This window comes from Polyodon spathula, chromosome 4 (genome assembly GCF_017654505.1).
Source record: "Polyodon spathula isolate WHYD16114869_AA chromosome 4, ASM1765450v1, whole genome shotgun sequence".
NCBI lineage: Eukaryota > Metazoa > Chordata > Actinopteri > Acipenseriformes > Polyodontidae > Polyodon > Polyodon spathula.
The window spans coordinates 84,429,920-84,490,867 of NC_054537.1; the positions used below are offsets into that span (position 1 = coordinate 84,429,920).

Below are 60,948 nucleotides of genomic sequence, written 5' to 3' on the forward strand. Positions count from 1 at the left end.
TAAGTTCTTAAGACTCCCTCTTTATCACTGTTTGAAATAAAACATTTTATGCTGTGTTTCATTACAAGTGAAGAGTTGCTGCTAACAATAAAGACGCATAACATACAGTACTTGCAATACAGTGAAAGCTCACTCACAAAACTGAACAGCCACTACAGTATTTGCAAAGCAGCAATACAATAAACCTCCAGTCACAAAATTTAACAGTAAGTACAGTAATTGCATCATTGCCCAGTCTTCTTTCCCGTTGCTAACCATAGCAACGAGAAAGAAGTTCACTGATTGGCTAGAGAGGATGACAAGGCATACCAATCCCCCACTAGCAAAAGACAATGTGAGAGTGACGTTTCCTTTTCTGTTTCAGTCTATATTTCGGCATTACTTTGCAACAAAATTACGTAAATAATGACACTGTAGTGACATTAGAAGTTGTGATCTGTGTTAAAAGTTGTGGTTTCTGTAACAAATTCTCGGCAAGCGATTTTCTTACAGTCTTATTAATAAAGTCTTGGGAACTTTTCCTACATTTCTATGGATCAATGCACAATTCCTGAAGTGTTGCAGCTGTGGAGAACATACACATTGAATACTTACAAATGGCTTGTTATAACTAACCTTGTTGGTATTAATATAGTATATGTGATTATTATTATTATTATTATTATTATTATTATTATTATTATTATTATTTATTATTATTATTTTGCTGCAAATGCTCTTTGTCCTTTATACTACAAAGGATACTATCGATATACAGTATTTTGACTCCCCAGGCCAGGGCATTTCACAAAATTCTATTGGCTGGAATCAGTTTGATTATATTATGCATTACATTAAAGCAAACGTTTCCAAACATTGACCATTACACGATCAATATTTTTATGCAAGTAAAGTGGCTCTGAATGAGACATTGTCATTTTTGCAGAGAATGTCATTGCCTTCCCATCTTATTAAAATGTTTACAAATAAATAAAACTTTAGGGAAAAAGCAGGACTGTCAAAAATTATGAATATGAAGGACTGGAACTTAATGTGTAACATAGTAAGTGTGATGTACATACTGAGGCCTCAATACTACATAAGGAATAATACACTTATGTATTTCTAAAAAAAACTTCTATATATCTAAACACATATTATTTTTCCATGTAACTATGTAACTTATCTGAAGCAACAGAAAGGAGCAGCAACTGGCTGTAGTTGAGACGGAAAGATTCTGGGTGGGGATCTCAAGCACAAGAGAAAGAAAGCAACGCTGATGTACAGGTAAGTAAACTGGGCTGAGCTGAGCGGGGGATGGAGGGGGGTGATGCTGGGATGCCAGAATCACTGTTGAGCCCTCTTGAGGTGTTGTGGGCTAGTCAACGAAACACCAAGGATGGAAGGTGGCCACTTGAAGACCCCAGAGATGTACCCTACTTAGCTCAATCCAGACGGTTGTCATGCTGATGTGCTGGGGAGACCACACTGGGTTGATCCCCGGAGACAGCATTGCAGCCGTTGTGTGTGCTGATGCGCTGGGGAGGCAAAATAAGCTGATCCCTGGAGCCAGCATTACACTTCAGCAATCAACACCAGACAGAAGGATATCTACATCATCAGATGGGAAAACAACGCAAATGGATGGAGATGCAGATGGATCACATTAGTCTACTGCAAAGCTACGTTTTAGTTGGTGCTTATCTTGGCGAGAGCCGAGTTCAAATCATCATGAAGTTCAACATCTACTCTCATGTAATGGATATCATGAAGATATGGATACATCCAGTAACTGCTGTGAATAGTGCAGCTGGCAACAAGGGAAAGACCTTGTGACAGCATGGAGAGACAGCTGACAGGAGGAAAGAGACCCCATTGGGGCTGGCAAGGGTTGGCTACCCTGGTCGGCAGTATCCAGCTCTTTGTTTTCAAAGGAAAACAGGATGCTGGAGACACCCGCCCAAGGCTTCTAAGAAATTAAAGAGAAAAATACCCCTAGAGTCTGTGAGAGCGGGAGCGGAAGATGACTCAACGTTGGATAACACGGTTAACGATTTAGGAATGAAAACAGATATGAGAATGGACAGTACTTCACAAAAGACTAGCAAGATCTGCAGTTAGCAAAGACATGAAACGCCAGGTTTGTGTCTGCGGCTGGAGCAAAGCGACAACGGTCAGGGGTTTGAAGATTCATCAAGGGACAATGAAATGTTGAGGGAGAAGGGACAAGGGCCTTGCATTGATCAGTACTTCTTACGAAGTCAGTCAAGTCAGTCGAATGAAATCCAGCAATAGGAAGCAAACCACAGTTCACAGGATATCAGCACCCCTGTCATAGACATGAGGACGACTTGCGCGGATACAACTAGTGATGAACCTAATGATCCTTGCGAACCCGGTCAGACGAATCAGTGTAAGAGAGAAAAGAACCTCAATGGGCACAAGTCTGGAGTTAAATGGCCAATAGCTTGGGAGAAAACTGTGTGGGACACAGTAAACACAGATCTCTGTTTTATTTTGGAAAGGTTAAATGGAACAGTTGAAAAGAAGCTGGATAAATTTGGGGACATCATCTACGCATATGGAAGTGAGAGGTTTGGAATTGAAAAAAGAAAAAGTACAAACTATTCCTGGAAAGTCTAGACGGCAGCAGGAAATTGAACAGTTAGAGAAAGGAGGCAGTTGAGGAAGCAATGGAGAAAAGCAGGACAAAGTCAGAAGGAGGGACTCCATCTGTTACAATTGGTCATAAAAGATAAGCTTGGAACATTGTGCAGAGCTGAGCACCTACAGAAACGCTACAAAAAGAAAGAGCGTGCGAGAACTAACTTTTATAAAGATCCATTCAAATTTGTAAAGAAGATATTCACCAGCGAGAAAAATGGCACACTAAAATCATCAAAGTTTGAGCTGGAGAGATATTTGGAGGAAACACATACAGAATCAAAAAGGCAGGAGCCTATGTCAATTCCTTCAGACATCCCACCTATCAATCCACCTGAATACCAAATGGAGGACTGTGTACCTAAGTGGAAAGAAGTAGAGCAAGCTGTGAAAAAAGCAAGGGCATCATCATCTCCAGGGCCTAATGGAGTTCCGTACAGAATGTACAAGAGTGCTTCTAGAGTTCTACGAATTCTGTGAAAATTAATGAAAGTGGCATGGGAAAAACAGGTTGTACCAAGAGCATGGCTCCAAACAGGTGGAGTTTTATATCAAAAGAAAAGGATTCTACAAGTATCGGTCAATTTCGTCCTATTTCCCTATTAAACGTAGAAGGCAAGATTTTCTTCAGCATTATTGCGCAGGATTGTCAACCTATCTATTAAAGAACTGCTTCATTGACACTTCAGTACAAAAACCAGGCATTTCAGTTTTCCCAGGATGCTTAGAACACATCAGCGTAATCTGGTAATTCAATCAGCAAAAAAGGAGAGGAAGGAGCTCCATGTGACATTCATGGATTTGGCTAATGTATATGGTTCAGTGCCACGTGAACTTCTTTGGGCAGCATTTGATTTTTTCAGTTTACCGATGACAATAACAAATTTAGTGGAAGCCTACTTTGGAGATTTGCAATTTAGTTTTTTAACTTTAGAATTCAGCACTACATGGCAATACCTAGAGGTTGGAATAATGGCAGTATGTACCATTTCTCCACTGGCTTTTACCATGGCAATGGAAGTAATTATTAGGGCATCAAAATGGGTAGTGGGAGGAGATCGCTTGGCTTCTGGAATGTGACTACCACTAATTCGAGCATACATGGAACAATGACTACAACCGTAGCCTGCACTAATCGGTTATTGGGGAAATTAACCAATAACATTGAATGGGCATGAATGCAATTCAAGCCCACTAAATCAAGGAGCATCTCTATAATTAAAGGCAAAGTAGTAGATAAAAGGTTCTACATTAAAGGTGAGGCAATACCAACAGTGTCCAAGAAGCCAGTAAAAAGTCTAGGGAGATGGTACGACGGGGATCTAAAGGACATAGTTCGTGTGGGAGGAGTTAGACAACAAGCAGTGGAAGGGTTGAACAGCATAGACAGCAGCACTTTTCCAGGCAAACTAAAACTCTGGTGCTTTCAGTTTGGTCTATTGCTGATGCTGCTGTGGCCACATATAGAACATATGATGTTCTCCCATCACCACAGAACCTAAACCTCTGGGTGGGTGAGGATGCCTCATGTCTTTTGTGTTCATCACCTGCAACATTAAGGCACATTTTGACAGGATGTAAGGTGGGTCTTAGCCAAGGACAGTTTACTTGGCGCCATGACCAGGTGCTGCGATGTGTGGCATTAGCATTGGAAGACAAGCGTAACCTGACCAGTAAGTTCTTTAAATAAAGCTCTTTAAATTTTCCATTTAGCACCAAAGTCAAAAAATGACTCACGCTCATGGGCACTGGAACTAGGGGTGCTGGGGGTGCAGTAGCACCCCTGGCTTTGCATGGCTTCCATCATATACAGGGGTTACAGTTTTGTTGAATGGCTTTTAGCATCCCCACTTTAAAAATTGTTCTTTTCTAGTCAAAGTCTTAATAATTCTCAGGAGCTTCCATTGAAATTGTCATGTTTTAGATGATCCTCACGTAAATGAGGGTGTTTGCTGGTCTGCACTACACAAGATGTATCATAACTGCAATTGCTGCAAGTTTTGCGAAAGCAAGAACGATGTTGGATTAGTTGTCAATAAAAATCCTGCAGGCCTCATCCATGGTCTTTCGACCATGAGTTTTACTTGCCCAAATTCTTGTCTGAGAGTCGCTCTAATACCAGGGATGTGTGCAAATCTGTATGGGATACTGAGAACTCTGTGGGTTTTTTGTTTTTTTTTAAAGAGGATGCAGGAAGCAGTGGAACCATTTTTACACATTGCATTGCATAAAACTGCTTTGTAATGGAAACAAAATTATGGGATATGGATGAAAAGGGGATCAGTTTTCTTTTACATTTGTGTTTTAGAAACGCACTGCTGCTATTTTTTTGTTTTATTAAAATGTCCTGTGTGTAAAACACACAATTCTGCGTAAACGTGACCTCTGAAACGCGGCATCAACTTTATGTTCTATTTCTTTCTGGAATAAACAAAACATCGTTTAACTTGAACTGCTATTTGCATCCTTTGTTTTGTAGTTAATTCACTGGGGTAAAGTAAGGCCTACACAACCTATTCTTAACTCCTGGGATATTTTTCTACTTTGATGCGTTAAGGCTGCTGCACACCAGATAGTGCAGCAATGGGACAACGTGAATAGAACCTATACTTTTTTCTTTTTTTAATAAATTTAGTTGTCGCCAATTATTATTTTTTATCATTTTCTCCCCAATTTAGTTGTGTCCAATTATTTTTAGGCTCAGCTCACCACTATCACCATCAGCACTACATTCACAAACACCAGCATTCAATAAATAAAGACATCAATAAGCAATTTAGCAAAACAAAAATGAAACTGTACTGAAACTTCTGCAAATGGCGACCTGTCTTAAAATAACTGATTCAGTAGTATATACAAATACACAGCATTCTGAGAACCATATTCACAAATGAATTACAGAAAGCTGTAATAAAGCTTTAAATAACCAGCTCAGGAGGTTAAAGGTGGTAAATGCTTTGTGAATATGCCCCTATGTCATTCACAGGGTACACGTTAGCATAGTTCTGTATAAACTGTTACTGAAATCTGTTCAATAAAGTTTTCTTTTTAAATTATTATTTCAATTACAACTTTAGATATTGTGAAAATAAGACTCCAGACACAAAGCAGTCCATTTCCTAAAGGTACTTATGTTTGACAAATGTAGTTTTGTTTTTGTCTTCTGCTTCCTGTGTAAATAAATATCTATATTTTCATACTTGTCCTTACAGGGAAATGTTTTGTATATTGTAATGGACTGTGACAAAGTGCCCGCCCCTGTGTATATTATCTGTTATGTGTTGCGTGTGGTGTGTTTAAATGTTGGTGTATAGACATTGGTACATGGGATATAAACGGGTCTGTGTAACACGAGTGTTTAAAAACGTATATGTGTATTTAGGCACGAGGATTGCACAGCACTTCACTTGCAAGTAAAATGTAGTAATATGTGAGCACGGGGAATTGCACTTTATTAATTCACGTGCTGGGATTCAAGTGAATAATTAATAGGTAATTGAATCCAAGCACAATAGTATATATAGATGCACGTTGTCACATACTCGCGGTTGGGTGTTTGGGAGTGGAGAACGGGAGAGATAGAGATAGAGATAGAGATAGAGATAGAGATAGAGATAGAGATAGAGAAAGAGAAGCGTAACTATAAATGTCAATTGTTTGTGTAGCGTTCGTCCACTCTGTGTTTTGTCCGTGTCTATTCGTTTTGTTTGTCTATTTATTTTGGCACGAAGTGCCGTGTCCTGTCTTTTGTTTGTTAAACCCTTTTATTTTACAATAAACCGGCGCCAGCCAGCGCCATCATCATTTCATTTCACATCATCGTCTTTGTATATTTCATTCCTTCCTGGTTCTGACCCCGCCCACTTGGCCGTCTTTGTGACATGGACTCATGGATCATATATGTGTCTGTGAAAATGGAAACACCAAAGCCTGCTACAAACTTGACGCGGGGGAATGCCGTCCGGTACCTTACCTAGTATATACACAGACACGTTTTCTTTGTGGTTTCGGACGATGTTTTCCCGTTAAGTCTTTCCCGAGACCATTTGAAAAAAATACATAAAAATATACATATTTTAAGTGTGAGCCCTACTTTACAACGACGACGAAGGACCATGGATTAATAACAAACGTAGTACCAAGATTGTGTGAGGTTACCAGAAGAACGTCAGGTTAGAACACTGGATGTCTTTTCAATAGAATCTACGTATAATATATATATATATATATATATATATATATAATATATATATTATATATATATATATATATATATATAATTTTAAATTTAAAGTGATTCTTCAGAAGGCTATTTTGTGGTCACACTGCATTTGGAATCCCTTCTTACCTGCCAAAAACTTAATCCAGAGAGCAACACTGTGTCTGAATAGAGCCCAACACTCTGTTATAATACATATTCAGTTTGAAGATGCTTTTGTTACAGTCATTCATAATGAAGGTCTGAAGTCATTGTGAAGAAGGCTCCCACCAACTCTGGACGCTTCAATAAATAAACAGTCTCCGTATTATATTCTAACCTCAGATAATGGCTCTGCTCTTAAAACATATGTACTGCACGTATGATACTGCCTATTGTTTATTATTATTTAAGAGGTTTAAAGAGAACCGATAATATCATATTCCTATCTCTGATCAGACACTGGGCTTTAAACCCAACCTCAAACCTTCTTCAATATCCAAATAGAATAGATGTGTTTTTTTTTTCATCCTTTTTCCAGTTTTGTGTTTAAAAATGTTCTTGTATCTGGTATTAATGTTGTTTATTTTAATATTTTGATTAACTCGGCTACCACAATAGCATCAATACATTTTCTTGATAGGCAGAATGCTTGATTACATGCAATAACTTGCATATTTTTATGTTGGTATTTGAATGCTGTACTGTGTTTAAAAGGGATTGAAAGTGCTGTATAAATACGACCCTGTTGTAGAAATATAAGAGTATTGCAATTACTTACAGCTTTTTGTTTCCAGAGTTATGGCAGTTACTTCTTTCACATGCTATGATCAGCTTTGTGCCTTTTTGAAGCGCAGCCTGGGCTGTAGTTCTGAAAAGGCACCACTTTTAGCTGGGGCTTTAGCTTAAGCAAGTTTATTGTCTGCATTGTTGCCGGTGATGAATGTATCCGAGTCAGAATTGTCGATCAACTAGTAGAAAATACACTCCTTTTTTAAATGTATTTGTAACTTGAATCCTTTTATATTTATCAACCTCCCCTCCTACCTTATAAATAGCTGCTTCAAAAAAGTGTATATTTTATCACCCCAGACAAGAATTATTTTCAAAGGAGTTTAAGAAAAACACATTACTCACATCACAATCAGATTGTATGCCACTATAGAATAACAGTATTTACAACAGAAAGACTTTAAACTGCCTGCAATAACAGGGAATTCAAAAAAATGGAAACTAAACAGCTAACAGCTGTTCACTGCAGTAGCTCCACAACTGCCAAAAAGCCCTATTCAGTCGCAGACAAAAGTATTGGCACCCTACACTTAATATAACATCATTCATATAAAACATGTTAAATACAAGCATTTAGTGAACATTAACCACTAATTAATTTGAAAAAGACCTGTCCTCCTTTTGCTTTTATTATGGCTTTCAGATGTTTATGATCATTTTAACCAGTACATCTTGTTGGTGAAATCTGGGCCAATTTCCTTCCACTCAGACAGACTGGACACACAATAAATGGCTACAGCTTTTTTCAGATCAGTCCAAAGCATTTCTATTGGATTGAGATTTGGTGATTATGAATGCCATTCCAGAACTTTGTCTTGTTCAAGAATTCCAGAGTTGACTTAGCCGTATACTTTGGGTCGTTGTTGTGTTGGAAGATTAACTGTCTGCCAATCAGCCTATGAGCAGATGGTATCATTGAATGTTTTGATACATGGCTGCATTCATTGTCGCCAGTCCCTGTACGACTCAAACACCCCCATATCGTGATCGAACCACCTCCATGTTTAACTGTAGGGACCAGGCTTTTATTTATTTTTATTTCATTGAAGGCTTTGTCTTGTTTTGCCCAAACATACTATGGTCCATTTTCAGGGAAAAGTTATATTTTAGACTCATCAGAAGAGATCATTTTGTTGAATAATTCCTTTTCATATTTCTTGGTCTATTTAAGACGGTGTGTTTTATGAATTTCTAGATAAATAACTGCCTCTTTTTCTGGCTATTGACTTTGTAATGCAGCTTGGGTACTGTGTAATGGTTTTCAATCAATGAATACTGTATTTTTTAATTAGTTCTGTTACATGTTTACAGAGTTTTAATGTCAAGGTGCCAATAATTTTTGTCATGAACATGTATTTGAAACTGTACACCCAGAGTGAGGGATCCATGCATTTATATACAGCTGTGCTGGGATTCAATTACTAATTAGTCATTCACTTGAATCCCAGCACGTGAACTAATTTGTGCAATCCCTGTGCCCACATATTAATACACATTTTATCTGCATGTGAAGTGATTGTGCAATCCTTTGCCTAAATACAAATACACATTTTAAATCACTTATGTTACATAGCCCAATTTATACCCTGTGCCCCACTATATCCACACCAACAATAAAACGGCACATACAACATAAAACACAAAAATACACACAGGGGCACCTTGCCACAAGAACCATGTGGTTAAACCAGACGCATTTGTAGGAGCCCTAAAGGAAGAACCGGAGATGCTGCTGCCTTCAGTTAGCCTGTGGATCCTGTCGTCCAACAGAGTGGCGATCATGTTTCTGGAATCGAGGCTAACAGTGAGATAGACAGCCCTCGCTGAGAGGACATCAGCCGGCTTTTACAATGGTTCACCGTGAAGCCTAGCCGTTGGAGGTAGCTGGTGACCAGTCTTGTGTGCAACACTGCCTGGGCTTGTGATTTGGCACATATCAGCCAGTCATCCAGGTAATTGAGCACTCTGATGCTTTGAGTTGGAGGAGTCGGTATATAGCGTCCGTACACTTTTAAGAAAACGCAAGGAGCTAGAGAAAGGCCGAACGGCAGTACACGGAACTCGTACATGGTCCCTTAAAAAGAGAATTGCAACTATTTCCTGTAGCTAGGTTTTACAGGGATGTGAAGGTAGGCGTCTTTGAGGTCCACCATAGTGATCCAGTCGCCTGACCTGACTGACTGCAATAGTTGTTGCATTGTCAGTATCTTGAACCTTCATACTCTCGAGTACAGGTTGAGATGTCTGAGATTGAGGATTGGTCTGAAACCGCCATCCCGTTTTGGCACCAGGAATATCTGGAGTAAAAACCTCTGCATGCTCCCTTCCAACACTGGATGCACCTGTCGTGCTTATCTTCTACTGGAATGTTTCTCTTGCAACCAGCACAAAGGTGAAACCCAGGCATGGTGCAAGGTTGAAAAACCAGTTCAGCCGTGGAATGTATGCGCGTAAGAACAGACAGTAAGCTAACTGGTGCTGAAAACTGTTGTGTACACAGACTACACAAAAATGGAGCACTGATAATGGTCTTGGTATCAAATCCAGCTCTGGTAGAAGAACAAGTGGCATGACCTGAAAAAGCCACTGACAACTGCAAGCATGCACTGTTCAACAGAGGGGTTGCAGCTGCCAGCTAAACAGAATCAATCTAGTAGCCTTCGCTGTCAGAAGCAAAAAGCAGACACAGCAACGGCAAAGAGAATATTTTCCAGCTCCTGCCAGTTCAACAGCACAGTGTAGCTAAAAAGCCATACCACTGGCAGTGTCTCGCAGCACAAAAAGGTAACTGGAAAAACCAAACAGCTAGCACAGTATACCATTTGTGTACAGAGGCAGATTCTAGTACAGGGAGGCTGGGTTCTGAAAGAAAAACAAAAAATTAAAACTTGCTAAAAATTATATATAGTATTCATGAGAGAGAGAGAGAGATAAAAAGGCGCTGACAAGACTTTATACCGTCTCATGAAGAGCCAAACAGCCAGGAAGAAAGCATGAATCTTAGCCTAAACAAGGTACTGAATCATGGGGAAGGGGCAGTGGAGAGCTGCTGGCTTTGTACGGTGCATCAGGCCTTAATGAGTACCTAGGCTAAAAGAATTATACACTTAAAATAAGTTACATTGTTTCAAAATATGAAATAAGTGAGAGAAAAGTGAATATATCAACATATCTCCGTAGTTATGACTTAAAAATTCAACGCTCACTCCTCCGGCAAGGCTGAAAGAAAAATGGCGCTGAGCCTTATGCGTCACTCATATTTATCTCCTGGGGGCAGAGACAACGTTTGACGCATGCAGGGCTCTTAAAGGAGCAGCTTTGATAGAAGTGCTCAGGTAATTCGGGCTATAAGAGATATATCCCATTCGGTAATGGTTACATTTCGTACTTGAAAGGGAAACAAGTTTGTACTCAACTGTGTACCAGGTTAAAGGCTTTGCACGGTCCTTGTGTGTCACCTCATTTACCTGTGTGTGTGTGTGTGTGTGTTTGACAATGGCCTTCATAGATTTGATTATATCTTTGTGTTTTGAATGAGTTTCCTGTCTAATAAACTTTCACCATGTTTTTCAGTATCTCCAAAGAAATGAATATCAGCGTTTAAGAATCATTACTGAAAGTGGAATATCTGGATTATTTGCAGGTAGTATAGTGATTTATACCCCTATTTAGATTTCCACATGATCATTGGTGGGCATGTATTGTATAACTATATCTTTTAAAAGCAGTAATTTATAAATGGCCTGTTTTGTAATGGGATCACAGTTAAATTCCCAGAAGCCACTAGATGGCAGAAAAGGATTTGCTTTAAAACATATTACAACTAATCACTCTATAGAGTGTACAAGTAGAAGCGTCATGTTATAGAATATAATGTATACAAAAACAGCCATTTGTAAATATGTATTTACTGGATTCTGCCGAGTCAACGCCTAGGTCTCCATCAGGTAGTGAACACACACACACACACACATATATATATATATTTTTTTTAATTAAATGTCCTTATAAAAAACGGTTGAAAAAACTACAGTGAATGAATCAATTACACTCGCGTTATCCACTAGTCTTTTTAATAGTTTTTATCCCTTCCGTACTGGTATGCGTGGCGTGGTGTCGAATAAAAAAAATGAAGAGGCTTGATGCATATATTTTATATGGAGAAAATCTGGGACCAAGACTTTTTGTCGAATTATGTGAAGGTGTCGAGTTATCCTCCAGTCGAATTAACTGAGATTGACTGTGTGTGTCTATCGAGATTATATATATATATATATATATATATATATATATATATATATATATATATATATATATATATATATATATATATATATATATAATCTCGATAGACTCACTGTACAGCCCACACACATTTTCGCTCCATTCCTTTCCCCGTGTTTATTTTAATATCATTGCTGTTAAGTAAAAACTTTTGCAAAACAGCTGAATGCGAGGGGTAATTACAACTTGGTAGCTCAGCAGAAAAAAAAACAAAAAAAAAACTCAACATTCAGAACAAGCCTAAAGCAAGTTTAACATACTACAGGGGTGTTACTAAAATATTCATTGCAAACAGATTACAGTACTTTTAAATGTAATCTATATAAGATTACACTCCAAATTACATGCCAAATCTTTTTTTTATTATTTTTTATTATTCAAACAGCTGCCGCATCACGCATTGCATCTTAATACCACCTAACCTTCACTATCTCTGAAGCACAATGTGTGAATCCCTGCTAAAACATCATCATCATCATCATCATCATCATAATAAAAATAATACATTGATTTACTTACCACAACATGCATACCCGCTATGGGTCAAGCTAATTGTTACTCCAAAAGTGCGTTTAACATCACTGATCGTTTTATTTAACGTTATTGAATATTGATTATATAACAGTTCATTCTGAAACTTCAAAGCCGCGCAAACTATATACAGTCATTTTTCTTCAATGTGCACAATTTATTTACAGGCTGTTTGCCAGGAATACAAGCCTGTCGTCGATCTCTGGATTCAAGGCGGCGTGCTTTTTTCGAAGACACAGAGGTGCGTACAAAGCATTTTCAAAACTGATTCGCTGGTAGGATGGGACCAGCAAATCAGATGCTAGTTAACACGAGCAGGAGAAGATCACGCCCACTGCTTGTCTGGAGGAAATACTGTAAATAGCAAGGCAGGGCGTTCGGTGCATTTTCGTTAATAAACTTAAATAATGTTATTAACTATATGCATTACAAAAATGTAATTATTGAATCCATAATCCAGTATTTATAACACCGATAAGGAACTTCAAAAAACCTCAGAGCACAACTTCACTTCACAGTATATATTTTTATATGAGCTTAACATGCAGCCTACAGCACTCAGTATTCCCAGGTGGTTTCCCATCCAAGTACTAACCAAGCACAACATTGCTTTCCTTAAGCATTGCGTAGTAAGGTCGATTTGAAGAGCTTTTTGCCGTCAGAGACATTGCTCGGGGGTCACTACAAGGAAGTAGCTCTTCTTGACCCCCACTTCACAGTAAGTTATCACCGCATTCAACTACTGCTCCTAGCTATAACTACTTATTGTATCTTGTGTTTGATTTTACTCTTATAGGTATCTGTACTCATGTTTTTTGTAATTGCTCTTATCTGAAATCATTCCCATCCATTTATCGTACTTACTACGTGTTCTTACTGGACTTAACTCATTTAAGCAAATATTTACTATAAGTTTTAAGTGCTCTTACGCTGCATCCACACTGGACAGAGCGAAGTCGTCGTCAAATGTCAATCCACACCAGACACGACTTGGAAACGAACCAAAAAACTGGAAATAAGTACATGACCCCGCCCATGCATTCCTATTGGACATAGAGATGGGCTGTCCCTTTACAAAACAGGGCTTATTTGGTTATCACCCTGATCTCCAGCAACTATAAATCTATAGATCAGGGTTATTGAACATCCCTCTATATCCAACAGTTTTATTGTTACCATATATTAGTAGTAATTGTACAGTATTTTTTTCATGGTACCAGTAGTAGTAGTCTGATTTGAAGACAACTGGCTAATAGTATAGTTGAACTGATATTTTCAACAGCATTATTTTATTGTTATACATTTATATATACACACCTTACTGCAATCTCAATTGTGTTTCTTATTTAAAGATAAGCGTTCATTAATTCCACATATTTGACGCATATATACTGTGTTTACTTTTCTTTTTACACAGCTGAAGAAGGGCTTTTGTCCAAAACGTCCTGAAATAGACTTTAACAATTTCAAACTTTTGTGTACAGCCCAATAAAAAACATTATATATATATAGTGGCAGAGTAGAGGGAGGAGAGAAACAAAATGTAGCCGAGGGATTGATACAGGACTACATTCCCCAGAATACCTTGGGTGGGCTTATTGGCTATTGAGCCCATAATAAGACGTACCTGCTTGTGATCAAGCAGGCAGGTGTATAAAAGCAGGTCTAAATGTTTGGTCTGGGATCTGCGAGACTGTTATGGCCTTAAGGAAGCCTTTGGGGACAGGCCCAACAAATATAAAAGAAAAGATATTTAATACTAAAGTACAGGTACATGTAATTTTGGTTGGTGGTAAACAGCGTAGCTGTCCGGTTTAATAGTTAAAACTGATACAAGTTTAGTTAGCACGCCTTGGTGGAGTTAGGCTTTTGTTTTGTTTATTTAGTTTTGTTCATAAATAAATATACAGGCACCATCCCTGTTTTACAGTCCAATACAGTCTGTTGTCCTATTTATACAAGAAGACAGTGAAAAGGTCCCCCACTGCCACAATATATATATATATATATATATATATATATATATATATATATATATATATATATATATATATATATATATGTGTGTGTGTGTGCGTGTATATATATATATATATTACACACACACACACACAGTGGAACTCCGTTTATTCACGTGCTTGAGGGGACGGGTCCACGGATGTGTGAAATCTGCAGATAAATGGTAGTAATGTAAACCAAATTAGCGTTTACTGAATAAGCAATAAAATATATTACAAAGACAGAAGAATGTTTTAAAATCAGTTTACTTTGACAGTGTTACTCCCAAGCAAAATCTAAATGCGATCCACAACCCAACCTTTTTCCCTAGCTTTTTCTGTGACAAAAAAAAAGAATAATACAAAATAAAAAAAATCCAAAGCCACAAGAGGATAAGACATGTTATGGCTATTCAGCCCATCAGCGCTCACAATTTTCCTATAAATATATCTGTGTCTAGCAGCTAGAAATATGACAAGATATTATCGTTAATTTATTCCACGCATTAATATTAAATAATGGTAGCTAAGTGTTACTAGTTTTTCCTGGGATTTTCACACACACACACACACACACACACACACACACATATACATATATATATATATATATATATATATATATATATATATATATACTAAACAAAACTAAACTACAAGCCAAACAAGCCTGCTGGGTATTTTTAACTTGTCTTACATTTCAACAAAATACCAACAGAAGTTTTTGGTTTTTTTTCATAACAGCTTTTTCACTGCTGCAATGTGTTCTTTTGAACATTGAGAAAGTCCACCCTAGTCTTTTGTTTCAGTGAGGCAAAATATGTTTGCTGGGATTCACAAAGTAACAGCCTTAAGAGAACTCATTTTACAGAATTGGTATCCTTCTGCTGCTCATACCAAGAAAAGTGAATTTATGCCAAAAATAACGCTTTGCATTTAGGCCAAAAAGTTCTATTTTAGTTTAGTCAGACCACAAAACTTTTTGCCACATGGCTACAGTATCTCTATTACTCAAGAAAGCCCACCTTGATTCAAACAGGATTCAAGGTGGGCTTTCTTGAGTAATTGCTTCCTTCTTGCCACCCTAATACAGGCCAGATTTGTGGAGTGCTTGGGATATTGTTGTCACATGCACACTTTGACCAGTCTTGGCCATAAAAGCCTGTAGCTCTTGCAAAGTTGCCACTGGTCTCTTGGTAGCCTCTCTGATCAGTCTCCTTCTTGCTCTGTCATCCAATTTGGAGGGATGGCCTGATCTAGGGAGGGCCTTGGCGGTGCCATACACCTTCCACTTCTTAATAATCGTCTTGACCGTGCTCCAAGGGATATTCAAAGCCTTTGATATTTTTTTATACCCATCCCCTGATCTGTGCCTTTCAACAACTTTGTCCCGGAGTTCTTTTGAAAGCGCCTTGGTGCTCATGGTTGAGTATTTGCTTTGAAATGCACTACCCAGCAGAGGGAACCTACAGGAACTGCTGAATGTATCCTGAAATCATGTGAATCACTACAATTTAACACAGGTGGAGGCCACTTAACTTGGTGTGTGATTTTAAAGGAGATTGGTTACACCTGAGCTAATTTAGCATTGCTATTACAAGGGGGGTGGACACTTATCTAACCAAGCTACTTCAGTTTTTATTTTTAATTCATTTTCTACAAATTTCTGGAATATTTTTTTCACTTGGAAGTTGTGGGGTCGGATGTGTAGATCCAACGCAGGTTAAATTATACAGAAATAATCTTTTAAAAAAACAAACAAAAAAACAGCGCACAAGATGATTGCAAACATCAAACAAGAAGTAGTGACAAGTTGAAGCTACTTACTCTTTATTATAACATCTGTATGCAATTCAAAACTTGAACAAGTATGATCCTTGTCACTTTTTGCCCAGTTCTATGGGAATGTGCAGCCTTACTGCATCTATAGTTGCTCAGAAGAGGAGTAAACAGTGACCACCCCAGAGAGGGAAAGCAAAAGCCTCTCAATACATCTGTGATTTAAATCATGAAGACAGGGCTCTCCCTGGCGTTCTACATACTCTTTTACAGAGAATTGCTAGGCACTCTCCTGCAGGGTTTGATCTAGCTTTTTTAAACATGGATCAGTATAGATGAAGAGAATCCAATTGCAATGCCAGCATTATTCATTTTTTCACCTATTTTAACATTTAGGAATAAATGATTGATTATTATAGGTACTGATGTTTTCTGAAACTTGTACGTTGTGCCAAATCTTGAGCATATTAAAAGTGGGTGTTTTTATTGTTTTTAAAAGCCATACTGTGTTTCATTATAAATTTCATGTACCAGTATAATGGATTTTTGGCTGTGAATAAAAACCAGTATTAAGGAAACGCACAATTTTTGTGTTTTGAATTTTACATTTAAAATCCAGATTATTATTAATGAGACATAGGCCAATCTCCTATGGCAATTCATAATCCACAAAATTATGTTATGTCAATTTGTGCATAACAAAACTAAACAAACATACTGGCCTTGGTCAGATATTTACAAAGGGTTAGACATTTTAGATATGCAACATAGAGCCATTTGTAGACCCTAAAGGTCTTCATTTATAGAGGTGGAGGCACCATTTCATATGCCCAAATGCCATTAACCTTTGAATGAGAGGTGTTGCTCGAAACAAGCTGACACCTAATTTACTGAGCTATCCAAGACTATCCTGGGAACAGTTTGGTGAAACTTTGCGTCAGATTTTATTTCAACATTATGATCTTATACGTGGTGTTTTTTGTCTACTGAAGATACAACTTTTTCCTTTTAAGCAAGTGCAATATCTTTAGGGAGCCCCACTTTCAACAGGTCTGGTTTGTCCCTGGAATGCATGTTATAATATTAGGGGATATAGGGGTTAAAACAAAGTTTAGAATCTTAAGTTTGCAGATACAAAAAAGGTTTTATTGTGCATGCAATTTATTTCAAACAAACATACAGGAAGTCAACAATCGTGTTAACAAGACAAAACGCACATCATGTTTGGTATTGCATTCTTGAGATCTGAAGGGATTCCCAAAACACAATCTATACAGTAATGTGGGTCAAGACAAAAGAAGAAACCCCATCTACAGTACAATGGCACCTTCTATTAGAAGACATTGGAGCTGCAAGCATGGTAGAAAAAAACAATTTATAATAAACATAAATAGTGAAATGGCAAGGAGCAGCTCTCTGTAAATGATGACTAACTCTCCACTACCACTCGGAACCCAGCTGGGACAAAAACACTAGATTTAGCTTGCAGCCAGCAAGACAAAATGAGAGATGAAGTTAATACTGGAACACTGAAACCACTCGATACAATTGCAAACAGGGTAAGTGGAATGTGTACACTGGGTAGCACATAGGACAGCTGAACGAAGCAAGAAACTCCACTGCAATCATAAAGCTATTGTAAAAGAACACCACAAACACTGAATTTACATAAAGTACAAAACTGACTTCAAAATAATTAAAATATAAATACAGATTGTGAGGGGGCTAAAGGCTTAAAAAAAAAAAAACAACTGACAATTATTGTGTTAATGTTATTAATAAGAACAAGATGCACTGCAGGGGAAATTTGAGATAGCAGCAGTGAATAAATCCTTGCACCAGTGTGTGAGGTGATCATAAAATATATTTTAACCCCTGGTCGCTATATAAAACGACAGAATAGGTAGCAGTATGTTTATCTAGCAGCTTTAGCAGATATAAAAATGTTGGTTTTCAGGATTAAAATATAAAAATTAAAGTAAACTCCCAAATGTTTGGGTTGGTTTTTCAGCTCAAATGTTCAACATTAAGGGTGGGCCAACCAATGCCAGAGGTTGACCTGACCTTTGAAAAATCTAAAAAGTATTTAACCTCTAAAATAGTACAGACAACAGAATACGCCAATACAGAGTTTTACCCCTTTCTTCTTTTTTGCATGCTTTACAAACATGCCACTTAAAACTGTAACACTAAGTGTACAGTATATGCAATGTTGTCTTATTAACTAAATATGTGCCTTGGTGTCAGGGGTTGCATGTTACCACTGACGAAAGGCACAAACGAGAGGTTTACTGATGCGATAGAATTAACCAGGTAAAGGACAGAATCTGACTCATCGCTTGACTGAGGCCTTTAAAATACAAACTGTGATAGTACCATAATCATTACAAAAGTATACATATGGCACAACATAAGCCTGAATTCTGTCTAGAATCTGAATTATACACAACTTATCTTTAAATTAAAAGTGATATAGTAAAAATAAAAAATACATTCAAGTAAAGTTCAAGGCAGCTAAAAAGTCCCTCTGCTACTGAGAGTATTCAAAGCAGAGCAAGTGAAACCTGACGGGAATAAGACGATGGACATCAAAGACTACCATCATGGGTCTAAGGGTGCTTTAGTCAATGCACAATAGTGAAGGAGAGCTTCCATCCTGGGGACAGCATTTCAATTTATATATATATTTTCATTGACTGCACATTTGTATATATATTTATTGACTGCACTTTTGTATTGCTCTGTGAAGAATGTTCATCCCACAGCAGCAGTTTAGTAGCCGTATAGCCAAGACTGGTCACATTCAATAAAAGCAGCAAAAATGACACTAGTCTTGGCTCCAAAGACCACTAGGTTTAAAACAGTATGCAAAGTCTCTCCCAAGCTTTTAATTTGCCTGTTTGTTTTTGACAAAGTAAAATGTTGCCATAGTGTATACGGTCTGAAGCTCCTTCAGGAAGCAGGTGTTCTCATGAGGGTGTGAGGCCCGGGCTGGCCATCTCTGTGGTGGGGCTCGCGAGACATTCGCTTGACTTGAGGCTGGCTAGAGACTTGTAGCTAGCAACGGTTGTCAGAGAGCCACATAAACCCAGCAATGAAGGGGTATCTTCCTTGCCTAGGGAAAAGAAGGTACCAGGGTTTATTGTAATTGTTACTTCAAAATACTATACATGCAGATTAAACCAACTCTTTCTAAAAAAGAAAGCAACACATTATTTTCAATTTCTCCCTTAATAATCCAGCAACATTTGCTCAGGTAATAAAATACAACTCATGTATTTCCATTTAAAATGTCTCAATACCACTGCCATAGTTCAAGTTCAAATTACTCAGTATGTAAGTGGTTTCACAGACGTAGATTAGCTCATACAACAAAACATGACATTTAACATTGCGGTAACAATTACCAAGTCAGAAGTAACCTATATGTTTTTTTTCACATTCATGAAAGCAATGTTTATTCTTTACATTTTTAGTAAACAAAATAAAGTTACACTTGTTCTTAACAGTGCTTCCAACATCACACTAAAACATTTACTGCTAGAAAAACCGTTAAGAACAAATAATGTATACATTCATACTGATGCCTTTGGAATTCAAGTAACAAAATAGGAGGTCTAACAAATGCATCCTCCTCAAACTGGGGGTTTTACCTGCTGTATATATAGTCGAGGATTAGTGTGAATCAGGGTTTGGGAAACCAGACACAGACCATTCAAATTCAAATCTGTTTTTGAGAGTTATATTATGGCATCAACAGAAATATTTACATTATAGCTGGTACAGCTCTGGTGCAGTGGAGTATTTTTAATGGCGCTTGTTTTTTTGATTGCTTTTTTGGATAAAGTTCCTTTAACTTATAACTACTGTAAATTTGCATGGTAAGTTTGCAGTTTTCCCATACTTTTCGCATGGGGTTATTATGCATTTATCATAGTTTTCATGTGCTTTACAATGCTCATTCTTTGCAATATGCTTTATTATCAAACACTTTACTATGCTTTTACTATGGGGAAACTTTTTAGGGATTATTTTTGTATTTTATTTGGATATGTGTTCAGGGACAGTCCTGTCTCAAGCTCTTGTGAACAGACCAACAAGGCGTCAACTACCTAACAAAGAAACAGTGAAGGGCCATTATACCTTTTCTCTTTTTCCACTGGTAACAGAATCCTATTAAAGCCTACACTGATGAATTCACACAATTATTTAGCAGTTTACCTGGGTAAACATCTGACTATACATTGCATTGACTGGCGATAGTTACACATGCTTTATCATACTTTCATTATACATTATTGCTTTCCTAAGCTTTTAGAATGTATACCACTTTCTTAGAGCACAGGGAGAGGAAAGCTAACCAGCATTAAAAACAAATTATATATATATATATATATATATATATATATATATATATATATATATATATATATATATATATATATATATATATATATATATACACACACACACACACACACACACACACACACACACATATATATATATATATATATATATATATATATATATATATATAGAGAGAGAGAGAGAGAGAGTGTAAATGAACCTTGCGGCTTGGGTTCGTAGCCCCTTTAAAATTGACCCATTTTTGAAATGTTTTAATAGCATTTCCATGCTGTTTTATTAGTTACAGAAATCAACAACCAAATAAACAAAATCAAAACAAAATCTAATTCAGTTTTTGGAGTGCTAACTAAACTGTTCAGGAACTTCACTAATAAACAGGACAGCTAAGCTGTTTACCTATTACCCCCCCCAAAAAAAAAAACACACGAACAAAACCACACAGTACCTTTCCAGCGGGCTCTCCACACAGCAGCCCCGAATAAACTGGCTGCACCTCTTAAATACCCTGCACCTGGTTCTAATTTACAATTACCTCCAGGTGCAGGGGATAATTAATAAAACAATTAATAATACAATTAAATTAAACCATAATACAATCAAACAGAATTAAAATTAACCTAAACATGCATTTGCACGTGTTTTTTTTTTAAGTAGGGAAAATCCGACCCTCCCCTGCGACCTTACAATATATACAGCTCTGGAAAAAATTAAGAGACCACTGCAAAAGTATCAGTTTCTCTGGTTTTACTATTTATAGGTATGTGTTTGGGTCAAATGAACATTTTTTTTATTCTATAAACTACTGAACATTGTCAGAGCAGAAGGAAGCAAGTTTTCTTCCAGGACAACCTTGTACTTGGCTTGATTCATGCGCCCTTCACAAAGACAAATCTGTCCGATTCCAGCCTTGCTGAAGCACCCCCAATTGAGTCCAATTTTCAGCTTAGCCCAACACCTGGTCATCTAATGGTTAGATGGAGACCTGGAGAGGCCTACAAGCCACAGTGTCTCGCACCCACTGTGAAATGTGGTGGAGGATCGGTGATGATCTGGGGGTGCTTCAGCAAGGCTGGAATCGGGCAGCTTTGGCATGAATCAAGCCAAGTACAAGGTTGTCCTGGAAGAAAACTTCTGCTCTGACAATGTTCCCCAACTCTGAGGATTGGTTTTTCCAGCAGGACAATGCTCCATGCCACACAGACAGGTCAATCAAGGTGTGGATGGAGGACCACCAGATCAAGACCCTGTCATGGCCAGCCCAATTTCCAGACCTGAACCCCACTGAAAACCTCTGGAATGCGATCAAGAGGAAGATGGATGGTCACAAGCCATGAAAGACTGGTGGAGAGCATGCCAAGACACATGAAAGCTGTGCTTGAAAATCAGGGTTATTCCTCCAAATATTGATTTCTGAACTCTTCCTAAGTTAAAACATTAGTATTGTGTTGTTCAAAAATGAATATGAACTTATATGAACTTACATTTTCTGCAAATAAATGCTCTAAATGACAACATTTTTATTTAGAATTTGGGAGAAATGTTGTCAGTAGTTTATAGAATAAAACAAAAATGTTCATTTTACCCAAACACATACCTATAAATAGTAAAACCAGAGAAACTGATAATTTTGCAGTGGTCTCAATTTTTTACAGAGCTGTGTGTGTGTGTGTGTATGTGTGTATATATATATATACCTTCACTTTGTGTGTTTGAACCTTTCAATTTGCCATCCGAGCCCTGTAAGTGAGCAGGATCCAAAGAGTTCCGAGACAGGCTGATATCTGCAGACAGCTGCTCCAGACTGTGGAAACTCTTTCTGCCATAAAAATACAAAGCAAATTAGCATTTGGCCATCAAAACAAAGGGCATACAGTGCTGCTCACAAACTAAGTAATGTAACTCTTCCATAATATATGTTTCGTAAGTCTGACATTTTTCTGTATGAGTGCACCATGAATATATTAACAGTACTCAAAAGAAATAATTCATGCAGTAGTTATCCATTGTCCCAGTGTCGTACCTCCCATCGACCAAATGCACCCGATATATTTCTATACTAATTTATCACACAAAGAACAAAAGCTGAGTGAAACACATACTCCTCCCACTGTAAAGCGTGCTTCCTGTTGAGCACTGTATCCAAGGCAACAGCATTGGTATCCAGCGCACCAGGCGAAGGCCACTGATTGGTTAGGTGGGCTGTTAGCTCCTGTCGTGATCTTAGGTCATGGTTCTTTAACACAGTCCTAAGAAAATAACATTGTACATGAAAACAGGAATTCTAACATAACTGATTTGTCTTTTGTACACCGTGTATAGATGCAGAACCTTGCTAATGTTTTTAAAAGCCTTTGTTAGTTCCTTTTAATACTATCCTCACTTTGTAACTTATCCTTGAACCCTTTCATTTTCTTTTCATCTTTTGGTAACTATGAGAAGTCTCTTAGTTTGGTCAAGCTCACTTCTCCAGGTGCATCAGTGCATCATATCTCCCTTCGAATTGAGTGAATCCCATGTAACCTGCCACCGCACTGAGATTCACTTCCTGTGCAGCATACAGGTTTGGATAAAACTGGACCTCAACTAAGTTAATATGATCAGCAAATTATTTACCAATCATATAAATCCACAGGCAGATGAGACTGACCGATTAGTTAAATAATGATTGGCACCAAAGCTGCCAAATAACTTTGATCTAAATGATCTTGTTGCCAAGAACTAAGGTAAATAAATCATTCATTGGCATTGGTTAATTTCAAGAATATTTTAATGATTGCTTAGTTTCTGTGACGAGACATGTGATGCTCATGGACTGTGTAAAATAGTGGATGCAATGCATTCGCATAGGATGAAAAGCAGATAAAGTCCGTCCCAGGAGCAGTACCAGCATTAAAAGTAGTGAGTACAGGTAGAATTTCACCCCTGGTTACAACCATGATATTCGCGTTCATTACAACTCTGCCTCTCCAGCAGATGTCATTATTATGCAGTGCTAGATGGAGAATCAAATTCTACGTTTACTTACAGCTGGTCCTGCAGCTCCAGAACAATGTATTCAAGTTGTTCTTTTTCTAGTTTGTGATTCACATCTGTATCCTCCAGCCTCTGGAGAAGGGCTTTGTTTTGAGAGACAGACTCAGACAGTTGGGCTTCTCGGAGACGTACCAGCTCTTCCAGGTAACCCTGAAAAAACCGACAACGAGAATCTGTCATTGTGGCAAAGTGGCTAGTGGAGGGGAACAGGTGTAGCGGTGATGCGATGCAGGAGTGACAGGCAGACAACAGTTTCCAGTGAAAAAGGTGCTTTTATTTATAATACAGGTCTGGTGACCGTTAAATAATAAATCCCCGGCTATACACAACAATGTGTAAAGCGCGGGGATAGCAATAATAGGGCACAGTCCCGAACAAAACAAACACACGGTCACCAGTCCTGGGTGAGTGCAATTGTGCTGGTGGTGGCAAGCACAGGTATTTCGTGACGGTGGTTCAGTAGTGATTCGGATCGTGCTGACCCTCGGCGACAGCTCTGGATTTGTGCTTCAACTGTCTGGTGGTGCAAAACACGGACAATTACTACACAGACAAACACAAAACACGTAACCCGTCTTTTCTTTTAATAATGAGAGCTCCTCTCTCGGTCCTTCTCTCTCCACGCGTTTACCCAAACGAAGGAAAAGATCAGCGTTACCCTGGCCCCTATATGTAATCCCGCATGATATCTAGGTAAATGGTTGCAGCTGCCTTATTACTTGCAGCTGCCTCTCGTTTACCTTTCAAATCAATACGGTCTTACAACAAAGTCGCGCTTCTTTCCAGGCTGACCCACTTCCCTGACCCGGAAACAAACTGTCAGGCCAGCCCTTCCAGATACTTCTCCTCCCGTTCTTTAGCGCCCTCACAGGTCAGGAGGAAGATTCATCACCAGAACTCATCTTTCCGTCACATATCCCACCGCTCAGAGTGGAGCCGAAGGAACACTCGGCTAAATCTACCTTCCCCATTACTCCCCCCTCCCGGGAAAAATAATCCGCATTTTGGTGGTCTTTCCCCGCACGGTGTACCATGTGGTACATGAAGGGCTGCAATGCCAGATACCACCGAGTTATCCGGGCATTGCTGTCCTTCATTGTGCTTAACCACTTGAGTGGGGCGTGGTCTGTGACCAGATCAAATGAGTGTCCCAGCAGGTAGTATCGTAAAGAGTGAGTAGCCCATTTAATGGCTAAACACTCTTTTTCGACTACGGAGTAGTTGCGTTCCCGAGGTAACATTTTTTTACTCAGGTACAATATCGGGTGTTCTACTCCAGCTACTTTTTGGGACAAGACTGCACCCAAACCTACATCCGATGCGTCGGTGTGGAGGATGAATCTCTTGGTGAAATCCGGTGTGATAAGAGTGGGGGCCTGGCAAAGTGTACGCTTAATAGTATCAAACGCTCCCTGACACTCAGCTGACCATTTAATTAAATTTGGAGCACTCTTTTTGGTGAGGTCGACTAACGGGTTAACCACTGTGGCGTACTCGGGGATGAAGCGGCGGTAATAACCGGCTAAGCCCAGTAGTGACCTCACCTGAGTCTTGGTTTTGGGGATCGCTGCATCAACCAAAGCCTGGATTTTGGTGACTACAGGTCTCACCCTTCCATTCCCCATTAAAAATCCCAAATATTGAGTCTCTGTTTTGGCAAACGCACATTTCCTCAAGTTAGCTGTCAGCCGGGCTGCCCTTAGAGACTGAAGAACGGCTGTAACCCTAGCCAAATGCTCTCGCCAGGTGGAGCTGTATATCACCACGTCATCAATATACGCTGCTGCATATTCATGATGTGGGCGTAAAACCTGGTCCATCAGTCTCTGAAAGGCAGCGGGCGCACCATGTAGCCCAAATGGCATGGTTTTAAAGTGGAACAGCCCTTCTGGTGTTGAAAATGCGGTTTTCTCTCTGGAGCTGTGTTCGGGTTAAAGGGATTTGCCAGTATCCCTTCGTCAGGTCCAGAGTGGAAATAAACCTCGCTTTTCCCAGTCTGTCTAAAAGTTCGTCGACCCGAGGCATGGGATATGCATCGAACTTAGCAATAGCGTTCACCTTTCTGAAATCCACGCAGAAGCGGTTGGTGCCGTCTTTCTTAGCCACTATGACGATCGGACTGCACCACTCGCTCCTGGAAGGTTCAATCACCCCAAGCTCGAGCATATCCCATACCTCTTTGCGAACGCCACTTCGTCGACTTTCTGGGATCCGGTACGGTCTCTCTCGCACTGTGACACCTGGTGGAGAGATAATGTCATATTCAACTAAGTTTGTCCTGCCGGGCACGTCAGAAAAAACATCGCTGAACTCCTCAATAAGCTTACGCAGCTCTCTTTGCTGATCCGGAACCAATTGTTCCCCCATAGAAATCGCTCTTGTGCTCGGGGTCTCTGGACAGGGACCTAAATCATCCTCCATATTGCCTGGGGCTATAAATAAGACCTCCCTTGCCTGCCAGGGCTTTAACAAATTGACATGATAAATTTCACGTTCATTTCGGCGATCGGGCTGTCTAATTTCATAATTTACTTTCCCTATAGCCCGAATCACCTCATACGGCCCCTGCCATTTAGCACACAGTTTTGATTCAGATGAGCAGCATTACCTTGTCCCCTGGTCGAAAGGTTCGAATCCGTGCATTTTTGTTGTAATGCTGCTGTTGTCGGTGCTGAGCCGATCTGAGGTTGTCTTGGGCCAAACGACCGACCAAATCCAGGCGATCTCTTAGTAGGAGCACATACTTCACTACATTTTTAGACGAGCCTTTGTGCTCCTCCCACCCCTCCCTCAGCAGGTCGAGAATGCCGCGAGGCTGCCGGCCGTACAGGAGCTCAAAGGGGGAGAACCCCGTTGAACTCTGCGGCACTTCTCTCACCGCAAAAAGGAGGTAGGGAAGAAGCGATGCCCAATGTTTCTGCTCCTGTGTTACAAATCGCCTCAGCATCGACTTTAAGGTCTGATTAAAACGTTCAACCAAACCGTCCGATTGTGGATGATAAACGGACGTCCTGATGGGACGTATTTTTAATATTTTGTACACCTGCTGTAACGTATTGGACAAAAAATTGGTTCCGTGATCAGTCAAAATCTCCTTGGGGATCCCTACTCTAGCCATAATCTGCGCTAACTCGGTGGCTATTGCAGCTGCACTAGTGGACCTCAATGGAACTGCCTCTGGGTATCGCGTTGCATAATCCACCACTACTAATATATGCGTATACCCAGAGTCAGAAGGTAGCAAAGGGCCCATTATGTCCATTGCAGTGCGCTCGAACGGAGTGGAAATAATCGGCAGTGGGACCAAAGGGGCAGGGCGCACTCGACCCGGCGCTACTCGCTGGCAGTATGGGCATGTGGCTACATATCTCGACACATCAGTATGAAGACCGAGCCAATAGAATCGAGCCAATATCCGTTCCCTCGTCTTCTCGGCTCCGAGGTGCCCCGCAAAAGGGATATCATGCGCCAGCCTCATGACCTCGGTCCGACAAGACGGGGGAACCAATAATTGTGTTACAGGCTGTCCTGTGCCCGCGGCTAGGTTTACCCTATATAGTAATTGCCCCTTTATACTGAAATGTGGATATACTAGCGGCCCAGCGCCATCAACATCCTTACCTTCAATGGACCGGACCTGCCCCCAAGCGTGCACCAGTGACGGGTCGTTCTTTTGGCCCCACACTAGGTCCGCGCTTGAGTACCACGGGTCCGGTATATTGAGAGGGGCTGGAATAACCTCTGCCCTAGTCGGCCCAGTAACCTCGCTCTCTCGGTCACACTGCGTTCCCACTCCCTTCGACTGGCGTTTGTTACCATTACAGCACTCTCCCACCAGACCCCAGCCTTGTCTCAAAGACGCTCCCTCCCATTTCGCGGTCCGTCTCTCCTTATTTGTTTTTCTAGGACGGAACAGAGGGGAAAACATTTCAGTATGAAAAAGAAACACATCACCAATCCGTTCCTTTTTCCCTTTTTCTGCCACGTTTACGTGTGTGGCTGAGACTGCCATTATTTGCACCAATTCTTTGAATTTTGGCCAGTCTCGGCCCAGAATAACTGGGTGCGGCAACCTTTCCGCCACCCCGACTACAAGGTGACGTTTTATCGGTCCTACCGATAAATATACTTTTAGGGTGGGGTATGCCGCCGTGTCTCCATGGATACAGGAGATGGCCACCTGACCTTGTGGCCGCCACGACACACCGCCCAAGAGAGCTGTCCTGATCAAGGTTTGCTCACACCCTGTGTCCACTAACGCGTGGGTTTTCACATTCCCTAAAACCACGTCAATCAGACAGGGCCCCTCCCAACCGTTTTCCCCCTGCTTACCCGTTCCAGGTGTCCAGTTGCATGCAGCCACGTCACACTCCATAGCAGCGGGGCATGACCTGGCCCTATGTCCTGGCTGGTTACACCTAAAACAGAGTGGGGGGACAGAGGGGGCATAGGTTAAATATCTGTCCCGCTGCTGGTAGGGCAACGGGGCAGGGGCAACACCTCTACCCCAGCTGGGGGCCATCCTCGGTCTCCATGGGGGGGAGGCAAGGGGGCCCAACGGGGTCGGCGGTCTGGGAGGTCTGGGTGCCGGGACCGAGGGTGATGGTGGTGGTGTTGGAGGAGAGGGAGGGAGAGGTTGGTTCCTGAGCAGGGCAGGGGTTGACAGGATCCCGACCCGGGCTGACGTCAAGGAGTCCTCAAAAATCTTCGGCCAATTTGACCGCCTCCTCCAGGGTGTCAGGGTTGTGGCGCCGTACCCACGCCTGGGTTTCGGCGCCGACCACATGGCAGAATTGTTCCACCACAATGGCTTCCCCCATTTGTTGAGCGGTCTTCTTCTCTGGGGTCAGCCAATGGACCATGTGGTCGCACAACCGCTGTGCCACCACCCTGGGGCGTGTCTCCGGGGCTCTCCGGTATTCGCGGAACCGCGTCCGGTGGGTCTCCGCGGTGATGTTGAGACGACGGAGGATAGCCTGCTTGACTAGGTCATAGTCAGTGGCGTACTGGTCGCTCAGGGCTTGGTAAGCTGCCTGCGCTTCCCCGACCAGGCAAGGTCCTAGCTGGCTTGCCCAGAACTCCCGAGGCCATCCCGCCGCGGTTGCCAGCCGCTCGAACGCCACCAAAAATGCCTCCGGATCATCCTCCGCCGTCATTTTCATGGCCCGTGCCTTCGGGGCCGACATCAATGATGTTCCGGTAGGGGTCGCTCCTGCGGCAACGATCAGCCCTACCCGTTCAATGAGCGCCGTATAGCGCTCCTCCCTCCGTCTCTCCTCTGCATCCCGTCTGATCTCTAGTGCCTGCAGCAGCTCCGCCAATGCGTCACGGTCCATCCCACTCTGACACTACGTGTGGCAAAGTGGCTAGTGGAGGGGAACAGGTGTAGCGGTGATGCGATGCAGGAGTGACAGGCAGACAACAGTTTCCAGTGAAAAAGGTGCTTTTATTTATAATCCAGGTCTGGTGACCGTTAAATAATAAATCCCCGGCTATACACAACAATGTGTAAAGCGCGGGGATAGCAATAATAGGGCACAGTCCCGAACAAAACAAACACACGGTCACCAGTCCTGGGTGAGTGCAATTGTGCTGGTGGTCAGTGCAAACACAGGTATTTCGTGACGGTGGTGCAGTGGTGATCTGGATCGTGCTGACCCTCTGCGACAGCTCCGGATTTGTGCTTCAACTGTCTGGTGGTGCAAAACACGGACAATTATTACTCAGACAAACACAAAACACGTAACCCGTCTTTTCTTTTAATAATGAGAGCTCCTCTCTCGGTCCTTCTCTCTCCATGCGTTTACCCAAACGAAGGAAAAGATCAGCGTTACCCTGGCCCCTATATGTAATCCCGCATGATATCTAGGTAAATGGTTGCAGCTGCCTTATTACTTGCAGCTGCCTCTCGTTTACCTTTCAAATCAATATGGTCTTACAACAGAGTCGCGCTTCTTTCCAGGCTGACCCACTTCCCTGACCTGGAAACGAACTGTCAGGCCAGCCCTTCCAGATACTTCTCCTCCCGTTCTTTAGCGCCCTCACAGGTCGGGAGGAAGATTCATCACCAGAACTCATCTTTCCGTCACAGTCATCTACTGTAGGTGTTTCAGATAATAGCAGATTTATTCACTCATCCCCTTTTCATCCTCTTCATTTAAACTGTGTGGGATACATACGACATTTTATTAATTTAATAACGATTTAGAACAATTTCACATCTAAAATGTTTGTTTTGTTTGTAATCATTCCGAATGGTTCAGTGTTGTAACGATCGAATATGTCATTTTGATATACAAGATTACTATTTTCTTTTGAGTTGACAGAATGATGTGCCTCATTCTGGTCACGTCATCAATGGACAAAGGTATGAAAACTTTACTTCTCTGCTGCCTCCAACTGCTAGGTCTCGTTCTTCTGTGTCGGTCAACAGAAGGGTGCCTATATCTGGGGTTGCAGTAGGCGGTTAGACTGGGCAACGTTTGCAGGAACTTGTGTGGGTGGCATTGAGACACACCACGTCTAGGAAGTGCTTAACAACTAACCATTTCTGTAACACATTCTGCTTTGGTAAAAAAACAGTCATAAGAAATTGGATTGGCATGCATTGAGCTGCAAAGGCTGAATATTGAGAAATACTCTCCTTAAACCTTTTAGTGCTTATGACGAGAAGGCTTTAAAATGTAAACACCCGAGGCTGTACATGACACCTTGTTTGACCTCCAGAACCTAGGCTTTCAATCAAGTAGGTATGATTCTTCCAATTTAATTACCATTTAATCATTTTCTGACCACAGGCACTATTTTGTTTAGCTCCAAAATATGTGCTTTCTTCATCACAAGAGAGTTTGTTTCACAGACACCAATTAGCTGTAATCTTGAACTATGCTACCTAAAGTAGCATTAGGTAGTCCAAGAGTAGTGCTAATCAGGGTCACTGAAGCCAGCATATATAGTATTACAGTAAGTAAAGAAAAATAAAATCTTGTATTAAATAAAGCAAGATATTTTGCTTTCAGATTAAAAAAAAAAAAGAACATCCTAATATCAAGAATTACAATAAAACCCTTGACTAATTAATTTTTCTGCACAGGGTGGACATCTAAATGTAGCTATTGCCCTCTTACCTTCTGCTCTGAGGCCAGTCTGTATTTCTGTTCTACTCTCTTACACTTGTTGTACCAGCTGCCCTCATCCATGATGTTCTCAGGGGTGCTGCTCTCGCTCCCGCTGCTACCCAGAGTCCTCAGCTCCTCCTCATCACTGCTGATGCTGTCAGAGCTGCAAAGGACACAGCTGTAAATACGTTTCCCATTTGGATCTGGCATCATGAACTGGCCATAGAGAACATTCAAACACTTCATGCCACAATTCCTAAACATATAATAATAGGATAGTTTTGGACAGTGGTTTAATGCACAGGGTTTTCAACCGTGGACATGAAACCTCCAGACAGAAGGGATACAGTTTAAAAAAAAAAAAAAAAAAAAAAAAAAAAAAAAGTTTTAATGCAGTATGTCCAGATTTTCACATTTAAGGTATAACATGCCATTCCTTGTTTAAAAAATTAAACTCCTACTGTAATTTGTTTTCATACTGTTACCATATAATATTAAATGTGTATATAATAAAGTCTACCAAATGACTCAAAGTTCTGGTTTCTTCGTTAATTTAATATCCAATCCTGTTCTATTTTGCATTTCCTGTTTTCACAGAATTCTGCCTTATATAGCATTACATTATTATTATTTTTATTTTTTTAATAAATATTTTTTTAAAACAAAAAAGCTCTTTACACGTTTATTCAAACTTGTTTGAAATAGGCAAACGATCTAAACAGGGGTCACCAGCACTGGCAAATTCACCTCTGAGACGGAAACAGATTACAAAAAAACTGTACATACCTTTGCATGAACTTCAGATAGGGTGTATAGTCTATAACAGCAGGGCAGTTACCATCAAGGCCTTCACCCTTCAGACAAAAACTAAAAGAAAGAAAGAAAGAACCTATTTGAAACTAAATATATCTGAGGCTTTATGTAAAAAAAAAAAAAAAAAAAAAAAAAAAAGTGTGACTAAAAAGTGACTCATTTAAATCATAACCTGCTAGGATTATAATATTGAATTTCATAAAAACTGCATTTCAAGTTTACAGATGAAACTGCAAACTGCCATAAAACAAAATCATTTCTAATTACATTGGTGCTTTAGTAAATGATGTGGTCCGTTATAGAATGGGACACTCACTGCCAGCTACCCGTTACTGTACAATCAAAGGTAATTCCCTAATAAAAAGAATCCCTAATCCTACAGAATTAACATTTAGCACCTTCGCCAAGATATCAGAAAAGCTTGTGTTGTGTAAACCAGCACTGCCAAAGAAAACAAAAATCTGAGCTACACCTCAACATACAATACTTTCTCACTGCATCATAATGCCACTGAACCTTTTAATCCAGTCTTGCAAAGTCAGTTACTGGAGGCAAAATAAAAACCTTATTGATTATTCACCACCCACGACAAATCCAATCTTTGACCAAGATCTGAAACTGAGTTTATTTGAAACTCCCATCACAGGATACTGGCTGCTCACAGTCTCTCTCCAGGGGTGAGAGTAGATTCATTATCCCCATTCATACTGCGTTCTGTCTAGGCAGGCAGTCAGTCGTTCAGGAAATGAAAGGTCAACACGGCAAACACTGAAGGAAGTGAAGGATTATAAAATGTGTATCTGTGTGTGCTGCTTTCTCATTCCACTTCAACCCACACAGTCCCTGTCACCGATATCATTTAGTTCATTTTATCTGCCTAATTTGGACTTGCTGTTCAATGGGCATATATAGCAGACAGTACCGTGTGGCGCACTGTTGTTACAGATTTTGACCCCACTTGTAAGACAAGCTCTATAAGCACACCTGCAGTCACGTCTTGATTTTTACTCCTGTTAAATATTAAAACACTTATCCATAATTAAGGTTATGCCTCTGCGAATGCATACAAAACAAAGGAAGCTATTCTGAAGACAGAAAAACAGGTGTATATAAAAGCTGAAATTAGACAGAGATTAAAATACTTCTCACAACGTGCGTGGAAGCGAAAGAACACAGAGGATGAGTTTTACTTCCCTTGGTATTGAGAGTCTGCAGCCACTGGGTGTTTCCTTGTAAAAATACATGAACAGAGAGATCCTACTTAGCAGAGCCCTGCAGCTGTCTTATAGAGATAGACCTTTCTGAAAAGCAGACTGGCTTCAGGATTATAACAACCTCAGACGGTTAACTCACAGTGCATGGTTATCCTCCTTAGCCATGAAAGGGAAAATCGTACAGCCTGTGTCTTGCTTTACCACAGAGATCAGATATGAAGTGCAGGCTGGAAGCAAACAGATGTATTTGAAGGAGTACCTAAAATCGATGGCATTGAGTCCAATCAGCATGTCGGCGAGCAGGTTCGCTTCCTCTCCCAGCATAACTGCTCCATCTTCATAAAACCTCCTGTGGGAAGAGAAGCCACGTTTAGTTCCTGCTTGTGACAGCCCGTTAGGTATTGATTTGATTTGCACAATAATTCTACTTTAGTGTACAACTGAGTAAGTCTGCAGGCCACTGAAGCTTAAAGACGCTGTAAGAGATACAGGTAAACTCAGACATTGCATATTTTATCAGGGTATACTGTGTACAGTAGTTATAAAAAATACATAAAGCGGTCTATTTTTTAGAAAAACAAACATTTTTACTACAGAAAAACTGACTTGTCTTTTGAATTTTACATTTAATCTAATCCAACAAAAAAGCATCCATACTTTGCACCCATTTGTACTGGTTGAGATATACACTAACTGTTGACATTTTCACATCATTGTGCACAAAAAAGGCAGGGATACGGGTTCTGCATTAACTGTAAATGAGTCTGTGTTTTGAAGGTAGGGTCTCCACAGATTGCATCATATCTGCACACTGAGCTACAGCGCAGCGGGGTACTACTGACCAGGGGCCCAGTGAGCTCAAGCAAACACCTGCAGGCCTGGATTTGTTTTCTTTAGGGGCCAGTAGCTCAATGGTGGAAACCTGAGCCACAGCAAGGGTTAATTGTGCTTCTGTATCAGTAACCAGAATGCATGAGACTCGCTGCTCATTAGAATTAAAGTTGAAACCTGGTTATCTTGAAATCTCTTAGGGCTGCTGAAATGTATTCTGAAAGGCGTTTTTCCATCAGTGTAACCCTGATCCACGCTCGACCCTGAAACACAAAGAAAGGCAGGTTACCAGCAGGTATCCCAAGTACAATAATACTGTAGGTAACCATTATTGTACCTAAAATCGAACCAATTCTGCTGTGGTGTGTGGATATTTATTTATTTCATTCTTTAGCTGTTAGCTTTTAATTGAAAAAGAACCCTATTAAAATGTGTTACACAACACCAAACAATGCCCTTTCTCTTTATTTGCAAACTAACAAGACAGCATATCCATCCTACTAACAAGACATCCTATTCTATTAAAAGCACTTTTACTTTCTATGTGATTTGTCTTATCTTTGCTTCATTGGGTTTGATTTAAAACTATTTATGTTCTCAAAATCTTCTATTTACGATATCTGATTTTCTAATAACTAACTTTCTCAATTTTCCAAAGACCCACCTTTTGGACAGTGTCCAGTTATTTCAATGACTTGACCACTTGAACCCTCAATTGAACTAAATTAGTTGGTTAGAGTCTGCATGATGGCTTGCAGTTCATTTTGTGGTTCATTTCTGCAGAAGAGAATTATGCAGTGCTACCACCTTTCACAAATAAAAGGTATTAAATCATATTTCCACACTCTGCTCCAGTCTGCTGCACTTGTCATAACACCAAGATCTTATTCCCAGTCCTCATGGGCAGCAAGACTCTTGGTTCACAAGCAGCACTCATGTGCTGACTTAACATGGATGTACAATATAATAAGTACATGACTATCAATCTAGAGAAGTCCCACAGTTAACAGAAGCCTACAAACAGGTCATTCATTTCATAGCCAAAATCTACACATTATTGTAGTATAAAACCTACATTAATCAGCAAATGAAACCAACACATTTATATGTCAGACCATTTTGAAGTAAGAAGCCATGATTGTTGAAGTTTATTGCATAACAGATTAAAGGAAAAGGATTTGGTAAACTTTAATCACTTTTTAATAAAACAAAGCAAAATACACAATTTCTAGTAATTTAACAAATAATCAAAAAACAAACAGTTATTTTAAATTAAATAAGTTTTTCATGACAAAAGTATTGGAACCCCTGCATTAGTATTTCGTGTATCCTCGGTTTGCTTTTATTAAGGTTTTCACGCTTTAAAGGATAATTCTTAACCAGTACGTTACTTATTGTTGGTGAAATCTGGGCCAGTTCTGTCTTGCATATTGCCTTCAGCTCAGACAGACCAGATACCCAATGCTTGGCTGCAGCTTTTTTCAGATTAGTCCAGTTTCCTCAAGTATTCCAGAGTCAACTTAGCTGTATGCTTTGGGTCATTGTCGTGTTGTAATATAAACTTTCTGCCAATTAGACTACGAGTAGATGCTATCGTTGTACTTTGTAGAATATTTAGATACATGGCTGCATTCATTCCATCTTAAAATCGCATAAATGTCTCGACTCCCTGAACTTCCAAATCTCCTTCATATCATGATCAAACCACCCCTATTTATAACTGTAGGTACCAGCGTTTCTTCATTGAAGGCTTTCCCTTTTTTCTCCAAACATCCCATTTTTTACTGTACTATATCTATCGACTTGGAATTGATACAGAAGTAGCTGGTTTGGTTTCATGGCAGCATTCAACTTAACTCTCCAATGGTTACAATTAAACAACACCATGTAATTAGTATAAAACACCATGGTATGGCAGGTTTTCATGCTAGTGTGATCCAGCTGATTATATCAGTGGAAAGCTCAGCAGTTTCTCCTCACCTTTGCCCTGGAGGAGCCCACATTCTCCATGCTCTCAATGCTGCTGATGCAGTTGTGTGGCACTTTGCTGCAGGCCACTCGCATGTAGTCCCAGAAACTGCGAAGGGTTTCATAGCCAAACCAAGTGATCTGCCCTGGAACAGGAACCAAGAACCCATGTCAGTTTACAAAAGCCAGGCCAGCCAAGCCAGTACAAAGATTTGTTAAACTGCTCCAAACAATCAAATTATATTGTGCGTGAAAATTAAGCCCAAGTAGACAGGCACTCATTTCCAGTATGCATAATCAGTGCAAAGCCTATATTAGTGTCCATGGCGACCACATGCCATACTGACAAAGGAGAAGGCTGCGAAATAGTATTTATGTAGGAGTGCATAATTAGGACCCTGTTTCCCAGCATATACTGTAATGTTTTATTGGCAAATAATCTCCCGATACCCATTCTGCTTTATAAAGAACATAGGCAAACCAGGAGGAGGCTATTTGACTAATATAAGCCTGTCTGGCTCCTAGTAACGGATTGATCTCAAAACTGACAAGTTGGGTCTTAAAGGATCCAAGGGATTCTGCCACCGCAACAACAACCAGGCAACCCATTCATTACACTTGTTACTCTCAGTGTCTCTTTCCATCTGTCCCAAGTCTATCTCCAGGTCATTTCCAGCTGTGTCCTCTGGTTTCTGTATTAGACTTCAAATATTGGTTAGGGTTAAATATGTCATCTCCTTTTAAGATTTTAAAGACCTCTATCATACAGGGTAAACGGATTCAGGTCTTTCAGCCTATCTTCGTAGTTCCTTCCTTTCAGTCCTGGGATTAGTCTGGTTGCTCTTTGCTGGGCTCTCTCTAGGGCCACAATGTCCCTTAGGTGCTGTGGTGAACAGAACTGGAGCCCTGAGGCACGTTTCCATCTGCTACGGGGATTAACTTGACACTGATTTCAATTGCGACTCAGCCCCAGTTTAGGGTCTAACAGAATGGTGGAAGTTACCGAATCGACCTCCAATGCAAAAGGAGGCAGAATGAAGTTTGTGAATATATTCAGCTAAATACAAGAGGCTACTGAATTAATCTATATCTATCAATTACACAAAACATGATACATACATATAGGCACTGCTTGAACTTTGCATACTGTCCGGCTGCAGACTGCAGATGGAACCAGCTGCAGGCCCCATTTTTATTGGGGCAAAGTAAGATTGCGTTTTACAGAAAGAATCCTTTAATTGTTTTTAGTAGTGTATGTTTTGTACAGTAGACCATTTAGATCATTGAACAGTATTTACTACAGTTGGTAACCAAGCCATATCAGAAAATCATTAATTGTGAAGAGTCTTATAAAATATAACCTTCGTAAAAATAAAATGAGTGGAGTGGATTTCTCTGCTCCAGTTTCATAAACATATGGGGGGGGGGGGGGGGGGGGGGGGGGGGGGGGGGGGGGGGGGGGGGGGGGGGGGGGGAGCATGTCCAGGCACGATCTTGTAATTAGCTGGTACTTCTGCAGCACTCCAGCAAGCAGTATAATCAAGCACAGCAGAATTCAATGCAAAACTAACAAATTGCACAATATGACATCCATACTGAAAACTGTATCAAATGCCGAGGTAAATCTATGTTTTTTGTTTTTTACACATTTTACATTAAATAGTCAAAACTGGTAAAACTTGACTTGTGTGATTTTGAGGAGCAACCAACAGTAAGGCAGAGGCACCAAGGAACTTTATCATAAAGAAAACCAGAAGTAAAGAACCCTGCTATACTATATACAGAACTGAATAAGTGATATCTGTCTCATTTATGCATATAAAGATGACAGGGTGCATATGTGTGGATGTCTTCACTCAATATGCATCCACAGTATACACATATAGATGGGTCTGAGACTTCCTAAACACAACATAGTTTTATACAAACCTTACAACCAATGATACCCTGATCTGCTAAACACTAAGGCAGTACTAAATGTCACTGGTGGGAGACAGACTATTATGTGAAACTTTACAGTACTGCAGGTTGATAGACAGGCATAAAGGGAATTTGAAAAGCTAATTTTACCGAGGGGACTCTAAAGCATAGCATTTGCCAGTTACTCTGACTAGCTCATTCTTATTAACCCTACACATGAAGTTGAGTATTCTTTTGCTGCTGTGTGAAGGTGGTAAAACATTCCTCCAGCTAGTCGCATTTTCTGTTCTATCTATAGACTTTTTTTTTTTTTTTTAAATGCTCCAAGGTCAGTATCAATCTCTCTCTATTTTATATAGCGCCTTTCATAGTGGACCACCATCACAAAGCTCTTTACAAGGTGCAGTAACAACAAGAAAATCCATAATACTTTAAATAGAGAAATGCACTATGGTTAATGATATATAAAATTCAAAAGATTTTGCGATAGAAGGAACCACACAAGCGAATAATGACATTATTTCAGCATTACTACCACCTGTTACCCAAGAAATAATCACTTCATATTCATTCATGCAGAAGTGTAAGTCTTCTACAGTAGCAGAGTATATCAATTACAGCAGCTAACATTAAGTTAGTATCATAACCCTGGTTCCTAGAAATAGAAATGTAACCATTATCTAATGGATATTTATCCTGATAACCTGAATATGGTGTGTCAAAGCTGCCCGTCAGAGCCTGTGATGCAGTGTTGTCTGCCCCAGAGGGCATAACTGGACTGCAGACACAGACATCGTCATCATTTTTCATTCAAGCCTGCTGCAATCATGGACACAGCGACCTTGAAGGTTAATGGTTACGTTGCTATTTCAGGGAACCAGGGTTACGATAATAACCTAATGTTCCTGTGACAAAGTGCCCGCCCCTGTGTATATTATCTGTTATGTGTTGCGTGTGGTGTGTTTAAATGTTGGTGTATAGACATTGGTACACGGGATATAAACGGGTCTGTGTAACACGAGTGTTTAAAATGTATATGTGTATTTAGGCACAAGGATTGCACAGCACTTCACGTGCAAGTAAAATGTAATAATATGTGAGCACGGGGAATTGCACTTTATTAATTCACGTGCTGGGATTCAAGTGAATAATTAATTGGTAATTGAATCCCAGCACAACAGTATATATAGATGCACGTTGTCACATACTCGCGGTTGGGTGTTCGGTGAGTGGAGAACGGGATTGGAGACGGAGGAAATAATAAGTATAATAATAATAATAACAACGTAACGTAAAGTATCTGCTCACCGTATTTTTGATTAGTGTTAGTCCGTTTTTGTTTGTCTTTTTATTTTGGCATAGAGTGCCGTGTCCTGTTGTTTCTGTTTGTTTGTTCAACCCTTTTATTTTCTGTTCTTTTTTTTATTAAATGCTGAGCGAAACATTCGATCAGCTCCACCAAACCACACCTCTCTGTCATTCATTCCTTTTGCTGGTTCTGACGCCGCCAACTTCGGCCGTCTTTGTGACAGTTCCCTATCAAGTACAACATGTAACAATTACCTAATGGGTAGAAGTACGAAAGCTGTCAAAAGGCAATGTTAGCTAGGGCTAAAAAATTGAAAAATGTTTTCAGGGTCGACCCTGAAGCCGCCTTTAACACTCTTGTTCCAAAGCCAGGGTTTTGTGGATCTATGACATTCAGCCGATAGAAACGCATAAAAGTATGGGAAGTGGCCCACACATGTCCCTGACAGATGCACCCTGGAACAAAGTCCACAAAGTTACCATTACCCTGGTGGAATGGGCAGCAAGCTTATTTGGAGAGGGCAAGTTGGCTCGCTCATAGGCAGTCTTGACTGTGACATTAATCCATTTAGACAGCCTCTGCTTAGGCAGGGCTTTACTGTAGAACTTAGCCTCATAACAGACAACAAATTGTTCAGACTGCCTCCAACTCTGTGCTCTGTCCACATATTACGCTAGTGCCCACATCGAGCAAAGTGTATAGGGCTGCCGCTCCCTGTCAGACTGGAATGGAGGTGGATGGAAAGCCTTCAATCCACACAGTCTGGTTGATGAGAATGTCAAGATGGTTTTCTACAAAAAAAGCAGGATTGGTACGAAGCGTAACCTTTGTCCTGGCTTCTGCAAAAAATTAAGCAGGCTTTCACAATCAAAAATGCTTGCATTTCACCCACATGCTTGTGTTATTGCAAGTAAGAAATACACTTTCAAAGAGAAGTACTTCAGTTCATCTCAATACAAGAGCTAAAAAGTGGGCTTCATAAGTGCTTCAAGCACCACAAGCCTCCAAAGAGGGACAATGTCCTTCATAGGCAGACGAAGCCACCGAGCTTTTAGAAATTGCCCCGCCAGAAAATGAGCTCCTGGGGAGACTAAATCAATTTTGATATGGCAATCTGAAATGGCTGCCAAATAGACCTCTAGTGTAGAGGGGGGTTTGCCCTCATCAAATAGGTCCTGTAAAAATTGTAGTATAACTGCCACGGGACAGGTCGCAGAGCCAAAACCCTTAGGCAGATATCACGTCTGAAAAACGCCCCACTTGTACCCATAGTGGGAACACGTGGACGCTGCTCTGGTATTTTTGGTGTCAAGGTGTCAGTGACCCTATGAGATAACCCCAGATGGATCAAATGTTGCCAGACCCAGAGCCGCAGGCTTGATGGGTCGGGATGACACAACGTCCCCCATGCCTGACTGAGCAAACGCCACGACTGGCAGCACAGGAGCTGTATCAGAGCTGAAAACCAGTCTCCTGGGCCAGTAAGTATCTATTAATAGCATCCTGGCCCGGTAATGCCTGATCCTTTCCAGGCACAGCAGGAGTCTCTCCCGCCCAGGTCAAATGAAAAGATAAATGATGACGATGTCTGTGTCTGCAGTCCAGTTATGCCCTCGGGGCGGGCACAACTGCATCACAGGCTCTGACGGGCAGCTTTGATATATCTTATTCAGGTTATCAGGGCCTTCACGATAAATACCCATAAGGCAATGATTACATTTCGTACTTGATCGGGAACTGAATATTATTCACACTGCTGCAAATTGTTCTCATTCTGGGTTGGTATGCTAGACATGCTGAATAAATGTCAGACATGCTGCTCGGCTATTCAGACAGCAATGTAATACAGGACTTGGCCCTAGATGATTTCCTTCCTTCCAGACTGACACTGATGAAGACTTGATGATTTCTGCTGGTGGTCTTATCACTATTTTCTACTATAATGTACTCTTTAGTTTCTGATGGATTCTGCTGGTTGGTAAATATGTTCAATAGATTTTGGTTTACAGAGATCAGTAGTTCAGGTGTTTGTGATTCAGAGAAACAGTGCAAATGAGAACAGGCCAGCAGGATCTATGGAAGGGAACCAGGCTGCTGAAGAGAGAACTTTACTTTATCTTTGAAAACTAGGAATTGCAAGTATACTCACACACTTTAAAAAGAGTTGTTTAAACAGTCAAATACCCTGATACAAGTTTTTGCTGGGAAGAAGCATTTTAGGAAATTAGCCCCAAAGTAACAACTAAAAACATCTATACTGTATACCTTTCAGTGAGGCACATTACCTGCTTCTCAGCACCAAGAATAATGGCAAACTCAAAGATTTATAAAATGGCCTTTGTCACCTTTCAGCCGATGACTCAGAATTTGCTCCAAGATAGACACAAAATTTAGGAATTCAGGAGAGGAGTCATCAATGGTATCGTAACAGGAGCAGTCAATGAGGGTCTTGACTGAAAACCTGCAGTGGAAAAAGAGAAATGATTAAGATATCATCACGTAAATATTGGTTTTAAAACAACAACCAAAAACAAACAAAAAAAAAAAAAAAACAGCTAGGAGCACCTGATTAAATGCACCTGCAAACTCTGGCTTCTGAAATTGATCTTATAATAATCATATTTCATAGTTTGCGAATCAGTTATTTGTTACAAAGAGTTTTGCTCTTTGGTAAAAGTAGTTTTATCTACAGTTGATCAATCGTTTAAAAAAAAAAACTGATTTTGTTTACCAATGGATGACTCCCTTTACTTTACTGTATGCTTGTCACACTGTCAGGACAGGGTTTAGCATAGACTTACATTGAGATTCCTCTGGCACTCTTAGCTGAATATTATTAGACCAGACAGCTACTATGTTAACTCTTAAATGTAACTTTTCACAACAATAAAAATAAAAATAAAAAACAGCCATAGAGATAATTAGTGTAGTTATCTTTAAGACCTGGATACAGGTCTGCAGTGTTGAAATAGATTTCTTACCTGTAATCAATGCCCCATACTAAACATACTTTTCTATGATTTTTCAATAAAAAGCCATAGATTAACATTAGAAGTGAGTCTGACATACAGCATACGGTTAGTTATGGCAACAGTAATTTATACTTTTAAAATCTGTAGAGCTACATAATTGGTTCAAGAGAAGGAGGACCACCGACAGTGTTTCTAGTGCTGTTAACAGGTTAGAAAATTGCCCTTAAAAGACTTGATTACAGTTTCTTTCAATCAATCAATCAAAACCTTTATTTATCCAGATGAGTCAATTAAGAACACATTCTCATTTCATGACCTGACAAGAGAGTCACAAAGCTCACAAAGTAAAAAACAGAAAGTACTGATGAGAGGAAAAACGTCAAAATGGAGCGAGGTAACCAGTGGAGTACCACAGCGTTCAGGATTAGGTCCTCTGCGCTTCCTAATCTACATTAATGACTTAGATTCTGGTATAGTAAGCAAACTTGTTAAACTGCAGACGACACAAAAATAGGAGTGGCAAACACCGTTGCAGCAGCAAAGGTCATTCAAAATGATCTAGACAGCATTCAGAACTGGGCAGACGCATGGCAAATGACACTGAATATAGAAAAGTGTAAGGTACTGCACGCAGGCAATACAAATATCCATTATAAATACCATATGGGAGACACTGAAATTGAAGGAATCTATGAAAAGACCTAGGAGTTTATGTTGACTCAGAAATGTCTTCATCTAGACAATGTGGAGAAGCTATAAAAAAGGCCAACAGAATGCTTGGATATATAATGAACAGTGTTGAATTTAAATCAAGGGAAGTAATGTTAAAACTTTACAATGCATTGGTAAGACCTCATCTAGAATATTGTGTTCGGTTCTGGTCACCTCGCTCACCTAATACATTCGGTTAATTTGGGTATAGGTTTATTCTCCTAAACTTTGTCACGTTTGAAGAAGCGCTGGTTCCTGCAACAGTCCAAAGCCAGATTTTTTCCTGGTTTAAAGGCATGTCACATTCACAGGCTAAAATAATTGAATCTATTCAGTCTTGAACAAAGACGACTACACAAGCACTCAAAATTCTAAAAGGTATTGACAATGTCGACCCAAGGGACTTTTCCGACTTTTCAGTCTGGAACCAACTCCCCAGTAATGTTGTTGAAGCCGACACCCTGGGATCCTTCAAGAAGCTGCTTGATGAGATTCTGGGATCAATAAGCTACCAACAACCAAACGAGCAAGATGGGCCGAATGGCCTCCTCTCGTTTGTAACCTTTCTTATGTTCTTATTACTGTGAAGGCGATTTTTTAAAAAACAATATTTGCTTTTTGATCATGTTTTCTGATAACTCGGATCAACTTCGTAACTGTGTCAGTAGATGATGAAGAAAAAGGGTGCTTGATCCTTGAAAGTACCTAGGCTTGCAAAATCCTTTTTTTCTGATATTTGTTTCATAGTTATTTATCATTTATAAGACAATGGGTGTAGAAATATACAAAAGTGGTTACTGCAATATTTTGGGGAATGACATACCTGATCAAAAGGTTTGTATAAATTAAGTTAAATGGACATGTGAAAAAGTTCTGTATGTCCAGAGTTGGAAAAAATGTGGCAGTGAAATAATTAATATCTATTGGTCATCACTTATAGTGGAACTTTATTGAGCAAATAATAAAATACTAGGGGTGCACTGATAAAGACTTTCTTGGCCAATACCAATAGGATACCGATAATAATAGATCGTGCAGGTAAACTATTGTAAATTACTAGAACAAGGCATAGGGCCTGTATTTAAACTGTTTTATAATTATACATGTTAAAATTAACAGATATTGTTTACTTCTTGTATTTATGACAAAAATGAATAAGTATGGTTTACCTGTTGCATTTACTTCATAAATTTTGTACCAAGAATAAAGTAGTATTATATTGTGTACTTGCCAGCAATTAATACATTTGTTTTACAACAGTCACATAAAAATAATATTTAGCATTTATACTAGTAAAAACATTTCGGCAGGAAAAATATAACGTGACATTAACTTTTATAGCCATTTGCTGTCAAACATTGTGTGTTATAACTTTTACCTACACTGTACAGTAGAAAAGAAAAATGTAGCCTATCAACTACAACAATGTTCGTTAAAGTCTTATTTTAAGCCTACACTGCTTAAAAATGCAGCACAACTTAAATTGTTCAGTTAATCAAAAAAAAAAAAAAAAAAAAAATATATATATAACATTTCTGGTTATAAAATCAGTCAAACTTAAATTTGTTACTTAACAAAAGACTGCACAGTAATGAATTTCGGCTACAAAATGCGGCTGAACACGCCCACAACCAAAGCAGATTAAGCAAGATGAACAAAAATTACAAAAGATCATTTTAATGGATGCGAGTAATGACTTTGACAGAACAGGCTGAACAAAATAACAAGACAGCTTTACTCACTAGCGCACACTGCATAAAAGAAACGACCAATATGTCACCAAATTGCTGGTTGCATAGTAATGACATTGTCAACAACAATGACCAAATCCATATGCTGTAGCTAATGGCCATGCTACATTTTGGAATGAAATTGCTTTTTTTCCCCCTAGTCTGTAAATTACATGCTTTAACAAAGTGAAGATGATGTATGCTCTCCTACATCGAGTGTGGTTCGTTACTCATCTACACCATGTATTCTACTTTAAAGAAAACATATACATTATTTTATTTTTTACATTGATGTATCTTTTTCCAACAGATAATGCACACCTGCCCCAAAACATACTGCATTGCACCTAGACATTAAGGTTGTACATTTTATTCAAATGTTTTAATGTATAATATTGTATTGACTGTTTTTTGCAAGCACCGAGGCATATTTAAATGCTCAAATTGACATTCGCTGTAAAACCTTTAAACATTGTATTAAGAGCTAGAGTGGCTCTTCTATTGCAATGTATAGCATTCCTTACTTCGAAATCCCATTCCCATTAATATTATTGTGTTTTGAAAACTTTTCACTGAAATTGGACCAAGCCAGACACTGTGTCCATAAATAAGTTACCAGTGAAAGTGGGTATAACGTGCACTTCAATAATTTATCACTGTGGTGATGAATCGGTACCAAAGAGGAATAAATACTGTAAATTAAATACTCGCATGCAAAGCCTAAAAAAAGCTATACAGTACATGCAGGAAAAGCTATTATGTAAGCTGTATTATATTAGCCATTCTAATCCGATCTAAATCTCCACATACACCTACAAATATTGCTGAATACTTTTAATATCCAGTGTTATTGTTGTCTTTATTTTAATTTGACTTAATACATTATCAATTAAATATAAAACAAGATACTTTTTTAAATGTGTCTAGTTAATAAATATAGTAAAGAGGAAAGAGACTCCATTAAGAGTCCGTTCTTCACTATTTCCTCCTTTTATACTGATACTTATTACTGTAGTTGAATCCAAGACAGCTATGCGAATAATAACATTGTCAAATTATGTAAAATTACATCTCAATGCCATTTGATACATATTCCTCCAGATTCTGACTTGTGCTAAAATGTTCCCTTGAACTCATTACATTTCAGTCACACCCCCAAAGTGAGAATTCTTGTCCTACTCTACTCAAGAATCATCACTAACATAAACATTTGAAAGCTGATGTGTCATGCAGTGATAAACAATCTTTCTTCCCAATTGTGGGTTTACAATCTGCAAAACCACATGAAAACAGAAACATTGTTTGAGTGGTCATGGGAAAGGATTGCTGGTCTCCACCGTCTCAATGGTCAATTGTGAATACACTGCATGCAGTAGCTAGAGAATGCATCATAGACTAGTGGGAGGAGTCTTCGGGAACTCAGTAGCTAACTACATCGAGAGTAGCAACTTCTCAGACTATAATATTAATGCAGGACCAAATGGCTGCAAAAAAGACATTGTTGGATTTTTTTTTTCAGGTGAAAAATAAGGAAAGGGAAGTTTCTATTATAAGACCAAGATTTTGTACTGTAGTTCAAAGTAACATGAGAGTTAAAATGTAAGGCTGTAGTTAATGAATACCCCTTAGCATTAAAGTATGTACTGTATTTATTGACAGTACTCATGACTTCAAGGCAATGCTACATTTCACTTTCTCAAAATACCTTTTACGCACATATTGTTTAAATGGACAGTACATTACTCAATAACCATAAACCTTATCCGGAGCACTGCATATTTGTATATATTATGTACATAATAGTATAGAGAGTAAGAATTGCCAACTTTATACAAATAAATTTCATGGCATTGGAGAAGCAGTTTCTAAGGTACATACAAAAATATAAGTGTGTAAGTGTTACATGCAGATGTACCCTGTTTCTCCAGAATCTGGTATTCTAAATAACATTAATATCAAGTTTCATAACAATTGGATCAGAGGTTTTTCCACATATATGGACAGATCGTTTCATCCCCAGCGGAGGATAACAATAAATAAATGTATACAGTGTCTCTCAAAAGTATTCACCCCCCTTGGACTTTTCCACATTTTTTTGTGTTACAACATGGAATCAAAATGGATTTAATTAGGAGGATTTGCAACGGATCAACACAAAAAGTCCATAATGTCAAAGTGAAAAATAAAATCTATAAATTGTTCTAAATTACAAATATAAAACAGAAAAGAATTGACTGCATAAGTATTCACCCCATTTTGCTATGATACACCTAAATAAGCAACCAATTGTTTTTAGAAGTCACATAATTAGTTGAATGGAGTCCACCTGTGTGCAATTAAGTTGTTTCACATGATTTCAGGTTAAATACACCTGTCTCTGGGAGGTCCCACAGATGGTTAGTACATTTCCTAACACAGACTTCATCATGAAGACAAAGGAACATTCAAAGAAAATCCAGACTAAGGTTCTTCAAAAGCACCAATCAGGGGTAGGATATAAGAACGTTTCCAAGGCACTGAATATCCCCCGGAGCACAGTCAAGTCCATTATTAAGAAATGGAGAGAATATGGCACAACTGTGAATCTGTGTAGAACAGGTCGTCCTCACAAACTGAGTATCCGGGCGAGAAGGGTAATAGTCAGGGAGGCCACCAAGAGGCCTATGGCAACTCTAAAGGAGTTACAGTCTTCCACGGCTGAGCTGGGAGACACTGTGCATACGGAAACAATAGCCTGGGTGCTTCACAAAACTGGCCTCTATGGGAGAGTGGCAAAAAGAAAGCCACTGTTGAAAAAAAAAAAACTCACATCAAATCTCAGCTACAGTTTGCCAGAAGGCATGTGGGAGACTTTGAGACCAAGAGGAAGAAGATTCTATGGTCTGATGAGACCAAAATAGAGCTTTTTGGCCTCAACGCTAAGCGCTATGTCTGGTGCAAGCCTAACACCGCACATCATCCTGAGAACACCATCCCCACCATGAAGCATGGTAGTGGCAGCATCATGCTATGGGGATGTTTCTCTGCATCAGGGCCTGGAAAGCTTGTGAAGATAGAGGGCAAAATGGATGCTGCAAAGTACAGAGAAATCCTGGAGGAAAACCTGCTGAAGTCTGCAAGAGACCTGGGACTTGAGAAAAGATTCACCTTCCAGCAGGACCATGACCCCAAACATACAGCCAAAGCCACATTGGAGTGGCTTAAAAAAAAAAAAAAAAAAAAAAAAAAAAAAAAAAGGTCAAATGTCCTGGAGTGGCCCAGTCAAAGCCCGGACCTCAATCCAATTGAGAATATGTAGAAAGGGTTGAAAATTGTTGTTCACCAAAGGTCCTCATCCAACTTGACGGAGCTTGAGCAATTTTGCAAAGAATGGGCAGAAATTGCAGCGTCCAGATGTGCAAAGCTGGTACAGACTTATCCAAATAGACTCATGGCTGTAATTGCTGCCAAAGGTGCCTCTACCAAATATTGACTCAAGGGGGTGAATACTTATGCAATCAATTACTTTTTATGTGCTGATCAGTGGCAAAAATTCCTAATTAAATCTATTCTGATTGCATGTTGTAACACAATATAATGTGGAAAAGTCCAAGGGGGGTGAATACTTTTGACAGCCACTGTATTTCTGTAAAGCTGTAAAGTATAAAAGCCATGGGACCTTTATTTATGCACGGCAACACAACTGAGTTTTTGAATGTCTCCTGCAACAGTTTCATTTAAAAAAAAAAAAAAAAAATCAGAGAACGCGTGGGAGGAAGAGGCTTTATTTTTTCAAGCTCTTTTTCATGGTTAAATAAAACTGCATACAAGATAACCCAGTTTGATTATGGTAGAAGACATTTACATAAAAAAGCATTTGGCAGTGTTCCTGAACAGACTGCAGGGTTTAAAACACAACATGACTTTCCCTAGCTTTCTGCTTAGTTGTAGGTATTCCTGCAAGATGTTTTTCAACATAATCAGAATTTTTATTAACATATCCCTCGTCATAAATCAATTTTGACCAGTTATTTTCATTTCACAGTGGTTATGCATCGGGTCTTCCGTCCAAATGTCTTCTGAATTCGCACCATCAGCAGCTTCAATCCAACTTGTTCAATTAGAAACATTTCATTGGTTCCCGACCCCCATCCGGTTACAGTGAAAATGCAAGATACAGTGGTTTGCAGAAGAATTCACCCCCTACCAATAATGTCACATTTTGTTTAATTTAAAATAATGTATGCACAGTTTTTCAACCAAATTTTTTTTTATTCAAAGCAAGGAGGTTAAATGTCAGCAAAACAAAGAAAATGTACAAAATAAAATTTTTACTGGTTGCATAAGTTCAGCACCTTAAGTCAGTACTTGATAGACGCACCTTTTGAGCAATTACTGCTATGCGTCTGTTTGGATAGGTCTCTACTAGCTTTGCACACTAGGATGAATTCTTTGCCCATTCTTCATGGGAAAATTGCTCCAGTTCTGATAATTTTCTTGGGGATCGTCGATGGACTGAAATCTTCAAGTCTCGCCATAAATATTTCGATTGGATTCAAGCCAAAACTTTGACTGGGCCTCTCAAGAATATTAATTCTCTTCTTGTTCAACCACTCCAGTGTGGATTTGGCTTTGTGTTTCGGGTCATTGTCCTCCTGAAATATGAATTTCCTCCCAGTTTCAGAGTCTTGGTTGACTCAATCAGGTTTTCCTTAAGGATTCGCCTGTACTTTGCACCATCCATTCTCCCCTCTATCCTGACAAACTTACCAGTCCCTGTTAAAGAAAAGCATTCCCATAACATGATGCTTACCCGGCTGCTCAGTTTGGGAGATCAACCTGATCTGGGTAGCATTTGGGTGGTATGATGCATCTTCCACTTTTTAATGATGGACTTCACTGTGCTGAGAGGGATAAATCAGCGCCTTTAAAATTGTGAAACCCTTCTCCTGCTCTGTGTCGCTCTACCACTTTATCCCCGATTTGTTTTGAAAGCTCCTTGGTCTTCATGGTTGCTTAGTTGGATCGCTATGTGAGCTGTAGCTTGAAAGTCTTTATATACCTGACAGAAATGATGTACAAGTTAAACCACTTTGAGTACACACAGGTTGAAACCATTTCACTAATTTTGTGATTTAAAACAAAGCATTTGCACCTGAGCTGATTTACTGCAGTGGCAAAGGGGTTGAATACTTACGCAACTGAGATTAATCTGTTTTTCTCTGTAAATCTTATTTATATTCTATATGCATTTTTTAACGGTATCAATGTGGAGTAGTTTGTGTAGATTTTGCATGTAAAGTCTAATTTGAAAGCATCGTGGAGTACACTCAGGTGCCAACAAAATGTGAAAACTTTGCAGGGGGTGAATACTTCTGCAAACCACTGTATACAGGGGACGTACCTCCAACCATGTGAACATATTTGTACTCAAAATGTGCAGAAAACACTGTCACACAAAACACTTTATAACCTAGGCACTCTGTTACTGCGGTTGGGTTTTTTTTTTTTTTTTTTTTTTTTTACATGCATCAGCCACCGATCCATCGGAATAAGAGTAAACTTAACACTCCAAATAAGTTTACCGATTGTGTCCAACCGTTACTAATCTGCACACCAAAATCAGCCTATAAAACAACTTACATCACCAGATGGCAGTGGGCTTCATCTACCAATATGCAAGATGAAGACACCAGTCAGATGCACAGCACCATCTACAAATGTTGACATGCCAGGTGTCAACAGTGAGATTTGATCTATCTATTAAGATGTGCACGTTTTCTACGAACCTTGCTTATACTTATTCTTTCCATCAGTGACCTCTACCATGCAAAACACAGCTTAAAGTGGTTAAAGGTAACACAAATCCATAAATCTTACAGTAACAGTCATGCATATCCAATCACTCTGCAACTCTCAAATGTGCAGTTGTGACATACATTATTTACAACTTGAATGCCTATTACTGTTTCTGTACAGTCAGCAGGGAATGATAGTTGATTAATGACAGGAAATTACATAATTACACCAGTAGAAAAGTAAGTCATTGGCAATAGTTACCACGAACAACTTCCCTCCTGCTGTCGCAGTGCCTGCAGCACTGTTATGTAAGTTCTACTGCCATTATAACTGTACACTGACAGACTTCAGAGGTCACCCACCATCTTTCTAAACGGAATGTTACTGTAATAAACAAAGAGCAACCGCATTACATTGTTCTCAAGAATCTGTCATGAAAATATTCCTATTTCTTTGTTTATTGCCTTTCCGCTGTTGAGCTAGGGCTGCACAAAACTAGTAGATTTTACTAGCAGATTGGTTTGGTACCAATAGATTGCAATTTGTTGATAGATCCCTGACTAATGTGTTTCCAACTTCAGATGCTACATTTATGTGCTCTACAGTTGTAAAAAAGTAGTTTGGGATTTATTTTATTTTAGCCCATTAAATCAATAATTATTTAATTTAAAATGAATATAAAATCAGTAAGACACGCATAGATATTAGCTTTTATTAATAATTAGTTTTACAGGATTTGTTATTATATTTCTTTACATTATCTTCCATCAATTAAAAAAAAAAAGATTTATTTTATATAGACACAAATCACACTTTTCCTCGGCTCACAGAGGTGTCATTGAACAACATTTTTATGTAACTGGGATGCACTTAATGACCAAGCAAGGGGTCCATTGTATAGGCTTGGAGGCTGAAGGAGGATCCCCAATACATGGAGACTGCGCTGCTAACAGGTACACATTTTATCTCCAACAAAAAAACAAGGATATTCAAATGTATATTACAAGTTTCTGTCTTAACAGTGACAGTAACAACAAACATGGAAAGGGGCAGTGCAGCTCAGATGGCATGCGGTTTAACACTAGAACTACCAGAGTTATACACATACCTAGAGCTACCAGTTTGACAACTTTATTAAAAACAGCATAAATATTATAAAGAATGGACAAACAATCAGATATAAGTTGAAGTTTTACTCAGGCACCTCATAGAAAACATCTGCACAACAGAAACATTGTAAATAAATGAACACTTGAACAGAAATGTGTTTATTTACAAACATATTACTTAATTTGCTACTGCAAATAAAAATTTAAAAAAAAAACAATATTTGAAAAGAAATTTGCATATACAGGTATATTACCAAATTGTAGAACCAAAAATAAACACAAAAAAAAAAAAAAACATTTGAACATAAATGGGTTTTATAAACAAATCGCAAAAGCACAACATGTTATCAAAAGAAGCCTAAGTGTGTCCACAATCCACAATGATGTTGTACTTCTCCACATATGCAGTTCAATTTCCACACACTGCCTCTGCACACTGGGCACAACTATCAAGAGTCTTGTTACCACTGCATTTGGGAACCTGGCATTGTCGTCATTTGAAGCTGGCACTGGGGTCGCTACCTTCAGTTGCGGGTAGCTGCTTTGCACTCTTCTTCTGTTAAATGTTTCTGGTGACGTTCTTCGGCTAGCTTATTATCTTCTTGCCCATGCATTCCTTGTAAATAATAAAAGAGTTGATGGCTGTGAGATCCAATACATTAAAACACATGAACAGGCCACCTGCGAGACCCAGCTTTCAATGAGTATGTTCGTGCCATCTGGTCTGAAATATCAACTCCACAGTCTGTTTTTTTTTTTCTCACCAGTCCTGATGGTAGCTAACAGATGAAGGGAGCTCAGCATAATAACATTCTTTCTTGGACTGCAGTCAGAGTGCTTCAGAACTGTAGCGGAATACAGCTCTGTTTGCAGGTCTCTTACAGTTCTAACCGGCTTTTTTTTTTTTCTTCAACTCTTTTGCTAATTGCAGGGAGGTAAAAAAACAAATAATAATTTGTCAGCGGTAACATTTTTCACTTTCCCTAAGTAGGGTCCCATTAGCAGAGGTACAACACTGTCACCCAGCCTTTGGTTATCTGGGAGAGTCTCATCCTTACCTAAGTAGGGGTAGCCATTAACCAAATATTTGGTTTGAACGTCCACTGCCAGCCAAAACTTGCTCCCAAATTTGTCAGGTTTGTTAGGCATATATTAAGTCCACCTGTTCCTTGCATTTGTTGGAAAAAGCTGCTCATCCACTGTTTTAAATTAAGTGGTTCCAAACTTTGGTTGCCAGGACAAATGTCTCATTTTAAAGGTGCACATTTCTAGTTGTCTTCAAATCGAAATGCAAACATTTTACAATTTCATAAAAGCGATTCTGTGCCAGTGTCTCTGTAAAAAAAAAAAATAATAAAAAATAAGGTCCCCACTTACTGGACCACAAACTGCCCAGCAACAGGCTGTTGGCACCATGTGCTCTAGAAACAAACAAAAGTGCAATAAACACTTCCAATTCCTCCAAGGACATTGACCAGGAATCATCATTTAGTTGTCGGTGGGCTTCAGCTTCAGTGCAGTATTGCATGTGACATACGCATATGCTCACGTGTTAATAAATAAAAAGCACTCGATATGCTCTCATCAGAGATGTTGCGTTTTGTGTATGGAGTGGGTCCTGAAACCTTCAGAAATTTTGCTGACCCCTTCTTTCTGCTGTGTGGAACCAGGATTTATAATGTCCCAAACAGTACCATCACGACCAACCTCTTGATTACCTGGTGATGCTGGTTCTACCTCTGGAGATGCTGCCCGAGGTACCGGCGTTACCACTGGCGAAGCAGCTGGTACAGGTGCACGTGCTGACACGAGAGGTGGCTGGTACAGGTGTAGGGGCTGACACATGAGAGGCGGCTGGTACAGGTACAGGTGCTGATACATGAGGCGGCTGGTACAAGTGCAGGTGCTGACACGAGAGGCGGCTGGTACAAGTGCAGGTGTTGATACAGGTGCAGCGGATGCCACAGGAAAGTGGCATCTTCCACATCCTCTTTTTGCGCCCCTTTGCGAGACTGGTTCTGTCCAGGTGTTCCCAGTGGAGTGCTGGGGTGATCTCTTTGCACACCTAGTCCTGGCTCTGTCCTCACTTTCACAGCTACTGGAATTTTCTCCAGTGCAAACCTACTGTTCACCACAGTCAGTTCCATCACTGTCAGTGGCAACTTTTTAATCTCCACATTCACTTTCAGATACATTCTGTAGTAACTAAGCTTTGCTCAGCAGTCTGACGTCTTTGGCAACTAATTTCCATTTTCTCCACTGTAATTGTGGAAGACACAACAGGAGCGAGGATTACAACTTTATTTGTTTACTAACAGTGACTTATTACTTTGCATCATTCTAGTCGACTACTGATTTTGCAAATCAAATAACCCTCCAATCAACTAGTTGTCAACTGGTCGACTAGTATTGCCCTATATCTTGCAATCTAAAATTAATAAAGCATTGTCAAACCAATTGTTCAATTTATCGCTGAACAATGTTGTAAAGCAGATGTGCGACCACAGCTAAATATAGAGTTGTTGATTTTACAAAGGGGGGGAATTGCACTGTCTGACGTACAGCAGTATGAAAAGTGACAGAGCATCCATTCACTTGATCCACATTTAACTTATCAGCTAAATGTAAATCAGGGTATACCTATTCAATAACACACCGGCAGATATACAATGAGACATTACACTGATAATGACCCCTCCACCTCCACCACACTAAAATACAAAAAATAAATAAATCCACAGTTGTTTCTTCTTGCAATGCAGACTCTAACTTTTGCATCAGGTTACTGTTGAATGCCTGCACAAATTAATAATTGCTGACACAAAGGAGTATTAAATACAAATGTATCCCACTGAGGTCACTCACGACAGTGGCTTTAGTTAGTCTGCTTTCATTGTAAGAAGGAACATAGAAAATGTTTTTTTTTTTTTTCCAGCACTGAAGAGTAAATCTAATCACATGCAGCCATGGTGACAAATGTCTCTGTTCTTCACATAAATCTCAAGCAGCCAACAAAATATTCTGAGAAGCTGAAGTGTGCGATGAGGACTGAGGAGTTAGAATATGAACAAACTGGTGGGGGGGAGGGGGGTCTGTAGCAGGGCTTAATGCGGATCAGATTCTGGGGGAAAAGAAAAAAAAAAAAACATCCCACCCACTGATGCAGGTGTTCCATACATCAAATACACATTAACACACACTAGGAGTGTAATATAATCATGGATAGACTTGAGGTGGACTGGTTGCTATATCCTGAATACAACTCCATTTGTGATTCTGTCTGCAAACCTGTTTAAGATAAATAAAAAAAAAAAACGATTTGAATGTATCAACTTGTTCTTTACTGTTAGCCCTGGGAGGATGAATTATTTCCTAATGACTCTTTTACGATGACAGAAGCCACAATGTCACCTCTACAAACGTTACTATATACCTGCATTTCTTTTTAACGTTCTTTGAAATGCGTATTACTCTAGAATACAATGCACTCTCATTATATAGCACCTTTATTTTTGGTTATATAAAACAACTCTGCAGCATCTAACAAAAAAAAAAAAAAAAAAAAAAGAACTTTCAAAAGGATGAAAAAACAAGTTATTGGCTTTGTTAAATACAAATCACAATTTGTGCTATAATAGAAAGAAGTTGACAATTTTAAACAAAACAGCACCGAAGACATTGATTGCATGCACACATATATATATATATAAAACGATACATATCACAGTTAGACATAACCAAGTCATTCTGCTTACACTTACTTAAGGTAAGATTTAATAAGTAAAGCCAAACATGATGCCAAACTTGCTTTTATCATACCATTTTAAAACACTTTTTAATAATAGATGTAATACAGACTAAAATCAGGCAGTAGCAAGCAATAACTTAGTTACAACAGTTCCAACACTAAATAAAGTTGCCACTTGACATACACTCAGTCATGTAAGATTACCACCACCAAGCAACTGTACCAGTACACTCCCTTCCAAACCAAATTCTAAGCTATGACTCTTCTACAGCTCGCTGGAATCTTTGGCAGTGATTTTGAAAATGAAAACCAATTATTCTGTTTTGAAACAAGCAAACCATTTGCTGCAGTAACATATCTGAATAATCTGGTCCACTTGAGCTGAAAATACCCATGTGTAACATACAAAGGAACTGGGACAAGAACATTGCAATGAATTCTGAGCCTTTCCAGGTTTTACTGGGAGCTTTAGTCATAGAGGGAAATGGTCTTGTGAGCTTAATTCATAAATCATAAAGCCTATAACTGCTCAGACCACTATGGAATGGGAATCTTATTTCCATCCCATGACAGGCTTTTTATAAGTTGTAGAGATTTATTTCCCACCACAGATCGTAGGTCGGGTTACTAAAGTGTTGGCTACCTAGAGACACTGGAGTTGACAGCATATGCTCTTTCCAATGCACTTTTTTTTTTTTTTTTTTACATGGAATTGGTTAAAAATATAATTCACAAACATGTTAAAGCAGTCTTTCATACAACACTGACATAATGCAACATAGATAAAAAAAAATTTAAAAAGCTTCGAATGTCACTTACACAGTGCATAATTATGCTATGCAACGCATCTTTAAGAATACAAATAAATGAATACTTTGGTGGAAAATCACGATATTACACTCTATCCATTATAAAATATTCTTATTGAGAATACAGAAAATGATATGCCCTGGCAGCATCACCATTCACTGAATTTTCAATGGCATAAGTTCCATGGTATTTTATATTCAACAACAGCGATCACAAATTAAGGAGAGACGACATGTTGTAATAGTTGAAAAAAAAAAATCGTATGTTAGTTTTCAAACAATTTTAAAAATATACGTAATTGCTTAAAATTTACTAAGACTGCAATAAAGTGTTTTTGCGTCATCACAGCAATTGCCATATGCGTATGCTGCTTCGTTTATGAAGTAAGCGACAGAAAACTGAATTGTCTTTGTTCTGTTTACATTTGTTAAATCCAAATCTTCGCGGACACTTAATTATGTGTCACGATAATGACCATGCATGCTTTTTGCTAGTCTCGCATTTTCTTTCGGAACAACAAACGTATGAAGTACCATATAGTTTGTTTACTTATGGGACAAAGGACTTGGACTGGAACCGTATAATTACTGTATGCGGCGCTGACAATCCAAGTCAGAGGTGTTAGAATATCAGTTTTAGATATACATTATAGCTACGAATGAATAGTCTTCAGAAAGCTACAGTTACAGTACCAAATTTAAAATCTGGTTACATACCTGCAGACAGTGATTAGGTTTTTTCTCTCCACAGCTGCGTTCCTAGATGCACCATTCCTTCGGGATAAATTCAGTCTCAGATTCACAGATGCCATTTCTTGCTCTCGTCGGTGCCTTTGATCAGAAAAAAAAAGATAGCGAGGCGGTTTCTCCAAATTTATATTTCTCGTCAGCTTCCCTGCAGTTCTCATGCAGCGCAATTAAGTCTACGACTATGCTACTGTTCTACTACGATTACACATAAGACGAAATGAACACTGGCGCTTGTGACTGAGACGTGATCATGAGAGTTGCCTTTAAAATAGCAAACACAAAAGAGAAAGAGTTTTAGTCTAATGTTAATCTCCTATTACCACATGCACGGCTTGTGCAATAATATTAACAGCCCAAGAGCCATGGCAATGCATGACACATGTATTTTCTAGTCTTCGTCTCAATTACCACATGACTTATTAGTTCTCTATAATTACAATTACGTTTGCCACGCTTTTTCTGCTTGTTCATTCTAATTCACTCGTTTTTTAAATGTCCAACCTCACCGCTTTGCAGTCAAATCGCAGGTTACTTCTTCAGCATCACAAGACCGGAAGTTTACATTGATAGTTTGCTTGTATTCATTTCCATTGAGGCAATGCTGTGTTACTAGTGTATTTTATAACCAGCGAGTATTATGACAAATAATTTAGAACACATTTTAAAGTACCGGTGTGTGTGTGTGTGTGTGTGTGTTTACTGTTACCTCTCTGATGGACTCCCTGAAAATTTGAAGTAGCCATTATTAGTTAACTTAAGTGCCCTGCTTTGGTATTTTGATCTATTTAAAGATGAACTCCCAGTAAACGAAATACAGCAAATAAATAAACTGTTTATTCCTGTTAAATGTTGACGGTTTTTTGTTTGTTTGTTTTTTAAGATGCTGACTGTGTGGATCCCTCATTTAAGCAGCGCCTTTGTTATTTACATACAGTTAATACATGTAATGGAGTTAATATTTAAACTAAATTAGCAAAGGGCACTTTACTGGATCAATATCAAACATAACAACGCAGATAATTGGACGTGTTGAATTGTCAGTGACGGAAGAACCGGAATTTACCAGGATGTCTACAGGAGCCTAGTGGAATATAAGCCAAGAAGTACTGCTGCTGTCATTTCTTATAAACGTGAACCAGCCAAGTACTGAGAGGTGTTCAGAAAAACTGTGTTCAGCTTATTTTTAGTAGCTGGACACTACCCTGTTGAAAATTGCAGCAACTGCAGGCAGTGCCATACCCAGAGCTGACATTCTACCAAGATCAAACTTAGGTTTCAAGCTATAGTTGCAGTATTTATATGACTGCTAGGTATTTACTAATTAGTATTTCTGAAGTAAAAAAAAAACAGCCGAGTTACGGACATGACTGCAGGTTACCTGGTGACCAGCAAAGAGCTGGGAATTAGAATTAATATTTACTGGCCTCTTACTGGGCACCCAGCAGCAAGCATATATAATACCAGATAAGGGTTACAGCAAAAAGATTAGACAACAAACAGTTGAATTTAGAACTTACAGGGACTTAAAGGGATATTTTGTCAGACCAGCTTTATCAGCTCCTCAATATAGAACAAAATCTCCCGCACTTCTGATCAGTGTACTGGTCATTAATGGGATTTCCAACAGGGCAGAGATGCATAGTGTTGTCATTTTTTTTTCCTTTAATTAATTTGTACTTTATTTTAAAATTACCCATCAATGTTGGTTACACTGGGTTGTTAGTATAGTATGATAAAAAAAAAACACTTACTGTATCAAATACTTACAGTATCACTTTTGTTTATCTTCATATGGTAAGCACAAAACCATCCATAATTGTTAAACACAATAGTGCTTAAATTAAAAATACTAAAATAAGCTTCATGTTTGAAGACCTTGAAATAGATTTCAAGTTTCAATGTTTGTCCTTGCATTTATTATGTTTATTTTAGTATTTTTATTATGAATGTGTATCATGATGTATCCTGACAATATAAAAAGCTACCTGATTCAGATTCTACCAGTGAAGAACTTTAACCTTCTATATGGACTTGCTACACTTGTACAAAATCCTTTACAAACAGTTTACAGTTCTGAAAATTAAAATTATTGCACTGTCCCTGCAGTGCATTTAAGAAATGCTGGCGAGCTGGTAATTCCCAGTTAGAAGAAATAAACTGATCAACATTTACAGTAAAGAGTCTAAAAGAGACTGTTGTCTGTTTTGTTCTTGAATTGGCTAAATCAACTCTTCCACCAATATTAAAAGTCTCTTAAACCAGCACGACAAAGTCAATTTATGTTGTTGTTGAATTTTTATACAAATTTATAACTGTGTTGTGTCTTTTAACAAATAATAATAAAGTAATAGTTTCCCTGAAATGAAACACTGACAAATGTTAAGGCCAAGGCATCGGTGCCCCCTCCCTGACTCTATATAAAAAGATAAACAAGGGATTGAACTTGAATTATTCAAGAAGCAGCTCCACCTGTTGAAAGAAATAAAAATAAATATAAGAGATTTCATAAAAAATGGTCCAGATTCTTTCTTCATTTTAAATTAATAACGTGGCACTGTAGTTAACTAATACAGTTCCATACTGTAGCTATAACCCTGTGGTGTAAAAGCAGCGATCATTCAATTTGAAAATAATTGGTTAAACCATTTTAGTTCACAACTCCAATTTTGGTGAACTATTACCAGTACATTGTTATGAATCAACCGGTATCTTATAAAACTATATTAAACAGGCAAATAATTATAATTATGTGTGCCTAAGACACGGGGTAGACATAAAGTCTACCTAAAGTCTTAGCCTGGGTTCCATCAGCTGTTGCTGTGGCTTATCTACCCAGTGCACAGTAGAGTACAATGTAGTGGCTGAATTTGGCTACTGGCACAAAACAAGCCATTGGGAACACAACAATTACATTTTAAAAATGCCCATAGAGGGCACTGTTGAAACATACTGGTATTACATTTCTTTCAGTATTGCTAAATTAGCACTGCTAAAAAAAAACACACACACACATCTTCAAGTTTAAAGGCAACCAAGACAGGAAGATATTGTTATCCTTGTTGAAGAACCAGAACCAGGCAATCACTAGGTCTCTTACTTTCTTAAAGGGAATATAAATTGCTCCTGATTTGCTAGTAGCTTATGTCACCCATCTGTTCTTCATAGGTCAGCACTAACGGACTGCACCAGCGCTCAGCTCAAACTTTCTTTAAAATCACAAAGTGAAGGGGAGGGCGCAATCCAGGGTGTTTTACCTCGCTTTAAAAAGTAAAGTAGAATGTTGATAAACTATAACTTAAAAAAAAAAAAATAAACTGTGGCTTTTTTGTAACACATTGTTTTTGGTTTGTGTTAGCAATAATTTATTCAGAAAACTTCAAGATGACAAATACTTACATAATTAACTGTACTTTTTAATTATTAACTTTCTTTACTGTACTTTGTTGCATCAGTTGGACATTCCCTTCATTACACGTTGATTGAATACTGATATGGTCAGCCTTTTGTTTCTTAGAACTATTGCCTTGAAAATGAACTACAGTAAAAATGAATTACATATCACGAGAGGGTTAAACCTTATATTTCTCTGATACCAAAGTTTTTTTTTTTTTTGTGTGTTTTTTTAAAAGGAGAGATAGTTGTGGGATGACAGTATTTGTACCGGTTGTCCTAAACATGGCCAAGTGGAATTTACAAACTTTTTATGAAAAGAAACTACAATGTCTATAAGCCGGCTTGCAATTGAGATAATTCTAATAAACATCATATATATATATAATATATATTATATATATATATATATATATATATATATATATATATATATATATATATATGTGAACAGAAAAATCTAGAACGAGAAATGGTCCATTAACACTGAAAGGAAGTATAACTGCATAGGTCCCTTAACCCATATGGAACAAAAATATATTTTTTTAATATATAATAAGAAATGTATGATACTTATATTTTCCCAACAGGATACTGGGTGGTTTAATTATTAATAAAATTCTTACAAAACATAGTTTGGATCAATTGTCTTTCTGGTCTAGTCCTGTATGAGAAATGTTGCATTTCTTGTCTCTGTGCAGTTCTGTAGACAATAGTTGAATACTTTAAACACCAGTGAAACATGATATTCACAGCCTATTAAAGCGACCTTGATGGAGATGAGTCAGTGCGTGCCATTTAACAACATTATAAAAAAAATATGGCAATAAGTAACTTGGAGGAGGGCCTAGCACAGTCTCTAAGAGATATGATTTATTGACTGTTTGAAATACTGTGGGTAAAACAAATGCTGTGTTTGGCATGTTGCATTTTAGACTGAAATGAAGAGGTCAAATATTGCATATTTGCAATTAAGATTTTTTAAAACTAGTTTTATTGATTTTTTTTTAGAGTAAAAACACTAGCTCCTTGGTTGTAGTATAACCCTGTTTTTTACACTGTAACCCTCAAGCACATTTTCTTACTTGTAGAACAGCAGGCCCTTGTTCTTAAAACATGAACTCTCAGGACCTGTACCGTACTGATGTCA

General features: G+C 39.0%; 1 protein-coding gene across 1 annotated transcript; it reads right to left on the reverse strand.

Moving 5' to 3' along the window:
* Nucleotides 1–17,166: 17,166 nt before the first annotated feature.
* Nucleotides 17,167–56,893, reverse strand: LOC121314997 (RUN domain-containing protein 3B-like). The gene is made up of 11 exons (XM_041248824.1): nucleotides 56,376–56,893; nucleotides 41,147–41,262; nucleotides 35,585–35,718; nucleotides 33,782–33,867; nucleotides 33,033–33,122; nucleotides 31,533–31,613; nucleotides 30,756–30,909; nucleotides 23,621–23,778; nucleotides 22,695–22,841; nucleotides 22,290–22,411; nucleotides 17,167–19,339 (listed from the first exon to the last, which is right to left on the reverse strand). The coding sequence occupies exons 1-11, from the start codon at nucleotides 56,564–56,566 to the stop codon at nucleotides 19,194–19,196; spliced, it is 1,425 nt and encodes a 474-aa protein (XP_041104758.1). The 5' UTR covers nucleotides 56,567–56,893; the 3' UTR covers nucleotides 17,167–19,193.
* Between the last annotated feature and the right edge of the window lie 4,055 nt (nucleotides 56,894–60,948).

Bases quoted from the DNA above. Each gene is read 5' to 3' on its own strand.
- LOC121314997 (XM_041248824.1), bottom strand. From the start codon at position 56,566: ATGAGAACTGCAGGGAAGCTGACGAGAAATATAAATTTGGAGAAACCG. The intron at 33,868-35,584 runs GTGAGGAGAAAC...TTTGTGTTTCAG, and splicing joins TGGGCTCCTCCAGGGCAAAG to GGTCGAGCGTGGATCAGGGT. The intron at 22,412-22,694 runs GTATGTGTTTCA...TTTTTATGGCAG, and splicing joins CACGCTTTACAGTGGGAGGA to AAAGAGTTTCCACAGTCTGG.